Source organism: Tenrec ecaudatus, chromosome 2 (genome assembly GCF_050624435.1).
Source record: "Tenrec ecaudatus isolate mTenEca1 chromosome 2, mTenEca1.hap1, whole genome shotgun sequence".
Taxonomy (NCBI): Eukaryota; Metazoa; Chordata; class Mammalia; order Afrosoricida; family Tenrecidae; genus Tenrec; species Tenrec ecaudatus.
The window spans coordinates 232,656,515-232,728,603 of record NC_134531.1 but is presented as its reverse complement, the minus strand read 5'-3'; positions in this window follow the sequence as shown (position 1 = coordinate 232,728,603).

Sequence of the window (72,089 nt, the reverse complement as noted above, 5' to 3'; positions counted from 1 at the left end):
TGTTCTCTGATTCATCGCGATCTTACATGTGTATAACAGGAGGACACATTGCCTAGTCCTGCACCACCTCTAGGATATTGGCGATATTTGAGCCCACTGCTGTAGCTATTCTGTCAAACTATCTGGCTGGTAATTTCTCTCATTTTTTCACAATAGCATAACCAAAAGAAATAACAAACACATTGTCATCGAGTGAATCTGGAGTCCTAGCCACCCTGTATGACAGAGTAGAACTTCCCTGCAGGATTTCCAAGACAGCAAATCTTTCAGAAGCAGATAACCACATTATTCTCCTATGGGGTCGCTTACAGATTTGAATTGCTGACCTCTCTATTTAAAGCCAAGTATTTACCCCCTGGTTTATGACTCCTTGCACAATATACTTGTTGTTGTTAAGTGCCATTTAGTAATTTCTAGCTCACAGCAACAGAATGAAACACTGCCCAGTTATGTGACATCAATAATCATTCTTATGCTGGAGACCATGCTTGCAGTCACCCTGTTGGTCCATTTCATCTTTGCTAACCCTCTACCAAATGTGATATTCTTCTCCATAGACTGGTCCCTCTTGGTGACAGGGGCAAAGTGTGTGAAATGAAGCCTCATCATCTTCACATCTCAAAATCATTCAAGTTGTATTTCTTCAAAGATAAATGTATTCCTTCTTCTCCTTAGTACACTCACCATTTTTTCACGTGCACCATAATTCACAGGAATCAATTCTCCCTCAGTCTTCCATATCCATTGTCCAGCTCTCACATGCATATGAAGCAATGGAAAGTACCATGGCTTGGGTCAAGCACATCTCAGGACTCAAAATGGAAAAATAACATTTTGCTTTTTAATCCTAGAAAGGGACCTTTGCAACAGAAATAGTCTAGGACTTCCGGGAAGATGGTGACTGAGTAACACATACCAGAAGGACTCTGCAGAAATCAGCTCAGAAGAGTTACTAAGAGGGAAATACCACACTGCCGGGTCCTGGGAGGAACATCATAAAGATAAGTAGGCACAGATCCACGAGGTTTTGAGGAACTGGGGGGTTTGGTTTACCATAGTGGAAGCCAGCTAGGGTTTGATCTTAGCCCTGCCACTGTCTCGGCCAGAGCCAGGATCATTTGGAGCCAGTCCAGGGACATTATCTCAACACAGCTTACCACCACCTCGGGGCAGGGTTTAAATCTCACCCACTTTCCTCTGGGGGGAATTCTGCCTGCCTGCCCTCTGCAGTGCTTAACACGTGGATGGGGAAATCCTTCCCACCTTCTTCCGGGGAAATCCTGCCTGCATAGCTGGGGGAGCTCCTACCCGTCCTGTGTGACTGAGGGAATTTCCTCTCACCAGCAATAGTACCTCACATGGCCTAAGGCAGCACGGCCAACACTCCTCAATGTTCCACATTGCTGTGGGAACCTCTGCCCTACCTCTGCAGTGATCTAACTGACCAGGCCAATTCCACCCACCATTTGCAATACTCTACACCAAAGAAGGCAACCCACCAGCCTTCTGTGGCACTCCTGTGGCAGCAGGCACCCTCACACACCCTCTGTGGTACCCGAAGCTGCTGTGGGACACACCATCATGGCTTCTCTCTTGTGAGATCACCCAGTATAGCACCATCCTTGTGGGTCACAATCACCCAACCAGCCTCCCCTGAGAGGATCATTCAACATGCCCTCCAAATAACAGAATACTGGTTGACATGGGAAAGAGTGAAGCCACAGGAAGATAAAGTGGTAGCCCAATTCCATAGTGAAATTAGCTTCAGGCAGTTTGAAGAAGCACTCCTATGAGACGAGTCTCCCAGAGAGAGCCAATGCTCTTTGACTCCCTGGAAAATGGCACCTGGCTCCTCTAAAACAATGCAATGCAAGTGGCAATCAGCCCCACAGAACTCAACACACACCAAAAAAAATGAGAAACAAGATAAACAAAGGACAATGGACACAGACTTCCTGAAGCTAATGTCTTGCATAACAGAAGCAGATATTAATCTGCCACAAAAAAATAATTTTCAGAATGCCACTTGGACTCACACAGAATATCAGGGAAACAATATAGAAAAAGATGAAATGATAGAGGAGATAAAGACCATTCACCAAAGGGATATGCAGGAGCTTAGGCAGAAGATAACAAAAACCAGTAGCAGACTCACGAATTTCACCAATCAACTGGAGGAGGCAGAGAACTGCACCAGTGACCTAGAGGACAGCCAAGCAGACTTTAATAAGTGTGAACAAAAATCTAATAAGATCATCAGAGATGCTGAAGAGTTATGTCTAAGAGTTATGTCTGATGCTATGAAGAAGAACAACATCAGAATAATTGGATTACCGGAGGAAGACACAACCAAGAAGTCATCTGCAACAATAGTGAGAGAGTTCTTGGAGGAAAACTTCCCCAGCTTAAGGAATGAAAACCAGGAAACCATTCAGGAGGCTGAAAGAACACGAGTGAGACTGAATCCCAAGAAGTCGTCACCAAGGCACATAAAAGTTAAGCTATCCAACTTTGAGGAAAAGGAGAAAATCATAAGAGCAGCTAGGGAAAAACAAACAATCACATAGAAAGGTTCCCAAATAATAATATGCTCAGACCTATCAGCAGAAACTATGAAGAAGAGGAGAGAGTGGAGTAACATAGTCCAAAAACGGAGGTAAAATAACGTAAGCTCAAGAATACTCTACCTAGCCAAATTATCTATCAAGATAGATGGAGAAGTAAGAGTCTTCCAGACAAGGAAACACTCAAAGAATACATTAGAAGAAACCCAGCCCTACAAACCCAGTACAGGCAGAAGAACAGCACTCACCAAGCATAAATAAAAGACAGCCACATAGAACAACCCCACCCAGAGGGCAACAAAGAGAAAACAGTCCCCAAGATAGCATTGGCTTAAGGGTGGAAAGAAGTCAAGAATGATACACACACACACACACAGACACACACAACACTGATAAGAAAGGGAGGTAGGAAAACACCCAATATACAAGCTATAAAATGACATCACAGCATCCAAAGATGGAGATAATAACCCTGAGCATCAATGGACTGCACAATTCATCAATCTGCTGCCTATAGGAGACACATCTCGATGCTACAGACAAAAATAGTCTGAGATTCAAAGGCTGGCACAAATGGCAATTCAAAAAAAGCAGGGGTTGCAATCCTAATCTCGGATAAAATTGACCTCTAAGTGAAAACCATAAAAAGAGATAAGGAGGAAGAACTGGAGGAAATTATGCTAAGTGAAGTAAGCCACATGCAAAAGGACAAGTACAACATGAGTCCAATGAGGTAAGTTTAAAAGAATGCAAAAGAGGCACAGGGGAAAGCTACTGTATACAAACATTCCTGGGGCGAGGCCCACGTAGTAAGCAGGGGCCAGACCAAATCCAGGGGTACACATGGTAGCCAACTAAAAAGGAGGGTAGGGTGTAGGAGAGGGAAAAAGGGGGATAGAAATGTGTAGCAGAGGAATCGGGCACTAACCCGCCCAATGGGAGGATATTATTTATATCTCCACAGGGAAAGAAGGACCAGATTTAAATCCAGTGTTCCAGGATGCAAATTTTGTGTGCCAGCATGGAGCAGTAAGCCAGTGGAGGGGTCTCAGGGCCTGGCACCAATCCCAGCTATGTGGACAACTGCTCCTTCCCACAGAAGAATTTACTTTAGAGGACAGCACTGAAGCTGTAGCTTGGCGAGAAGGACATGTCTGATCAGAGCACATGGGAGCAAATGAAAAGGAAGGAAGAGAGAGTGGAGCACATCCTGGCCCACCAAGACTGAATGACGATATCCCCACTCAGAACAGCCAAAGCACAGAGTAGACCATATGGCTGGTCCCATTAGGAGACATGACATCCCTTGCTGACCCATGGCCCTATGGGGGGACAACACTGGAGACTCAGTGTCAGGACTGGCGCAGTCTGACCCCACCACACCAAGGCAAAACACTAAGGGCGTGTGGCAGAGCAGCAGGGGAAGCAGAGCAGGGAGCTCCCAAGGGAGTGCAAAGGATAGACTTTGGGGCCAGGGCATGGCACTGCATTGGACTCGACTAGAGGACACTCCTAGAGGTCAACAGACCTTGAACTATTTATAGGTTTTTGTTTCTTTTATTTTTTCTTTCTATTTATTTGTTTATTTCATTTTGGTCATTGGTTGTCCTTGTTGTCATCATGTTTTCTTTTGTTGCGTTGTCTTGCTATGCCTTGTTTTTTTGGTGTATATTATTATCTCTGCAGGTCTATCTAGATAAGATAGGCTGGATGAACAGTCTGAAGGAGAAAACAATGGGACCAATGGTTCTGGGGGGACATGGGAGAAGGGGAAGTGAGGGAAAGGAGGTGGTGTTGACCAACCCAGAGACAAGGCAACAAGTGATCCAAAATTAGTGGCAAGGAGGGTGTGAATAGTCTGCTAAGCAAGGGCAATGTAACTGAGAGAAATTACTGAAACCCAAATGAAGGCTAAGCATGATAGTGGGACAAGAGGAAAGTAAAAGTAAATAGAGGAAAGAACTAGGAAGCCAAGGGGGAACTTATAGAGGTCTAAATACAGGCATGTACAAATGTAAATATATTTATATAGGATGATGGGGAAATAGATCTACATGCATATATTTATAGGTTTAGTATTAAGGCAGCAGATGAACATTGAACCTCCACTCAAGTACTTACTCAATGCAAGAACACTTTGTTCTATTAAATTGGCATTCCATGATGCACACCTTCCCCACACAATCACTGAAGACTAATGTTTGCATAAGCAAATGTGATGAAGAAAGCTGATGGTGCCTGGCTATCAAAAGATATAGCGTGTGGGGTCTTAATGACATGCAGGTAGACAAGCGGCCATCTAGGTCTGAAGCAACAAAGCCCACATGGAAGAAGCGCACCAGTTTGTGTGATCAGGAGGTGTCAAAGGGATCAGGTATCTGGCATCAAAGAACAAAAAAATCACATCATTGTGAATGAGGGGGAGTGCAGAGTGGAGGCCCAAAGTTTATCGTGCAGGCAACTGGACATCCCCTTACAAAAGGGTCGTGAGGAGGAGACAAGCCAGTCAAGGTGCAATGTAGCAACAATGAAACATACAACTTTCCTCTAGTTCTTTAATGCTTCCTCTCCACCACTATCATGATCCCAATTCTACTTTACAAATTCGGGTAAACCAGAGGACATACACTGGTACACATAAGATCTGGAAACACAGGGAATCCAGGACAGATAAACCCCTCAGGACCAGTAGTGAGACTGGCAATACCAGGAGGGTGGAGGGAAGGTGGGGTAGAAAGGGGGAACTGATTACAAGGATCTACATACAACCCCCTCCCTGGGAGACGGGCAATAGAAAAGTGGGTGAAGGGAGATATCAGCAGTGTAAGACAATATAAAATAATAATAATTTATAATTATCAAGGGTTCATGAGGGAGGGTGGCCCTGGGAGGGAGGGGGGAAAATGAGGAGCTAATACTAGGGGATCAAATAGAAAAAATGTTTTGAGAATGATGATGGCAACATATGTACAAATGTGCTTGACACAATGGATGGATGTATGGATTGTGATAAGAATTGTACGAGCACCCAATAAAATGATTTTTAACTGCTGTTTCCATGGGGTTGGGATATTGAGCCAATATAACGTGTGCCTTAAATGCCCATGTTCTCCATTTTCCCCTGCTTTCTAGACCTATGTGGTAAACAGGGTTAGCATACCCAGGCAAGACCTACGTAACTTTTCAATAGCTCTCTCTTTCTTTCTGATCATGCAAATGAATAGTAATAGATTAGGGAAGAGGAGGAGACCTTCTTTTGATTGACCTAATGAGCCCACGTGGAGAGAGAGTAATAAAGTGATATTTTAATATTGATGAAATGGCTCTGCTTCTCTTTTAACTATTTATCCTTAATTTTGCTCTTTTACTCATCAGGCACCAGCAGCAATGCCTGGATAGCAGAATTGGATCCTGCTATCTCTGGGACCTTCATAAATATATTGGGAGTATCATATATATCAAATCTCTGGCAGCCTTTATCATTATTATCATATTTATTTCTACTCAATTAACTAATCATTAAGTCAATCGCTAATGAAGTCCCAACAGTAAAGAAATTAAAAGAATTCTAAGAGTCCCTAAGTGACACAAATGGTTAGCATGCTTAGCTACTGACAGGAAGGTTGCAGTTTTTAATCTGTCCAGAACACCTCTAAAGAAAGGCCTGGTGATCTATAGCCCTAAGTCATAGCCATTGAAAACCCTCTAAAGCACTGTCTGGCTCTGTCATACACAGAGTTGCCATACCTCCGTCAGAAGCAGCTCAACAACAAGGAGGAGATATATTGTGAGCATTTTCTAGAGGATATTGAAAGATGACTTGCCTCTTTCCTGAGAACAGCCTTTTGATTTCAATATTTCCCTATTAATCTAATTAAACTTTTGATGTTGGGCTTTATCCTCACTACCCCTTCTCCAGAGGTTTTCTATCAAAATTAATTCATAAGGTTTTTGAGCCTATGTTTCTAAGAAAGATCTGCAAAGCTAGTCCCTGGCATAGCACTTTATAATGTTTTCTATGGATCAGGAATGATTGAGGGATGAATGAAGTAAAATATAAAAGGAGGGATATTTAATACTAGAATATGTTTTTACCAAAAGAAACTTTTTTAATGGTTACCAGTAGTAGGAAAGGAAGCAAGGGTAAATCACTAACTAAGGGAAAGCAGTATACAACAAGAAGGATGTCAGTGCCCCGAAAAATAAAGACTAAGAAGAATGCTTTATCCAGTTACTGCTTGGTGCCCCCAACAAATGCCCATGAACAAAGTCTCAGAACCATCTACCAAGAGGGAAGAAAAACAGAATGCATGTATCCATTGATGTACTCTCTCAAGCAAGTGTGGCTCCCAAGTAATTATCTGCCCCAACTTCCAGAATGCCCAGGTGTGAGGGAGCGATAGTTTCCCAAGTGTTTCTTATCAAGGGACCAGAGACCCTCTGCAGGAAGTCAGAAGTACCTGGGGAACGCTCAAGGCAAAAGCTCTGTAGAAAGTGCCGCAAATCCTGTTTTTACATGAGATGGAAAGAAATGAATTCCACCTATCACATTACCTTGTTCCCAACATATTCTCCCTTAAATCCAAACTGTTACAGAGCGATGACCAGCTACCACCTCAGGAAGAACTGAATACAAGAGGATTGATGGAAAAGCCCTTCCCGCTGCCTCTGGTTAAAGTTGTAAATAAATTGAAGACACTAACTGGTGACATCTTTAGGACCGGTATTTCTGCCCACTGGGTTATTTAAAATCTCTTTGGGGACAGATACTCTGGACATAATTAATATGAAATACAAAGATTTTTTTTTCTTTCAGCTCGCTGGTCCTCCTTGGGCAACTGGCAGCTGCATTTGCCAGGCAGTCCCAGCTGCATCCCAGAGACATGCAAGGTCAGAGTAAACGGGTTTGGCTACATAGGGCACCTGTTCGCCAGGGCTGCTTTCAACTCTGGCAAAGTAGACACTGTTGCCATCAAGGACCCTTCATCGACCTGAACTACATGTTGCAATATGATTCCACCATGGCAAGTTCAATGGCACCATCAAGGCTGAGAACAGGAAGCTTATCTTCTATGGGAAGCTCATCTCCATCTTCCAGGAGTGAGATCCCACCAACATCAAGTGGGGTGAAGCTAATGCTGAGTATGCCATGGAGTCCATTGGTGTCTTCACCACCAGAGAGGAGGCTGGGGCTCACTCTAAGGGTGGTCCCCAAGGGTGATCATCTCTGCCCAGTTTTTGATAGACATGGCAACTCCTTCAAGCTTATCAGCAATGCCTCCTGCACCATCAACTGCTTGGACCCCCTGGCCAAGGTATTCCATGACAAGCTGGGCATCAAAGAAGGACTCGTGATCATAGTCCACACCAGCACTGCTACCCAGAAGACTATGGATGGCCCCTCTGGGAAACTGGTGTGACAGCCCTGGGGCTGCTCAGAACATTATCCCCACCTCTGCCAGTGCTGGAACAACTGTGGGCAAGGTTATCCCAGAGCTGAATGGGAAACTCACTGGCATGGCCTTCCATGTCCCCACCCCCAATGTGTCAGTCATGGATCTGGAGAAAGCTGCAAAATATGATAACATCATAAAGGTGGAGAAGTGGGTGTCAGAAGGTACCCTAAAGGACATTCTGGGCTGTACTGAGAACCAGGTTGTCTCCTATGACTTCAGCAGTGATACCACTCTTCCACCTTTGATGCTGGGGCTGGCATTGCCCTCAACGACCACTTTGTCAAGCTCATTTCCTGGTACAACCATGAATTTGCCTATAGCAACAGAGTGGTTGACCTTATAGTCCATCTGGCCTCCAAAGAACAAGGACTGTCCTGGACCACCAGCCCCAGCAATATGACTAGAGAACTCAATTCCCCAGCACACGGAGGATATCCCATCATTGAGAGTTTCCATCAAGACACTCTGAAGAAGGGGAGGGCCTTAGAGAGTCCAGTCTTGTCATGTACCATCAGTAAAGTACACTCTCTCCAGCCAAAGAAATAAATAATTTTTCCTATCATATAATTTTTCCCCCAGACATCTTTGCCTCCAATCTTCTATTCTTGCTCCTTTCATGTTTCTGTCCAAATATGAAAGACATTCTTCACCAACAAAATTTTGTTCATATTCACACCTCCAGCCCTTTCTTGCTGCATACAAAAAGAAAGACTAAGTTTATAATAATCAGATCTCTGCTCACTGAGAAAATACCTGTGTTAGTCTGGGTAGACTGAGTTTTATATAAAAGGTAAGTGTACATTAAAAAAGCATCCCAGCCCAGTGCTGCCCAAGCCTATATGTCCAACATTAGCCCATATGTTCAACACCAATCCACAAAGTCCTCCATCTCAGAAAACACACGCAATGACGCCGATTGCAGGAGGAAAGTTGAGTCAGTAAGCGTGTAAGCATCTTAGCGCTCGCAGGGGTCTCCACATGGCTGCTCCAGCACGCAGGGCTGCATTGGGTTAGGTCCATGTGGCTTCTCCTCAGGGATGTCTCGTAGGAAGTGAGCCTTGCCAGCTGAAGCAGGGAACTGGCTAAGGCAGCTGCACCCTGGTCTGCCCATCACAAGAGAGCTGAGTACTGGAAAGGTGAGACTCATGGAGCCATTTATCCCTCTGCCCTTCAGCTAACCCCACATGTGTTTATCAGCCAGGTTGGCACAATAAACCTTAACTATCTCAGGTGCCATTAAGTTTGTTCCAACAAATCATGATACATGTTTATCAGCCAGGTTGGCACAATAAACCTTCACTATCTCAATACCCTTTTACTACTTTCTTTTAAGGGCAACCATAAGTAGAGCTATAGTGTTAACAATTTATATTGACCTTTGCCAACATATCACTATTCCATCCTGAACAGATTTGAATTTTTTCCTGTTTCTGTCAGCTGCTGGTCCCTCCTGAGTCTAGAGGTGTGAATTGAAAGAGAGACATCAGTACAATCAAGGGTGGTGGCATGTTAGTCTGGCAATTGTTCTTGTATTTTAACTGTGACTTTTGAATTTTCTCAGGCCCAATCTTAATAAGTTTAATCAATGTATTGACTGTTGCCTCTCTCTACCCAGTGTGTTGATCATAGTTTTCTCTATTCTTTTTTTTTTTAACTTTTTGCTGTGATTTGGGTGAAAGTTTTCAGAGTAAGTTGGATTTCCTTTCAATAATTCACACTTGAAGTCCTTAATAAGCAGCTCCAGTTGCAGAATCACTGAGGTCCCATAGCCAGGTCTTCCATCTCCATTAGTGGTTCCATAGCTCCCATTGATGGACCTGTAGTATCCCCGAGCCTTATAGATTCTATGACGTGAGTGGCAAGCAGCTAGCACCTGAGCCTACACCTCCTGCCATGATCTCTCTTTAACAGAGCCTTTCCCAAACTAATCCTTTTCTAAAACATTGTGGGGCGGGGGGAGATGCTGCTTCAGTATTTACAGCTTCACCAAGGGCAAAGACTGTTTCTCATTGATAAGTGGAGCTCAGTTAGCAAGTTGTTTCTTTTGGGGAGTATCTGGGCATGCACCAGTTGGATCCCTACAAATATCACTGGTATGGTAAGTTTCTCAATCGCCACGCTTACCTTTGTTCCTGGAAGAAGCTTCCAATCAAAGGTTCTTTCTCGGCTCAGCAAGATGAAAAAAGCTGGGAGCGTCCCACGCCAGATTTACCGGAGTTGAGTGCCTTGCAAGAGGAAACATGGAGAGGCAACACAGACCTCATTCTGCCAACAAGGGAAAAGAAGTTTTTAAAGGAGTTTTGTTGGGGGAAGGGGTTATGTTTATTCATGAAAGGAGGCGGAGAAGGCCAAGAATTGAGTCCACAGAGTGGACTGATGGCAATGCAATGTGTGCATAGCAGTGTTGAAAATTTAGTCTGCGGAAAAGGCTTCCGGCTGGTGGGTCATCCCTTAGGATAGCACACATGCACCGGGTAGCCAGTTCTTCAAGTTTGAGCCCTCTGTGTGGGTGCGCTTCACTCTGGGGTTCTTTGTCCAGTCTGAGCTAGCCAAATGTTGAATACTGCAGGTTAGGGAGTGGAACTAGAATAGATTATTCTTACAGGGAAGAAAGCACATTCTTTCTTCAAGGGTGGGGGCAGAGTATTGAAAAGAACATAGGCTATTGTAAAATGTCACAGCTTTAAAGTTAACTGGGTATAGGCTGTTATTGAGCAAATAAGTGTGAGCCTGAGGAAATTTCTAAAAATCCTCCAAACTTGGAACGTGGAGATAGAGGACTCCAGTCTCTTTCTTCACCTGTCTCATCTTTAGGCACGCATGTGTCTTACTAAGACGTCTGGAGTAAAGCTGAGCCTGCTCACCGGATCCAATGAGCATGATCATCTATAAATTGGATCAAAATTTTGCTTTGCAGAATATCAAAATATTAAACTTCCCTTTCAATTATATTTTGAAAGAGAGTAGTAGTGTTAACCCAGTCCAGGGCAAAGTAAATAAGGTGTATTTTTTGTCTCCCCATATGAAAACACATGGCTTTGTGGTTAATAATTGAGAACAATGATTCTGCCACACCAGTAGCTCTATGCAGTGTCAGAAGTTGCAAGGACCCCATCAAGCTCAGCATCTGCTGTTGAAGACACCACTTGGATAAACCAATGGTTATGGAAATGCAAGAAATAGAGGGAGCATCTGAATTCTGGGAGGCAGGAAAAACATCATGGAGATATTGTCTCATATGGATCATGAACAAGAGCAAATTTTACGGTGAAATTTGGAGTGGAGATAACCCAAAGCTCCCCAACCACATTGTCTTCCTGCCTTGAAAATATCAATCCCATTTGGAACATACTGTGAATAAGCTGCTGCAGTTATCTCCACTGTGCATGACTGCTGACCACAAAGAAGAGACCAACAACTACTGAGAACATTGGACATTTAGGAAAAAAGAAGTATCCAGTGAAATGCAGAGCATTGCCACCACCCATTAAATTTCTTAAGAAACCTAGAATTTCCAACTCATCAAATAGGAACAAAATTAATTAGAAGTATGCTATCCTCTTAAGGTTTTCAATCTATAGAACTCAAGATGTTTAGTAAAAAATAATGGGCACACATCAGTCTGTTTGAGGTTCTGTGGTGGCTTTGGACATTGCTATGATATAGGAAGCTAGACCTGTAGTATTTCAAATACCAGCAGCATCATGCTTGGTGGGCAGGTCCATCAGCACTTCCAGACCAAAGCAAACTAGGAAGAAAGGCCAGGTGGTCTACTTCTGAAAATCAGTCAGTGAAAGCCTAATAGACCACAGCAGAACATTGTGAACTCACTTGCTTGGAACATATCATCAGAAGAGATAAATCACAGGAGGGAGACATCGTGTTGGTGAAGTAGAGGACCAAGTAGGATAAAGGGGATCCTCAGTGAGACAGGTGAAAAACAGCCACAACCATTAGCTCAAATTTGCCTAAAATTATGACAATGATAGGGGACCAGACAATATTTTGCTCTGTTGTATATTACATAGCCATGGGTTGGAATTGACTCAAAGGCATCCATAGATCTATCAGAAAATATGGTAACAATTAACTATATTCTTCAAAATCTTACTATCCTATGTTTCAGAGCACTATTATGTTTACCAACAACCCAACCTCTCCCTACCCCCCCCCCCCCAGTGTCCCATTCTTTCAGCCCTTTTCTTTAATCTGTGTCTCAATGGCTTTCTTCCCTGAGGCCAAATGTAAGATGAATTCCAAGCCCTTTTACTGTTCGCACATTGGCAGGAATCTTTGCAGCCTCTTTGCCAAGAGCCTTGTCCACAGCACACATGCTTTTGTGCCTCTTTCTTACTAGCAGTCTCATTCCTTTGTAGCCGCAGCATAGTAGAAACGAGGAGACTGTACATCACGCCATCCGATTTCCTCTTTGGGCCTGTGTTAGAAGACATCATCTCAGTGTCAGGCTTTTCACTGTCTACGGAGTAATGTGGTGAAAGACAGCTGTGCTGTGACTGCCAGCTCTTTAGTAAATTACATGAAGCAAATTACATGCAAGGATAAAGAGGACAAACTTGCCTGCTGATAAACCACATCCTGTAGGCTCTGTTTTCTACAGCGCATTGAATAACACCATAGGACACAAGTCATTACGTACTTCATATAATAAATGCATAATTACAACATATAGAGCCAAAAAGTGAGCTTCAAAGAACATCACATTTCCTAATAGGTAAGGAGAGATATTTCAGAACAGTGAAGAAAGGTTTGAGATTTTTAAATCTTTTCACAACTTGATGTTTTTGATCATTTGGGCCAGATCATGATTCGTTGAGCTAGATGTGGATTTCAGCCTTCGGTCTTACATTAAAACACAAGTCGCATTTGATATTACAAACATAAGCTGTAATAGAACAAGGATATTTTCCATTTATTTTTTAAATGTGGTGTGTGCTGCTCTTTGCTTGGGGTACCATCGACTGTGAAACCTGAGGAGTAGGTAAAAGCGGGAGCTGACCAACATCTATTCCCCTAGGAGATTCCTACAAGATCAGCTCCAGTCTGAGAGCAACTTCAAGCTTCAGCACATAACTTCGCCTTGGATTTACATATAAAGATGACCGTGATCATGCTTCACTCAACGGAAGCAAAGGATCAAGTTCCTCTTAAGAACAACGTTAGCATCTAAGTGTACATTCATATATCATTTTATAAAACCTGAACCTTGAAATCTGATCATTAAATATTAAAATGCTTCCTATGGTAAACTGATCTAATATTTAGCATTCATTGGTTTTACTTTTCTTCCATCTAAAATAAAAGGTATTTAGTATAATTAATCCTGAACTCTTTACTAATGTGATACTCTAGGTATATGTCCTTTTTTAAATATTGCAATCTATTTAGAAAATTGGCATCAACTCTTTTAAAAGAAGGTAAAACGGTATTTCCATCCAAGATGTCAGTAAGAATCAAGGAAAATCAGGAAATAAGGAAGGTGAAATAAGGAAGCAGCCAAAACGTTTAGAAGAATGGAGTTCTTCTGCCATCTGCTGGCTGTTCTGTGTTATATGTAAGGCAACTTGAAAACACTGAATTTGGGCCGAGAAATATATTTTGATATGTTTTTCTGTTCAAAAGATAGAATACACACTCATTGACTTCCAAATCTAGAGGCTCAACAGAGTCACACAGAAATCCACAGATCTGTGGAACGCCATCCCTTGATATTTTGTGCGGGAAGGGCTGTAATATTTTCACGATTATCCCAGTTGATCACAATGCCTCTGGATATGACACAGCAGAACTTCAGCCTGCGTGAATACGAGCTGTTCTTTTATTTTGGTATAAACCACACGACTTCTTCAGTCTGGGCCGCCTTTGATCTGGTGTGCCCTGGTAACTGAGCCCAGGGCCAACGCAATCTGGTTCCCTCCTCCTTCCTGCCTTGCTGCCATTCTCTTATTGTGGCAACCTCTTATTCTATTCAGTTTAGTAAAATTTGCTTTTCTTGTTCTTCCTAAGAAACAAATTAACATCATAAGGGTCAAAGTCAAGTCAGTTCTTTCAAAGATTTTTCTGTAGGCCCTTTTCCAGAGTTGAAGCCACTCAAGGGCTTCCTGCTTCACCTGGAGCACATCAAATACTCTCCCCTCCCAGGGCATGAATGTAAGTGCCTGGATCACACTTTCTTGGACACCTCCATGAATCCCTGCTCCATATCATTCAAATCTTTGTTCAACTATTTGATTGGTTATTTTGCTAAGCACCTTAGTTATAAATTTAACCTCACTCTCCCCTGTCTCCCCTCCCCAAATAAAACTTTTTTCCTCTTATCCTGCTTTGTTTTCTTCTGTTACTAGAATTTAGATTCTTGTCTTACCAAGAGAAAGGTTGACTTTTGGAAGACATAGGGCCTCGCAAGAGAATTGAATGTACAGCGTCCTAATGCTAGAGAGGGTGGAAAAATAGCCCCCTGTTCATGTCTCTTGAGGTTTTCTAGGCTGTAATCTTTATGGAGGGGCCCTGGCAGCCCCTCTTTGGAAAGCTTTGTATCTTCAGAAACCCTAGAAGCAGTTTATTATGTTCTACAGAGTCATTGCTCACCATAAGTTGTCGGTTTAAACTCATCAGCTGCTCTGGGAAAGGAAAATGAGGCTGTCCGCTCTCATGAAGATTTACAGTCTCCGAAGCCCTAATAAGCAGTTTTACTCTGCACTTTAGGGTAGCTATTGAATTGGCATGGACTCAGTTGCAGTGAGTTTGTTAGGGGTTTTACAAGGTCATTATGAGTCAAAATAGCATTGGGGCAGTGGGTTTGTTAGTTTGGTAGGATTACTGTGCGTTCATATCCCCTCACTGTAAAGCAGGCAGAAGTCTTATCACCACGTCTTTCTCACAAGGAGCCAAGGCCGCTTCGTTTGAACTGTCTACCTTTCCATTAACAGCCGAGTGCTCAACCATTGCTCTACCAGGGGCCCACACTAGCAATGAAAAGCTGAAAGGAAGTAAATGTCTAGTAAGAAGAAAATAATTAATTAAGCGATGCTAATTCTGTACGATCCACTATTTTTCAGTTAGTATAGTCATAAAGTCTGCTGCAATCTGCAAAATTGTTTATGGAGAATGCCGTATTATGATATTAAAAATTGTGGTTACACAGTTGCTATGGTATTGGGAAAAAGACTGAGAGAGATGTACAAAAGTTAATACTGTTGTAGATGGGCAATGGGGTGAAATCTTAATTTGGTCCCCAGTTCCCATTTACTTCAATTTATCACCATGTTTTGTTTTTTTTACAAATCTTTAATGTTTAAAAGAAAAAGAGACTAGAATATCTCTTTTTTCTAGTTCTGTAACCTCACTTGATGCTAATTAGTCTAAATTCAAAAAGTGGTCATTACTTGCTTTTATTAAAGTTATCAAGAACAGTGCATATCTCTGTGGAAGTACCTGTAGTTGGAGCATTTAAGCCAGATTTACTGGCACTAAAATGAATATGATTCCAATAAATTCAGGCTGAATTTAACAGTAATTCAATAATAAAGTGCTCTTTTTGTTTTTCAATGTTACCTGAATTTCCTCACTTTGTAATTGCTTGGTCTTATAAGCAGGGTTGTAGCCATCACCCTGCCATATTTGACTAAATAAGAGGGTCCAGATTTGACTTGCCAGTGGTCAGCAGTCTATAGCCCACTCCCCAGTCATACATGGGGTTGGGAGTGACTTTTGAGACCAAGGAAGACAAGGAATGGCACTTCCCTCAAAAATGGTCTGCTCTTTGATATGAGAGCTAAACTTCGCCCTCATCACATCCTGTGTGTCCTTATTCTCCTGCTGCCACCATGGTCAGCTGCTAAGGAGAAGCCCAATGGTTAGAACCCATTGGTTTGCCTGGTCTGCCTCTGCTGTCAGCTCGGAAGCCTAGTCAGCTTCCAACATCAGTGTTTATCAGCTGATGTACAAGAGTACCATATATACTCGAATATAAGCTGACCCAAGTATAAGCCAAGGTGCCTAATTATTACCTGGGAAACCAGAAAAACTGATTGACTCGAGTATAAGCCTAGGGTGGGAAATGCATGATGTGAATTAACACAGAGACCAGAGGGGAGAGACGGAGCGCAGTCACAGACACATCCTTAGTAAGTACTTCTGCAAATTGGAGCCGTCCACGTCACAGGATGGCTCTGATTGGTTAGATATGAGTAAACAAACATTCAAAGCCCTGCAGTGTCAGTGGGGCTTTGAATGAACAGCAGAGAAATGGCAATCACCCACCGGATGTTACAGCTTGCTGGGGTACCTCTGACCTGTGTGTAAGCTGAACCCGTTTTTCAGCACATTTGTTGTGCTTAAAAACTCAGCTTATACACAGTAAGTCAAAAATTGTTGGTACTGTGGGTCCAATATATATATATATACAGATTATTCCAAGCAGATGTGTTTTAACATGTTTCTCTGATCAATCAATGGTTGCAAACAAATTTTCTCAGTAATACGCTTGTCTTGACCTCTTTAGGAGGCTTTCATCAAGTCATTCAAAAGAGTGGCTTCCAAGTGTATTTTCTTAGTCAGTTAATTTGAAAGTGGAAATGTCAATTCAGAAAGATATCATGGCTATTTTTCAGGACTCCAAAGGAGTAAAGTTGGTCTATTCTCAAAGACATAGGAAGACCATAGGGGCTTAGTAGGAAGATGTTTTAAGAAAACTGAAAACTACATGGGTGAGAAAAGGACAGAAAATTATGCTGATTGTTTTTGTTCCCATCATGACAATGTACTTGTTCATTCTACAAGGGTAGCAGGGACAAGAATTTATTGTGCAGCCTTGTCCCATTCAACATACATCCCTGATTAAACCCCAAGAAATTTTCAAAAGAACACACTGAGTCTCTAGAGGAAGCCAAAACTGTTGTTGGGAAGCTGTGTAAACCAAAGCGTGCAAAATTCTTGGGGGAAAGACTAGAGTGATGGAAACACAACTTTTAGCAATGCATAGGCCTAGAGGATAGAGATGTCCAGAAATAATAACTTCATGCCTTGAGAGTGTGTTTAATAAAGGTTTCTATGACATTACAGCAATAACTAGTTACATAGTTTCATACTCCTCAGAATCAATCTGCAAGTCTTTCTCAGAGAGAATTTGGCCTGTGGCCTCACTCACCGTATTGGTCTTGGTGAGGGGCAACTGCTCTCAGTTTAATCGTCCAGAACTTTCACTACTCCCTGCCACTCCCCATTCAATATTGACATGAATTCATTTCAAGGGTCATAACATTAACACCTTTCTATGGAAAGTAGGTAGATGATCTTTATAAAGACTCATAAGACCAAAAACAGCCATAAACAGTCAAAATCCTAAAAAAAAAAAAATTTTTTAAGAATCCTAGATATTCTCCTGGACTTACTGGCAAGTGGTGATGGTTAAGCTCTTGACTACTACATCTGAATCCTTGAATCCCTACGTCTGAAGACAGACGTGACAATCTCCTTCCCAAAAGTCACTGTCTTGGAACCCCCGTGGAACAGGTCCATTCTAACACATGTGACATCTCCATGGGTCAAAATTGACTTGACCAGCAACTAATAGTCACACGTTTGTCTCCACTTCTTATTCCAAAGAGTCTACTCTCACACAAACATTATGCTTCTCAATTCATGGACAGGTTTATGACCGGACTTATCTTGCAGTGATTCTGAAAGAAGCTTCAAGATGTAACACTTGGTTCTTCCACTGCTTTGTACTCCTTTTGCCTAAAGACTAACACTATTCTAGTTAGAATACATTTCTCAGTCTCAGTCCAGGAGTTAAGTGTCCTGTGAAGGGGTAACACATACTCCGTTGGTGGTGGTGGTGGTGGTGGTGGTGGTGGTGGTGGTGGTGGTGGTGGTGGTGGTGGTGGTGGTGGTACACACCACTGAGCTCTTTGTTGCCATTTGTTGGAATTGTTGGTCCTTCAAGTGGGTCCTGATTCTAAGCTGCACTATGTACATAAAAGCAAAAGACACTGACAGGCCCTGGGCTGGCCTCCAAGTTATTAATGCTCGGGGCCACTGTAACAGCCACTGTGTCAGTCCATCTCCTCGACTGACCCCCTGCTTTACCAAGCCATGTCCTCTTCTAGATGCTAGTCCCGTCTGAAAACATGGCCAGGTTACATGATACAAAGTTTCTCCATCCTCACTTCCAAGGAGAATTCTACCATACTTTATCCAAGACAGATTTGTTTATCTTCCAGCAGTCCACTGTATTTTACTCTCTGTCAACACTTTAAAGAAGTCTTTGGTAACCAATCCAATGTGTCCTTTGATTTCTTGACTGATGCTTCCAAGAACATTTACTGTGCATTCAAACAAAAGGTAATCCTTGAAAACTTTGATCTTCTGTTTATCATGATGCTACCTATTAGTCCACTTGTGAGGATTTTTTCCCTTTATATTGATTTGAAATCCATACTGAAGGCTACCTTTAGTGATTTTCATCAGCAGTGATTCAAATTCTTCTCTTCCACCAAACAAGGTTGTGTCATTTGTCCAATCAATGCTCCTTCATTCAGAAAGATTCTCCCTGATAGAATTTGAGGAGGCAGTAGGCTATAGTGTGCTTACTAGCTGACCTTGAGCAAATTACCTAATCTCACAATGTCATGCGTATAACACTAGAAAAACAGTAATACCAACTCTATGTGGTTGTAATAAATACCAAAAACCAAGGTGTTGCTTTTGGATAGATATGAATTACCAGCCTTTATGCTAGTAATCAAAAGCAAAACATTTGTACTGCTAAGATTTGTTTACTATGATAAATAAGTCAGTAAAAATATGTAAAATATTTTAAATGCTACCTTAAGATAGGCAGAGGAAACAAGCTCAAGGAGAAAGCAACAGGACCAAGTTCCAGAGGGACTTGGGGGAGGAGGAGGCAGGGGAAGGGAGCAGTGAGCAAACAATTCCATTGACAAAGGAACAACCAGGGAATTCAAAGCAACAATGAGGAGGATGTGGAGATCCCAGAGGTATTGGAACAACAGCATTGTAGCTGAGAGGAATTATTAAGAGGCAGAAGAAGGACAAGCGTGATGATAGGGCAGGAGGAAGGTAAAAGGGAACAGAGAAAAGATAGAGAGAGAAAAGCTATGGATAGAGGTATAAACATAGGTGTGCACTTATGTAAATATATTGATGCATAAAAATAGACATGTCGGCCTATGTACATATAGTTATATGGAAATATACTAAGGAAGTGGGTGGACGTTGGGCCTCTGCTCAAGTACTCCCTCAATGCAAGGACACTTTGTTCTAACAACCTGGAATTCTGTGATGGTCACCCTCCTAACATGATTGCTGAAGGCAAAATGGGTGCATAAGCAAATTTGGTGAAAAAAGCTGATGGTGCCCGACTATCAAAAGATATAGTATCTGGGGTCTTAAAGGCTTGAAGTTAAATAAGCAGCCATCTAGCAGAGAAGCAATAAACCCACATGAAAGAAGCACACCAGCCTGTGCAATCATGAGGTGTCAACAGAACCAGGTAACAGGCATCAGAAGATCCAAAGCATGCAAACAAACAAACATATTGTTGAAAATGAGGGGGACCGGAGCAGATGTCTTAAACCCATCTATAGACAATAGAACATCCCCTCAAAAAAGGGTCACAGGAAGGGATGAGTCAACCAAGGTGCAGTATAGTACCTATGAAATTTACAATATTCCTGTGGTTATTTGAGGTTTCCTTACCACCCGTTATCATGACCCCAGTCTGCCTTTCAGTTCTGACTAGACTGGAGCATTTATACTTGTACAGATAAGAGCTCACAACACATGGAATATAGGTCACATAAAGCCCTGAGGAACAGAAATGGGAGTAGAAATACCAGGTGGGTAGAGGGAAGGTGGGGGGAGGAGGAGAGGAAAGGGAGAACCGATTGCAGTGATCAACGCATAACACGTACACACACCCCAGCAGGGGGGTGAACAGAAGAAATGTGGATGAAGAGAGACAGTGGTTGGTGTCAGATAAGAAAACAATAATAATTTATTATTTATCAAGGGGGGAAGGGAGAGAAAAAAGAGGAGCTGATACTTAGGTCTCAGATAGAAAGTAAATGTTTCGAAAATGTGCTTGATTACAATTGATATATGGGTGTTATAAGAACTGTAAGAGCCCCCAATAAAATTATTTCATAAAAAATAAATGAATAAACTACTACCTGGTACTTAATATATGCTAAAAATAGTAGCTGTTTATAATTACTGTTACATCATTATGACTCTGTAATAAATGTACTATTTATGGTCATTCTATCAGTGAATAAGTTTTTCATCCATGTGGGCAAGCCCCTGTTGAAGGAATTAAGAGGTTGCGTGTGCATGTGTGGACCCTGATGGAATAGTGAACTGCTAGTCACCAGGTCAGTGATCCAAACCCAGTAGTCACGCAGAGGGGAAGAGCCAAGGCTACCTGCTACCAGAAAAGTCTTGAAAACCCAAAGGGGCATTCTACCCTATTCTTTGAGGTACCTGTTAGTCAGAATGGAGTTGAGGGCAATGAGTTTGGGTCCCCCACACCCCCGCAAAGGTGTGTGTGTGCCTTAAATAAACCAAGAATAGAGAGATGATTCCAACTGATGTCAGCCCCAAGTGTGTCAGAAATGTACTCCATAGGGGCCTTTAATGGCAATTTTTAAAAAGTAGGTCACTATATCTTTCTTCTGAGGCAAATCATGGTGGATTCAAATTCCCAACCTTGCAGTTAGCAGCCAAGCTCCTTAATCATTACCTACTCTCAGTATGCCACATCTGAAACATTAGAAAAAACATACCAACTTCTCGAGGTTGTTGTTAATAAACACCAAAAACTAAGTGTGTTGCTGCTGGATGTATTTCAATCACCAACCTTTAGATGAGTCGTCTGTGCCACCCAGGGTCCCTATACAAACATACATAATGCGCACAAATCCATATCTATAGCCTTACCAGAGACTCTGACTCACACCATGCTCCACCTGGGCATGTTTCCAACGGTCTTTGATGGACTCGACTTTGACTTAAGTCTTCTCATACTCACTCCACTGGTTTCCTTTTTATCTTTAGACTAACAAAGATGTTATCAGTTTAAAGGGCATCCAAGTACTTTCAATAAGCTTAACTCATCCTTTCCTTGACGCCTTCTACTCTCAGAGATTTTGCCCTAACAGAGCTCCAAACAAATCATTTGAGGTAACAAAAGTTTTGCTGTAGAGGCTATTCTAAGACACTACGTGTTCAGTGTGTGAACACTCGCGTACCTGCGAAGGTGATATAAGTTATGGAGGCAGGGCCTCGAGGGAAACACTTTTAGTGACCATTCTTTTTGCTGTCAGGGTCTCGAGGATGGGGAATACTGGTCTTTCTTCTATCTCCTACATGTGAAAATTGTACAAAATGACAACCTTTGTTTCTGAGAAATCCTGCAATTTTTGTGTCCTTAGTTTCTTTGCCTTCTTCCATTTTTCCTCACACAAAGCATCGTTAATCAGCCGTGCAGGGCACTGATTTCCATTGCAACACATTGGAAATGCTACAAACAGAAGACACATGACGAATTTCACTTTTCAAAAACACCTCATTCCTTACTGCAAGAGCATAAAATAGAAAGTTCTTTCTTTGTAGAGTAAAAATTATTCTTTTCGATTATGCTTCATGGATGCTTAAGGCCATTTTTTAAATGTTATCCCTGACCTTCAGCTCCTTCCTGCATCCAAGCCAACCTTCGTTTCGTTGCCAAAGTCATACTCTCGAAAGCTAACTTCAATCACTCCAGTCTCCAGAGTAAAACTTCTAACAACAATAGGGGAAAGGCCAAATTACTTAGAATAATTCTATCCCTTAGACTCTCCGGGCTCAGACGTAACTCTTCTAAGCTGTACTCTTCTTTTTCCTGTGATAACACTTCCTCGTTTTCTCCTCTGTTTACTCTCAAAATCAGAACAGATAAAATACATTTTAATGATATCATTTATTTAACCCAATCTCTCCAACGTGTCATTTCAACATGGTTAATGTGTTGTTGTTCAGTGCCGCCAAGTCGGTGCCCACCCATAGCGACCCAGTGTACAACAGAGCAGAACGGGACTGCTCCATCCCCACAGTTCTTCTGAAGCTGGAGCCCGTTCTTTAAACCACTGCATTACTAAAGCTCATGGAGGACCTTCTTCTTTTCTGCTTCCCCGCCACTTTACCAAGCATGATGTCCTTCTACAGCAACTGGCTTCTCCTGGTATTGTACTAAATATGGGAGATGAAACCTTGCCGTCCTTGCCGCTAAGGAGCCTTCTGGCTGCACTTATCTCAAGACAGATGTGTCTGTTCTTTTGACAGTCCACAATACATTCAATATTTTCTGCCAGGACCATAACTCCAACATCTCAGACCTTTTTCAGTCTTCCTTATTCAATGTCCAACCTTCACATGAATATGAAGCAATTGAAAATACCATGGGTTGGACCAGGCCCATCTGAATCCTCAAAGTAACCTCCTTACTTTCCAACACTTTAAAAGAGGTCTTGTGCAGCAGATTGACCCAATGCAATAAGCAAATACTTAAATTCTAGAAATAGTCTAGTAATGAAGAATCACAAGGAATATTCCAGGTAACCCATTTTAAGCCTGAAGATGCAAGCGTTTCTTCTAAAAATGAGGTTATTAATCTCTTTCTCAAGTGTCTTCAGGCAAAATGCCTGCCTTTTCTGGGAAGGAGATCCTTAGCATTGGAGCTAAAAAGAGTTCCAAATCCCTGACTTCACCTCAGTGTTGTCTCTTCATTCTCCCATAATTGTCAAAGCTTATTCTTAACTTTGCGATCTCTCTCATGCAAACCTACACCTCCTTTCCACCGCTAGCTAACTTGGATGATCCCCACAGTTCTTTCATTGCTTTAGGTACTAGAGCAAGACTCCTAACAAGGAGCAATGGGCCTAGCTTTCACTAGCATGAGGGTAGCTGTAACCTGAGCACACAGGTCTACTCATTGCATGGTCATGTGCGCTAAGCTGTTTAGAAAACAGGCCAAGTCCGTGTAAAGACAAGCTGTCATTAGTGCGGAGGCTAAGCGATGCCAGATGACATCTGAGCCACTTGAATAAATTGTATCTGAGAGAAAACGAGTGTTCTTAACTTCGGGATCTAAATGTTTTCAGACAGGACGATTATGGTCTTCTTTAAGGGAATCTCAGCACTTTTCTGAACAAGAACTAATGGCATTGAAGGAAGAAGTCCAAGATATACTGGAGGTGTTAACAAAACCAAGGCTCTAGGAATTCATGGGATGCCAATTTAAATGATTCCACAGACTAATGCAACACTGGATCCCTCACTGGTCTATGCCAGAAAATCTAAAGGCAGCCACCCAGCCAACAAATTAAAAGAGAGCAATCCCTGGAAAAGGGCATCATGCTTGGTCACTGGAAAGGAGGAAAACCCTCAATGAGATGGATGGACAGAGTGACTACACCATGGGCTCACGCATACTAGCAATTGAGATGACGTCGTAGGACTGGGCAGTTCTCATTCGTCTGTGCATGGGGCCATTATGAATTGGACCTGACCCAATGGTACCTCACAAAAACAGTGCTTTCCTACCAAGGTAGCCAGTGTTGATGTGTTGCCAGTTCTATTCTCCACTAGGATTATTTTTTTCTCCGTGGTCGGCAGACTTTTATCCCTTTTACAAAAGTAATTTCTGGGCATCCTCTTGACAATTTGGATGTGATTTAGAGCTGTGTCCTCCAAGTATGAACATAGTTTTTGTTGTTTTTTTTCAGTCTCGGACCTTCTTGAGGAGATTATTCCTCCCAGCCTCTGTCTTATGCAAGGGCCAGGAACAGGCTTTGGACTGAAGCCTTACTAGCTGAAGACAAACTATGCACCCTGTTGCTATGTGCCTTATTCCATCACATCCTAAAATCTTTTTGATAAAATCTTCTGATGTAAAATATATCATGCATTCCTCATCTTATGAAGTCTTAAAAAATAATTTCAAGCAGTGGTTCTCAACCTTCCTAATGCCGCAACTCTTTCATAAAGTTCCTCATGTTGTGGTGACCCCCAAACCATAAAAATATTTTTGTTGCTACTTCATAACTATAATTTTGCTACTGTTATGAATTGAGCAACCCCTGTGAAAGGGTCATTCGACCCCCAAAGGGGTCGCGACCCACAGCTTGAGAACCACTGCCTTAGAGGCATTAAGGAATTCTAAACCCCCTTTGGTGACTTTTCTACCTTTAGGTCATCTCTTTCATATTTCCTCTACGCATTGTTTACATTAAAGAAGACCTTTTTGAAACTCATGCTAGTCTTTTGCTCATGTTTACAAAGGACAATTTGAAAACTGCATAAAATCAAGAGTGTTAGGTAAAAGTCCCTCTACCTTGAATAAGCATATCAATATATCTTATTGAAGGTTAGGAGACTGAATATGAATAATTAAAAGGGCTTATGGGTGGCAGGACTTCTCGGGCCATGCCGTGAGAGTCTTGACTTCACATTCAGACGCTCACTTAGGGGAGCCATTACCAAAGCCCCACAACCTCAAGGCAAACTTGTACAAGCAGGTGGCAAATCACCCTGCTTTTGTCAGATACTGAAAAGGAAAAATACTTCCAGAGCCCTACAGAAAAAGGCCAAAATTGCCCATGAGTCACTATGTGGGCCTTTGTGGTCATTCATATGTTCACATTCTATCATCTTCTCAGATCTATAAATATTTAAGCTGCCTGGAAAAACGTTGGTGTATCACAAGGCAACAGGATGTTGGGATCCTCTACCAAGATTCCTTGAGCAAATGCTGATATTTCTAAAATAAAATTCCTCAATTGCTTTCTATAAATAAACCCCTGCTTTACACTAGCACTAAAATGAAAAACATTCCGTCTATTCCTCCTTCACACTGTGCACTGATCACAGTGCAAATTGCTGTTACATCATTAATGTCCTCCTCTCTACTCGCTGGTATAATAAGAATCAGACCTGAGAGAATATTGAAGGTGTTTAGTTGTCTTTCCAATTCATCAAAATGCCTGTGGAAAAAAGAGAAGCTCATTCCTAGGATAAATAATGCTTCAGTCTTACCTCCTCAGAGAGAAAATAGCCAGAGCTGCCAGAATTTCAGACTTGTCAATAAACCATGTTCCAGCCCTGCCTGCGCCATGGTAGAGATTCAAAGAGATAGATCAGAAACATACCTCACAAATGTATGGGAGGCCATTGCTTTTACATAAAAGCTCTTGAAATGGCATTTCATTTTCAAAGCGTGTTTTATAATTTGACAAGGGACATTTATTTTTAAATAAATTTATTGAGAGCAAGCACACGTACTCTATCTGGCATAAATATGAGTGAAATGGTCATTAAGAACGGCCAAGCTCTCCCCAACAATGTAATAATAAAAATTAATTTATAGCACATATTAGTAGGATACTTTAAAAGTCCTCAACAATGCTGCAAAACAAATAAAGGAGGGAATCAGAGAAATGGTGGTGAGTGGAAGGAGAGAGTGGTGGGAGTGAAAGAAGGAAGGCAAAAGAAGGGGGAAGAAATGAAATACAAAGGGAAGGGAGAAGGAATCTGGAGTAGGTGAAGGGGGAGGGAAGAAAGAGAAAGAAAGGAGAGCAGGAAAACATCAGAAGTTACAGTTTAACTAGATCTAACCAGGTCACATGTATATATAAGAATGACCTGGGGGTCTTGTTAAAATGTAGATTGACCAGTATTGTCCAGGTGGAAACCAGAATGAATCCATTTAAAACCTAAGGAAAGGGGCCAAAGGGGCCAAAGAACAAGAGCAGGGAAGTAGGGGGTTGGGGTATTTTTAATATCACAGGCTAATAGTAAACAAAATGCTGTTATAAATCACATTGAAAACTGATCAATTAGCATCACGTGTGATTTTTCCCTATAGAGTTCAGTACACGAAATCCTTTGTTTCAGTTATTCATGGCCAATGAAAAGCTACTACAAACCATCCTTTCTTCAGATTCTTGTTACTAAGTCTAGAAAATGCAGTCCTTTTCTGAAAGTTAAATACACTAGGACAACCTTGTCCGCTAGACAACGATAGTTTTTAAATGCATTGTAGTCATCCACGGCTCTCTGAAAACACAGTGAAAGACTGGCTTTCTGTGACCAAAGGAGGTTGCTCTTATTGCAGGTGTGCACGATAAGGTAAGGTTCTTTAGGTCCTTGCTTTAATGAACCTTATACTTCAGGAGCCCGGCTGCAGTGTGGTTATGCATTGGTCTGCTAACCCAGAAGTCAGCAGTTCAGAGCCATCAGCAGCTCCAGGGGAGAAGTACAAGGCTTTCTACTCCCATTAAGAAACCCACGGGGACAGTTTTGCCCCATTCTATAGGGTCACTATGAATCAAAATTGACTTGATGGCAATAAGCTTGTTTTTGTTTTGTTTTGTTTTGTTTTGTTTTGTTTTGTTTACACTCTAGGAGGAGCCCTGGTGATGTCGCGAATAAGTGCTTAGCTACCAACCAAAAAGCCCCGCCGATCTAATCCACCAGCCACCCCAAGGGTGAAAGAGCGGCAGTCTGCTTCTGTAAAGATGTCAGCTTTGGAAACCCTGTAGGGACTACTCTTTCCTATAAGGTCAATAGAGGTTGGTCCTCAAAAGAGGAAGAATGACAGTTTTCAATCTGCACGCTATTAAGAAACATAACTGCAATTTACTCGTTCTGGGTTATTCCTTAACAATGGCAGAAAAGTATCTTGATTATTTTCATTATGTGAAAAATAAATATGATCTGTGATTTTTAATATCTCTCATAAATGATAGAGGAGACAGAAAGCTGAATTAACACAAAATAAAACTAAGAAGAATTCTATAAAAAGCACCAAAACCTTTCCTTTTTGAAAAACTTCCAAGATATTTGGTTTTTGCAGGAATTTGAAGGAAAAGTCAAAATGAACAAATATTTTCCAGTATTTTGATGCCACAGATTGAATGTACTGGTAGTAGACAATGTGTCCAAAGTATTTTAGATGGAGTCTCACCATCCTGGTCTCTCAAGAGCATTCTGTCTGTTCTTCCTCCAAGACAGACTTGCTTGTTCTTTTGATTGTCCATGGGACTTTCAATATTTTTGGTCAACACCACATTTCAAATGCATGGATACTTCTTTGGTTTTTCTTATTCAATTCCCAATTTCCGCCCGCATAGGAGGCGATAGAAAGCATCATGGCTTGGCTCAGGCTTTGTCCTCAAATTAACATCTTTGCTTGCAACACTTTCAAGAGGTCTTGTGCAGCAGATTTACCCAGTGCAACACTTGATCTCTTAACTGTGGTTTCCACAAGCTGATTGTGCATCTAGGCAAGATGAACGCCTTTACAACTTCAAATCTCTCTCCATTTGCCATTATATTACCTACTGATCCCCTAGTGAGGATTTGAGTTTTCTTTCCATAGAGTTGTAATCCACACTGAAGGCAAGACTGTGGTTCTGACTCTTCACATCAAGTGCCTCAAGGCCTCCTCACTTTCACCAAGTAAGGCTGTGTCATCAACATATTTCAGGTTGTTGATAAGCCTTCCTCCAATTCGGAGGCCATATGCTCCTTCACATAAGCCAGCTTCTCTGATGATTTGCTCAGCAAACACATTGAATAGGAAAGTGAGATGATGCAACCCTGATGTACATCTTAATTATTTTTTTTACTTTATACCATGCACTATTCCCTGGTTATATTTGCACAACTGACTCTTGATCCATCAACCAGTTCTGCATGAACACAATGTGGTGTTCTGAGATTCCCATTCTTCCCAAGTCTATCCATAGTCTTACTATAGACCATACAATCAAATGCTTCAACATACCTAATACAATGCAAATCAACATATTTCTGGTAGTCTCTGCTTTGAACAAAAATGCATCATTGCATCATCAGCAATAATGCCCTCAGTCCCACATGCTTTTCTGTATCAAGCCTGAGCTTCTAGTAGCTCCCTATCAATGCACTGCTACAACCATTGTTGCATGATGAGCTTCAGAAAAACTTTACTTGCTTATGACATTGGCGATGGCCATTTTGGCGATGGCCATTTTTACGACTTTTATTTCTATATGCTTTTCCAAATTACCTTGAGAGGAAATTCAAAAGAGTTAGAAGAATATCATAAAACCCAAACATGAAATGAATGGGACAAGTGTACAAGAGGGAGGGATAAAAAATGAGGCTATATTAAGGGCTCAAGTAGAAGGCAAATGTTTTGAGAATGATGATGGCAACAAATGTACATATGTTTTTGACACAACGGATGTATGTATGGATTGTGATAAGAATTGTACGAGCCCCCACTAAAATGATTTTTTAAATGAGGCTATATGAATTTTTTTAATGGCCTAACACTTAGCAATGGTTTTCCTTGTTGGAAAGAAACATAAGGACCATTTTGCACTTCTAAATGTTCTAGAATGAGTTATCACCTTAATCATGAAAAAAATCAAATCTTCAAACCCTTTAATTTTCAAAGTAATATTCACAATAAAAAATTTTAAAGAGCAACAAAAATCCATTGTAATTCAACCAATGAAGCATGAAGATCCCATGTGTTTCAAAGTGGAGCTGAAAACCACAGGGTTTCACTGGTTGTGTTCTTTCAGAATTAGAACGCTGGACCTGTCAACCTGTCACTAGCCAAGGTAATAATATTTTATACTACTACCCAACGACTCCCAAATTAAAGAACATGGGTGGGAAAGTAACTTTGGGTAATGGAGACCCTTCTCTGAATTCAGAGAAGGAATTACACCATTCACACTGCCATGGGCTGTCCTGTCACTGGGTTGCCCTAGCGGGCAGTATAGGTAGGTAGCCAATAGTAAGAGCAAACACCAATGTTTGAGGTTTAAGAGAGAGTTTCAGTAAACTGAGTATTTAGATGTGTTTTGGAATAGATTCAAAGAAGTTTTGGAAATAAAAATCTATTTCTACACTGGAGTACTATGTTTTTACTTTTTAATATAAATCAGGTGAAGATAGACCAATAAGAGCATCAGTTTTAAATTCAAATATATATATATATATATATATATATATATATATATATATATATATATATATATATATATATATATATATATAGAGAGAGAGAGAGAGAGAGAGAGAGAGAGAGAGAGAGAGAAAGAGAGAGAGAGAGATTGTTTCAATTCACCCACTGCAATCCCCTTAATGTACTACCACTCATTGCACTTGCCCCATGTATATCCTCTTTACATTCCTTTTTACAATCCTCTGAATTTTGTCCCTGGGTAAATATTGTCCTTTTAATCTTAAATGGGTCATTCATCTACCACAGGAACGAGTTAATTCCAGCCTTGATGGATAACTGTGTACCATATCCTTGGGAGTCCCAACAGTCTCTACCTGACCAGTTGGCTTAGTTCCACATTTTCTCTCACTCTGTCCAGAACCTTCTAACCTGATCCTTTTCAGAACAGTTAGTAATAGGCACCACCTATGTCTTCTGGTCTCAGGGTTGTGAAGACTAATGTTTGTGGTCCGTTAGTCCATTGGATGGATTATTTTCAAATGTATAAAAACATTTATCATTTTTCTTTCCTCTAGAGTACAGGGACCAATATTTGCATCTTATATGGCTGTACATGAACTTTTAATTACCCAGTCACTACTCACCAAAGGAAGATGCAGAGTTTTGAACTGTTATGCCAATTGACCTTGGTGTTCCCCAAGACTTTGGTCCTGAGCCCCAGAAACAGCCATTCATTCACTATGTCTAAGGTGTTTGTCTATGTCTAAGAAGTGTGCACAACATCCCTGTATACTTCACCATATGCATGGTTATATTTTTAGCAAAAGAAAGTTAACATATACAAAGATCTTGTGTAAGTATGTGTGTGTATATTCATACGTATATTCCCACTCTCCCTTCCACATCTATTTAGTCTGCATCTCTTGAGAAGACTCGACTTGCAGATCAGCACTGTTGCAAGATTGTGTATATATATGTAAGAGCATTTGGATATATTGGAAGAATGGATGTATTTAATGGTGTAAGATTTGGCAAAATATATACAAAATAAAATAACATAGGTTCCTGTGGGGTAGGGTGGGGGAGGGAGGGAATAAAGAGGAGCTGATATAAAGGAGTTCAAGAAGAAAGAACATGTTTTGCAACTGACTGTGGTAGCAATTTACAATATTGCTTGATCAGACTGAACTATGGAATGATATGATATATGTAAGAGCTCCCAGAAATATGATTAATAAAAAGAAAGGGTGGAAAAGAGGATTTGCCTCTGTTGCCTTTAATTCTTAAAAATTTACCATTGTCTTCCCTTAACATCAAATAATACGTACTTCCCTCTTACTTATATTGCCACCCCTGCACACTACATAACACTTCTCTACTGCTCTAGTCAGTGAGTTCTCTCTCCCCACACATTTCACCTTTTACTGTGAAAAACTTTTCTTGACTTTTTACAGTAGTGATCCCATACAATATTTGTCCATCTGTGATTGACTAATTTCATTTAAAAAAAACATGTTCCTGGTTCATTCATGGTATGAGATATTTCACAGATTTATTGTTATTTTTTAACACTAGAGTATTCCATGGAGTGTATGTGCCAAAGTTCATTTAGCTATTACTCCACTGATGGTCCTTTAGATTGCTTCCATCCTTTAGCTAATATTACTAGTGCTGCAATTAAAATAACTGTGCAAATATTTATTAGTGTTACAGCTCTTATTCTCCAGAATATATACTAATTACAGTGATTGCTAGGTCATACGCTATTTCTGGAGATGTTATTGTTGTTGTTATTGTTGTTGTTAGGCGCCACCAAATTGGTTCCATCCTATAGCAGCACTATGCACAACAGAAAAGAACATTGCACAGTCCTAAGCCATCCTCACAATTGTTCCCACGCCCGAGTTCATTGTCGTTGCCACTGGGTCAATCCAATTCCTGAGGGATCTCCTCCGTTTCACCGCCCCCTTCACTTTCCCAAGCACGGTGCTATCTCTGCTGACAGTATGTCCAAAGTATATAAGAGGAAGTTCTTACATTCTTTGGACATATCCTTGCTTCAAGGAGCACTGGCAGGAATCCGCCCAAATGCTTTATTTTAAATTTCAGCAGTACTTTCATTGCTTTTCTCCAGCACCACAATTCAGATGCGCTGATTCTTCTTCCTTATTCGGTGTCAAACTTTCACACGCATATGAGGCAAGGGAAAATACCACGACTTGGGGGAGGCGGACTTTACTTTTCAAAGAAACACCGCTGTTTTACATCACTCCAAAGAAGTCAGGTGCAGCATGTTTACTTAGAGCAACGCATCTTGATCTATTGACTGCCGCTTGCATGAGCAGTGATTGTGGAGCCAAGCAAGACAAAATCCTTGGCAATTACAACCATTAACCTTTTCTCCATTTATCAGGCTCTTACTAATTGGCCCGATTTTGAGGATTTGGATCTTCTTTTCATTGAAGATGGCATATGGTACTTCTACATTAAGTGTCTGTCACATTTTTTTATAGTATGATGGCTCTTATGTTGCTGTGTTGGTGAAAATATGTCACTGGTATTTCAAACACCATCCAGCAGGATCACCCAAAGTGAACAGATTTCAGCAGAATATCCAGACTGAGAACAGACTACAAAGAAGGCATATCCTGTCCACTTCTGAGGAAATAACCACTAAAACCTTTGTGGAAAGCATCAAAACATTGTCAGGAACTGAAACATCATGAACAGCAGTGGAGCATTGTCAAAGGTGCCAGAGATTAGCCCCTCAGGTGGGAAGGCAATCAAAATATGGCTGAGGTAGAGCTGCATTCTGAAAGCAGAGTCAACCATATTGGTGTGGGTGGAATAAAGCCAGGGAGAGTAAGGCCTTTGGGACTTTAATTTGTGGATGGAACATGACCCAGAATGAGAGCAGCTGCAAAAATAAGCAGAACTCATAATGTGTTTAGTATGAATCTTGGAAAATTGGAATTTGTAAAATATTAAATGGAACACATAAAGATCGACATTGTAGGTGTTAGTAAGCTGAAATTTTAATTAGAAAGTCATATGATTTATCATGCCCAGAAATTACAGATTCAAGAGGAATGGTGTTTCATTCATGGTCAAAAAGGATATTTCAAGATCATCTTGAAGTACAATGTTGTCTGTGATACAATGATATCTATTTTCATTCAAGGATACCCAGTAAGTACAACTATTTTCCAAGTTTATGCACCAATTATTAAAGATATTGTTATAGAAGTTGAATAACTCCATCAATGTCTTTAGTCTGAAATTAATCAAACATGCCATCAATATGCATTAATAATTATTGGTGATTGGAATGCAAAATTTGGGAACAGAGAAGAGGGGGCTGTAGCTGGAAAGTATGGTCTTGATAGAAACAAAACTGGAGATCACATGATAGAATTTTGCAAGACTAATGACTTATTCATAGCAAACACCCTTTTTCACCAACACAGTGACTATACACATGGACTATTTCATATGGAATACATAGAAATAAAATTGACTACATCTGTGAGAAGAGACAATAGTGAAGCTCAATATATGCAGCTAAAATCAGGCCAGGGGTCAAATGTGGAGCAGACCATCAATTGCTCATATGTAACTGCAGGTTGAAATTGAAGAAAATTCAAACAAGTCCATGACATCGAATAGTAACCTTGAGTATATCCTACCTAAAATTTGAGAACATTTCAAGGACAAATTTCATGCATTGTATACTCATGGTGGAAGACCTAATTAGCTCTGGGATAAGATCAAAAAAACATAACTAAAGAAAGCTAACTGTCATTAAAAACATAGGGAAAAGAAGAAAAGATCAAAGTAGATGTCAGAAAAGAAATATGCGCTGCATCATAGAGTAGCTAAATCACTTGAGAGAAATTAGGAAGTCACGGAGCTGAACAGAAAGTTTCAAGAGGCAGCTCAAGAAGACAGTCAAATATTATAATGAAATGTGCAAAGACCTAGATTTAGAAAACCAAAAGAGATGTAGAAACTCGGCATATATTAAACAGAAAGAACTAAAGAAAAATTAAGCCTTGAGTTTCAATATTAAAAGATCCTATGGACTAAGTATTAAATAATACAGGAAGTATCAAAAGAAAATGGAAAGAATACAAAGCAACCAAAAAAACCTATTCTACATTCAACATTCAAGAGATAGCCTATGAACAAGAACCAATAATACTGAAGGAAGTAGTTCAAACTGCACTGAAGGCATTAGCCCAAAACAAGGCTCTAGGAATTGATGGAATACCAAATGAAATGTTTCCACAAGTTTATAAAGCACAATCCCACAATCATTGCAGCATTACAGTTACAGGGAGCTGCCAGAGATTCCATTTGGATTCAAAAGAAGACATGAAACAAGAGGTATCATTGTTGATATCAGCTAGATCTTGGCTGAAAGCATAGAACACCAGAAAGATGCTTACTTATATTTCGTTGACTATGCAAAGGCACTAGATTGTATCATAACCAACTTAAGAAGAATGGGAATTTGAGAATACTACATTGTGCTCATGCTGACCCTATCCATGGATTGAGAGTATGTTTATGAACAGAATAAAGAAATACTGCAGGGTTTAATATCAGGACAGGTATGCACCACAATTGTATCATCTCACCATACTAATTCAATCTGAATGCTGAACAAATAATCAGAGATGGATTATATGAATATAGCATCAAGATTAAAGGAAGGTTTATTCACAACATATAATAAACAGATAACACAACCTTACTTGCTGAAAATGAGGAGGACTCAAATCACTTGATGAAATCAAGGATTGCAGCCTACATTATGGATTATAACTCAATATAAAGAAAACAAAAATCCTCACAACTGGACCAATAAGGTATATTGTGATCAATGTAGAAAACATTGAAGTTGCCAAGGATTTCCTCAGGCTTGAATCCACAATCAATGCTTAAGGAAGCAGCGATCAAGAGATAAAAATACATGTTGTAGTAGGTAAATCTGCTGCACAAGACCTCTTTAATATGCCAAAAAACAAGGATCTTACTTTGAGAACTGTGTGCCTGACCCAAGCCGATATTTTCAATTACCTCATATGCATGATAAAGTTGGACATGGAACAATGAATATCAAAAAAGATTCAATGCATTTGATTTTATAGGTCTGGCAACGAATGTTGAAAATGCTAAGGGTTTCCAAGAGAACAGTCTTGGAAGAAGTACAGCCAGAATTCTCCTTAGAGCAAAGGATGGTGAGACCGCATCTCACTCACTGGACCCATGTTGTCAGGAGAGAACAGTCCCTGGAGAAGAACATCATGTTGGTAAAGTAGAGATGCTAAGACGAAGACATTCAACACGATGTATTCACAAGGTGGCTACAACAGTGGGCTAACATCTAAAAACCATTGTGAAGACAGCTCAGGACTAGGAGGTGTTTCATTGAGTTGTACATAGTATTGCTATGAGTTTGAACTAATTCAATGGCACCTAAATCAACAACTATATGGTATTTCTTTTCCAACTTTTTGAGAAAGTAACATACCACATGCCACAGTGGTTGTACCATTTTACAATGTAAATGCACCAGCAGTGTATGAGGGTTCCGTCTCTCTACTCCCTCAGCAATATCTGCTGTTTTCCCCTTTATTTTGTTTTTAACTTTGCTTTCAATGCTGGGCTAAGGTGATTCCTCATTGTTATTTGATTCACAACTCTTAGATGAATTGATAGCAAGATTTTCTTCATATATTTGTTAGTCACCTTCATATCTTTGGTGAACTGTTTGTGCTATTTTTTGTTGAGATGTTGAAAATTTTAAACAGATTTTAGACATTAGTTTCTTGTCTGATATGTCATTGCCCCAATTATTTCCCATTCTATAGATTCTCTTTTTACTCTTTTCAGTGTAATCTTTTGATGTACATACATGTCTAATTTTAGGAGGCCCTAATATACTAGTGTACTTTTGAAAAAAACTACATAAACCCATCTTTCCTTCACATGGGGGCTTTCCAAGTGCATCATATAAAGTTTAAAACAAAATTACATCTGATTGAGTCTTCAAGAATTACCACTCACATGAATCATTCGGGTGTGAATCACACCCACCATCCTACAATCACACCATCAGACTCCCACCATCACAATGGTTTGAATAATATGTGACTAAAGGCCTATTTGATCCTTTCTGAATCCACTAAATGGCACTTCTTAGAAAATATGCCAATGAAGGAGAGAACCATTCAACTCCAAGTGAGGCCTCTGCTGTAACATTCTGCCTCAGAGACACCCGGAGTGACATGTTTTGTTCACAGAATTAGTCATCAAAATTTGACTGTGTTGTCGGAGTTTTACAGGACTCATTTCATTTCTTGATTTCAGGGGGCTAATAACAAAAATGAACTTAGCTTATACAAATATTTCAGGACAATTATAAATGCTGTAGAAATGACAAGCCCAGTGTCTGTCAACGACCAAAAACACTATAGCTTTTCAGGCAGTGCAATTACTTAGTTAATTCTATCTCATTCAAAACAAGCAGAACTCAAAAATAAATACTAATGTATTCTATCTTGGAAGACACAAAAGATAGAAATTAGACATTAAGATGATTAAAAACCTGCAATTAATTATCTATATAATGTATACTTGTTTCAGAAAATTAGTATGTATGAAAATCTCCAGTGAAAAAAATCTTCCATGTTGTTAGTTACATTTGAAATTTCTGATTATTTATGCAATATAATATTTTTTAAATCTCACTTAAAATAAACATTCTACTTAAAAAGAAAAAGGTATCTTTCTGTTCCTGAATTTAAAGAATCCAAGCATTCCATAATTATGCAAAAATATTCCAAACAACATTTTAAACCACTATCTACTATTATGGAAGTTTTGTGTAATGCAAATTGACCCTTATCTAATTTTGTAGAAAATTATCTCTTTTTTAAGCTTCAAATTAAAATGTAATTACCTATAAGCTGTTAGACTCCTACAGGGTAGATAGAATCTTAATAATGAAGAGAGTCTAATGGTCTAAGTCCTAAAAACCTGCCCTAGGAAAGGGACATTTGTTTTCTAATGTCTAATAAGTAAATGTGGTGAAGAAAGCAGACGGTGCCCGGCTCTTAAAAGGTATAGCGTCTGGGGCCTTAAAAGCTTTAGCCAAACAAGTGGCCAGCTAGCAGGGAAGCAACAAAGCCCACATGAAGAAGCACACCAGCCTGTGTGCTCGTGAGGTGTCAATGGCAACAGGCATCAGAAGTTCCAAAATAAACAACCTCATTGAGGTGCTGGAGAGGGTTCAAGGTAGAGACCCAGAGACTATCTGGGGATAATTGGGCATTGCAGAATCAAGGGGCCATGGTGGAATGGAAGATACATCCAAGGAGCACCGACGAAACACACAACACTTCTCTAGGTCCTTAATCCTCCCCCCAATATTATGATCTCAGTCCTACTTGGTAAATCCAGCTAGTCTGGCGTACATGCATTGGTATACATGAGAGCTTTCAGTCTACGGAATTCAGGATAGACAAATCCTCAGGAACAGTAATGGGAGTAACAACTTCAGGAAAGTAGGGGAAGAGAAGGGGCTGGGAAAGGGGAAAGGGGGAACTAACAATGATGGCAAAATTATCCCCCTCGAGGGAGACGAACAGCAGGTGAAGGGAAAAAAGGGAGAGTGGAAGATATATATGAATAACAATACATAATAAATAAGGGTTTGCAAGGGTAGCAGGGCAGGAGAGGGAGGGACAAAAAGAGGCACTGATATCAAGGGGCTCAAAAATAAAAATAATGCTTTGAAATTGTTGATGGCAGTATTTGTGCATATCCACTAAACACAATGGATGAATGGACTGGTATATGTAAGAGCCTCCAATAAATGATTTATTAATAAGAAAAGAAAGATATGCACAATTAGAGATGGCCAAATAGTCCAGCTTATAACAACACACAGGAAAAGAGGTAGTGGGAAAGACCAGAGCAGGGAGGTAAGATGATACAAGATTGTATGAGAACTTCCTTTCTAATGGATTTTCATTTTGTGGGTAAAATTCTGCTGTATGTATGTACCATGTTTTGTTTATCCATTCCTCTGTTGATGGAAACTTAAGTGAGTAGTGTGCAATGAAGATTAGTGTCCAAGTAAAAATAATAATAAAATGAAATGGAAGCTTCTTACATGAAGGTATTAACTGGACTAAGATTTAGCCAGGCTAAGATGCATATTTCCTGGTGAGATTCGGTGTGTCAAAAAGCATAGCAGGGAAAAGAGTTACTACTTGTCATGAGGAGAATAAGAAAAGTTGTACCCAGAGAATGCAGGGTGTGGGTAGATGTGGTCCACCTGTATACAGGTAGAGGGTTTATTCTTGGCTAGCAGAATTTCTGGTAGAGGAGAGGTAAAGGAGTTCCAAGATTATGATCTCATAAAAGAGGATTAGAAATCGTTCAAGAGTTTCCATCACCTGTTCTGAATATAAATATTCTACTTAATTTGTTGTACACAAGATTTGAAAGATGTAGATTCCAGAAACATGTGTGACATCCTAATACGTCGATAACTCAAGAAAGGGAAATGAGGCCACATCGGCAGGCCCCTCCATCTCAGCAACCCACCATGCTCAGCTGTGGCATCAGGAAGCCCAGGTGAAACCAACAGAAGTGCCCAGAGAGGCCGAAAATCACCGAAAGTAATAAACAGCTCTTCTAACTTTTGAGGCAGTTAGTTGTGTAGTAAGAGATAACAGAGGTATTATTCATTCCCACTTGTACTTTATTCATTCATACTTATACTCTGAAATAACTCAATGTGAGCCTTGCTGTTTGGGTAAAAGAATTAGAATACTAACTCTTATTTAATTTGTGTTCCAATTAAATTGGCCATTTATTCTCTTAGCTGGATTTATTCATTTAAGGAAACTTTTTGAACATTTAGAGCAAATTCAGATTTTGCTGACTGTAGCAATTTCAAATAATGAAAAGAAAGAAAATTTTGTTTTATTTTTAAAGTATTAGAATTCAACATAATCAGAATTTCAGGAATAAAAATATTCCCTCAAACAAGGATTAAAGTGTAGCATATGAAAACAGTGATGATATCTGGTTTTGTTTTCCAGTAGTCAGTATTTTACATTTCATTTAACATTCTCTCCCTTTCATGGCCTCCTCGTATGCACAAGCCCCCTTGCCTGCCCAAACACACTAGCCCAGATACCCAAATTTCCATTTTGAATCCCCTCTTAAATCTTCCCTTTATGATAGTTAGCCTTCCTTGCGCCTCTTTTAAAGTGCTAGTCTCTGGTCCCCATTTCTCGGGGCCGTACTCTACTACTAACAGTCAAGAGATGTGTAGGGAGCTGCATGTCTCCCCACCCTGGATTTTAGCCATGAATTTACTCTCGCCATACAAACCGCCCTGAGGTTTTACTGCCCTTTGTTCCTTTCCTGCCAGAGGGTGGCTGCCTTGACCCTTGCTAGGATTGGTGCTCTTTCACTAGCAGATGCTATGTTCATTAGTCAATACATGACGGATGGCATCTCCCCCCAGGCTCTCCAGGAATGCTTCATTAGCATACTTACCTGTTTGATCAGTTGCCTGCCATTCCTTCCTTTTTTGGAGATGCACGACTATTGGCTACCTCAGCTGTACCTATTTTACATGTGACGTAATGGTGCCAGCCTCTCGCTGGCTATTTAAACCTCTGCTCTAAACTCAATAAATGAGGCTTGATCAAATTCCTGTCTTGCCTCCATCTCTCCGCGCCCTTGCCCATCTTCATTCCCAGTCCCTCTTTCAGATCCACGTTGTTGATGGCCCGCTGGTCGGGACAGAGATGAGTGTGTCTTTATTTACCAACCAAGCATGGTCCTTTGTGCTATTCTTGGAATACATTAAAGAATAGAAGAGAAGAAAAAAATGTACCTTCATGGAGCTTTACATTTTATAGTGAGAAAGCGCAGCACTAGATTAAGAAATAAGAGAAAGATGGCTAATCGAAATAAGATAGTATCAATTCTTTGAAGTTGTGCATATGGTTTTCCAGGGGTTCTTTCCCACGAATGGGAGTCAGCTCCTTCTTTGTTGTCTGTTCTTAGTCTGGAGGCTCCGCGGAAACTTGTGCATGCTGTGTGACCTTCCATCATTTGAAATACTAGTGACAAGCTTCCAGTATACCAGCAACACACAAGCCGCCCCAGTCTGACAAACTGACAGACAAGTAAATGGTGAATTGCTAAAGCCAGTGATGAAGGAATTGATGGATTCTCCCAGTGTCTTTGGTTGGAAATTGGTCAAACATACAGCAAGAAGCCTTGATAGTTATTGGCCATCGAAATACAAAATTGGAAATAAAGATTAAGGAACTGTAGTTGGAAAATATCATTTTGGTGAGAGAAAGGAAGCAGGAGATCACATGATAGAATCTTGCAAGACCACTGACTTATTCATAGCAAACATTTTTTTCCAACAAGGAAGGTGACTATACATATGGATGTCTCCATGTGGAATATACAAAAATTAAACGGATTACATCTGTGGGAAGAGATATTGGAGAAGCTCAATATCAATAGTTAAAATGAGGCCGGGGACATCTGTGGAACAGAGTATCAATTACTCATAGGTAAATTCAAGTTGAAGCTGAAGAAAATTAAAACTGGGTCATAAGAGCCAAAATACAATCTTGAGTCTATTTCACCTGAATTTTGAGAACATCTCAAAAACAGATTTACTACACTTCACAAAAATTACAGATGATCTGTGGGATAGCATCAAGAACATCATTATATTTTAATTCAAGTAGTTGAAGTCATCTTTTATATAAAATGGGAGATCTGAGCATAGAGGTGAACAATGTTTTGCCTTGGCTTTTTATTTTTAATTGTACATTCCCAATCCTGACTTTTTTTACAGATATGCCACTTTCTTGGATCCCAATGCTAATGTTAAAGAAATAGCTCAAGTGGGTGGCTTAAAAAGAACTAAACTTTATTGTCTCCCATTTCTTGGAGGCTAAAAACACAAGTCAGGATTTTGATTATATTAACTCCTTCCTCGTCAGTCATCTTGAGGATCCTTGTTTCCTTGGCTTATAGGTAATCTTCATATGACATCTATGTCTAAACATTTTTTTATTTTTAAGCTTAGAATTGAGTAAACATAGCAGTGAACATCCTCTTTACAAGCAGGTGTTGTTCTGCAGTCGAGTTAATTCTGACTCAATGTGGCCCTTGTACAACTGACCGCGCCGTCACTGCCCACTCCCACAGCACTCCGACAACCATGGCTGTGCTTGAGCCCGTTGCTGTGACCACGGTGTCAGTCCGGCTCATTGAGGGGGTTCCTCTTTTCCATGACCCTCTACTTTGCTTCGCATGATATCCTTCTCCTGGGACATGTTTTCCTTATAACATACCCAAAGGACATAAGCCAAAGCCCTACCGTCCTCACTCTTAGGGAGTATTCTAGCTGTACTTCTTCCAACACAGGTTTTTCATTCCACTCACAGTGCAGGAAATATTTAGGACTCTTCACCAACATCATACATCAATTTTCCTCCATCTTCCTACTTCATTATCTAGCATGAAGTAGTTGGAAACACTGGGTTAGGCCAGGTTCACCTTAGTACTCAAAGTGACATCTTTGCTTTTTAACATTTTAAAGAAGTCTTTTGCAGGAAGTTTGTCTGATCCAACTTAGCATTTGATTATTTTCAACTGCTCTTTAACTGCTTATTGATTATGGATCAAAGTAAAATAAAATCCTGTAACTTCAATTTGGCTCCATGCACAGTGATACTCTTTATTGGTCCAGTTATAAGCATTTTTCTTTTCCTTATGTTGAGGTCTAATCCATGTTTGAGCTTCATCAGTAAGAGCTTCAAGTCCTCTTCATGGGTATACAAGTTAAATTTTCAACATACATTGAAGCAGAGACACAATTTTTTCTATAACAAGTACCATTATCTTATTGTACACAGATATACCCAAGCACATATGAACATAATAGACAATTCATTTATGGAATGTATTATTGGTACAAACCATGATCTTTCTGCATACACTCTATAAATGACTTTCTGGAAACGTTCTAAAACAAGATTACTTGTGTGACTCCTAGTATAACATATAGCTAGTGAACTTTTAACAATTTACTGAACTGTTCTTTGTCTGAGACTCCTCATCTTTGAAATAGAAATTTAAAAATAGTACTCATCCATATTTCAATATGTCTATAAATGACTATTATAACTACATTTAGGCCTGGCATTGAAGTAGATATTGAATATGTATACATATTTATCTGGGTAGTGTTTTATTGGCTATCCAGACTTAAATTAAATATTTTGCAATTTTATTTTCCCTACTTTGTAAATTTTTCACTTCTGGTTCAATATGGAATGCAATTCAATGTAAAGAAAACAAAAAATTCTCACAATTGGACCAATAGACAACATCATAATAATACAAGAAAAGGTTGAAATTGTCAGTTTACTTGAATCTGCGGTCAGTCCTCAAGGAAGTATCAGCCAAGAAATCCAACAATACATTGGACTGTGCAAGTTTTCTGAAACAGAGCTTTAAACGGTGAGAGTAAGATGTGGATTTGATAACTAAAATGGGAAAGCTGGACACTGGCGGAAGAAGACCACCACCAGGATGAACTGATAATAGGAGCTGCAATAAAGGGTTCAAACATAAAAATATTTCGGATGCTTCAGGGCCGGACAGTTTCTTTCTGTCGTATATAGGATTCTTATGAGTTGGAACCAATTAGACGGCACCAACCAGCAAAAACAAGCAGGTATATAGGCAATTCAAAACACTAATGAAAGTATGTAGTTCAATGCAAATTCTCCTTTAAGACGGAATGAAGTTGAAGTCACAGTTCTTTGAGCCAATCTTGAGGTATCCTAAGAATGAGTAGCTTCAAACCTCAGATAGCCTTTCAATGAATGGCCACAGTCCTGGCTTAAATCAAAAGCCCACACAGTGACCCTAAATTTAAACAAGAACCACAGTACTGTTATTGGCTCTGAAGGCAAGAGGCAGACAGATGAAGGGAACAAGCAGATTGGGAAGCTTTTAGCACTAACTGCTAATTAAATCTGATATGAAAACCAAAAACAATGACTCTCTTGTCCATACAGATCATGGAGGCCCCGTGTTTGTCAGAGCAGAACTTCATAGGATTTCACTGGATAATTTTTCCGAAATAGATTTCTGGGTCTTTCTTTAGCTGTGTGCATTAACTATATGCACTATCCAGGGCCTCCAATGATATGAGATATGACTTTAAATATGAATGATTTCCTATTAGAATCAAAATGTGTGATAGTACTTATATGCTCACACCTCTATGGGTGATATTAAATATATTATTTCTCCTTTCGCTATATAAAATGGCAGGGGACCTATCTTTATGAACCTGCTTTAAAACTTTACAAAAAGTCAAGGTCGATTTCCTGGTGTAAGCTATGCTATAAAATTGAATGAAGATGATCATTTGGGTGGAAATTCTGTACACAGGCACAGTGGAAATACCTATGTGAAAACACATGTAGTGTGAAATAAATGCTCTCTTCTAGGTTGTGCGTTCTCAAAAAATGGTGGTAAATTTGAGAAAATTAAGTAGCACTGATTCTTTCCTTGAGCCAGATTCATACTTGAGTATTTAAATATCAGACAACTTTACCCATTGCCATCAAGTCAGTTCGAACATATAGCGACGCTATAGGAGAGAGTAGAGCTGTCTCCCATACTGTAATCTTTACAAAGGCAGGCTGCTACACAACTTGCTTTCATGGATGTCGAGTGGCTATTGGGTAGACCTGCCAATAAGTGCTTTACCACTGCACACCATAGCTCCTTAAATAAACTTTCCTCCACTGACTATCACCAAGTCGATGCTTATTCACAGTGACCTATAGAACAGTAGACGTGCCCCTGTGGGCTCCAGAGACTGTATTTCTTGATGAAAGTAGAAAGCTTCATATTTCTTCCTCAGAGTGGCTGGTGGTTTCAAACTGCTGACCTTGAGGCCAAACTGTTCAGAATGAGCCCAATGCATAACTCATTCCACCACCAAGTCTTCAAACAAACTTTAGGAGGGTTCTAGAGTGAGATACTGGTCAAAACTTTCAGGGTGATTGGGATTCTGAAGAAAACACTAAAGTAAAATTCAGAGCTTGGATAATAACAGTCTTCTCCAGAGAATTATCAAGTTTTGTGTAAAATAAAAACTCCAATGGTGAATTGCCTGCCTTTTCTGATAACATGTTTTTGCCTTGAATTCAATGTTCTCCTATTTCATCACTAAAACTGGGAGTCACCGTGATTATGAACCCATTGAGCATTTGCCCAGGTGAGTCGCCCAGCCTACATGATTTAGCCTACTTCTTTACCTGTTATAATATTTAACATATAAAGCATGGATATATTCAGGGAATTCATGAATAAATGAATATGTGATGTGTGCATAAATGAATAGTTGAATGTTTAAAATGATCAATGTAATTTCTCCGAATGTTTTTAAAAATGTGAATCCTCCATCATTCAGAACTGAGGGTTTTACATAATCAAGGCTCCACAGTGAGCTTCTTCCTGCATGATGAAAAGCCATGGCCACTGACTCCAGAAAAATATCTGGAAACTGGCTAGGTCCCTTTGGAGCAAACCCCTCATTTAAAAATGGCAAGTATAGAATCCCCTCCAGATTGCAGATGTCAAATAAAAACAGCCAATGTGTTCCCTCAGATTCAGGGAAGAGGCTCAGAGATTATATGATCCCAGAGCCTGCACCTTGCTACCCATTCACTCAGCTTGGCTGAGAGCAGAGCTGACTCATGCCTATTTTCGTTCACACCTCTCATCTCCTGTAACAGACTCCCATCTATTAAAATCTAAGTGACCTCTACTATAAAAACAACACACACACACACACACAAATCTGAACTATTATTTTAAACCATTTACATCACATTAGAATGCAGAGGAGAAGATGGTATTTATTTCTTGGTAAATAACATAATTGGGCAGAAAGGCATGTTTTTACTATAAATTCCAGAGGCATTTACATGGGTTCAAAAATATTCAAAATGAGGACTTTGAGGAAATTGAAAAATTACCTGAAAAGATGGGTCTAAATGTATTGACTCCTAATTCCCTAGATGAACAAGAAAGACTGACAAAATTAATGCATTTGAAGTATGGTTCTGAAAAAGACTATTGAAAGTACCATGAACTACCATAACAATCAAAACTATCAGTCTTGGAACAAATACAGCCAGAATGCTGCTTCCATAAGGAAGGCAGGATGTTGCCTCCAGGAGCTTTGACTTGATCCCTGGAGAGATAAGGCCCAGGAAAGGCATTGTTCCTAGTAAAGTAGATAGTCCAGTCCGTGAAAAGGAGGCGCACCTGGACCAGTGAAGTGACCCAGAAGTTGCAACAAGGGGCTCAAGCACAGCAACGATTGTGAGGACGGGGCATAACCCTGTCGCGTTTCCTCCTACTGTACATAGAGTCACTGTGAGCTGGAACTGATGTGACGGCACCTCACAATAAGGACAACACATCGAGATCAAGAAATAGGATTTCTTTGCTTAAATACCTTGTTGTGACATTGCTTTAAGAACTATATTATTTTAAAAAAAAGAACTATATTATTATCTTCACATAAATATTGATTTTCATGGAAGGGTAGTAATTTGCTTATATTAAGATATACTGGGTATCTGGTCTCTAACAAATTTGTCCTGCTCTCTATAACTTCTGATATTTTGACTCAAACATTAAGACTTTGGATACAAGTGTATGGTGAGACATCTTGTTAGCCCACTCTGTGAAGTTCTGTCCTAAATGTAGAGCTGAGTTTGATCCTGACACAGGTCGTTGTGGACAAATAATTGACACATATTGAGGAAGTTTCATGGCTTGAAAATCCCATAATTTTTCCCAAGATTTTTTATGAAGACCTTAAAATCTAAGAGACCTGATGTACCAACCTAGGTAAAATGAGGCCCTAATATATGATACAGTCAGAGGCAGAATGCAGGAGAACAATGCCCTTATTTTTATATGTCTTTTATCTGAATCAAAAAGAAAACAGAAATATGTAACTCAGACATTTTACAATGTTTGTCTGCTTGGATTACTTCATTCACGCTGTTGGCAATCACATCACTCTATGATTTAACTGCTCATAAAAACAAAGCCAGACATTCAAAAATCCCTGGGGTGACTTTACCTAGTGTGCGCGCACGAGGCTCACTCCTTTAACTATTTAATGCTCTGCACGTGGACTTGCCAACCTGAAGACACTTGCAGGAATGCAAGCTGCTACTAATTTCTGAGTCTTTCTTTGCAAATTAAAATAAAGCTCAAGTTTCTCCCACTATTCAAAAGCAACACGTTGGAGGCCCAAATGGCATAAAGAGAAGACACCATTGCCAATCATCTATGTATAAAACATGTTTTCACATGAATGAACTCCACCTTCCAAATCATACTAGATGGGACACAAAACCTGAAATAACATTATCAGATAGTGTCCGCCATGGTTTGTTGAAATGCTGAGTGTCACTTCCAGGCAAGAGTTTAGTGGGGCCACGCCTGCTGCTGGGGATGTGCTGCCTCTTTAGCTGCTTGCTACAAAACCACCCAGATGCTAATTCCACTTTTCACCTTTTGTTGTGAAAGCCTCTTCAGAATTCTTTCAGTTGGCAAAAACTGGTATTATATAGATTTGAGGTAAAAGTGGTGTCAAGTGAACTTTTTGAAAAGCAAGGGATAGCTGTAAACCACAGTTTCCTGCCGCTGACACTTTACCCCATGAAGCTGATGCTACGTGGAGCCACAAAATGCCAGATGGCCCCAAAATACCACTTGTTCCAGAATAACATCATATATATTTTGGGTGTGCTTTTCTCTGCTTATGATTTTTTTAACATTTTCCGTGTCAACAGTTTAGTCACATCACTTGTATTAATCATCATAATGTGTTGCCAGATTTTCCATGACCATAAACAAGGACGCAATGATTCCTAAATAATGACTCTCCTTTTCCTCCCTCCTCCCTCTCTCCCCTGGTAACATAATAATAAACTGATCTATGTAAAGGTGCCAATTCTAGAAATGTCACAATAGTGAATTCATGTATTATCTGCCCTTTTGTGATTGACTTACTCCACTCAGTAGAATGTTCCCAAGATTCATCCATGTCATAATATATTCAAAATGTCCTTTCTACTTATGACTGAATAATATTCCTTTGGAACCCCGGTGGTGTTGTGGCTTATAGATTGGGCAGCTAACCGCAAGATCAGCAGTTCAAAACCTCTAGCCACTCCATGGGAGAAAGGTGAGGTGTTCTACTCCAGATATGGGCTCCTGGTTTACAACTGCCAGTACCAGCACCATGACAGGCTGTATAAAACCAAAGTCTTGGGTAGGCTTAAGCTGTAATTTCAGATTCCTGGACACTGAGGTAATTCTGTCAGAGAAGGCATCACCTGCCCCAAACTGACCTGTAGGGAGCAGCGACCCCACCCCCCCGACTTGACCAGTCAAGAGAATACGCACGCAACTACTAGCCAACCACCACTGGACAACGCTGATGCCAGAAATTTTCTCCAATAAGTTTAAAGAACAGCAACACTGGACTGCCCCGGTCCCTAGTCCCATAAAAGCTCAGGGAACAAAGAACTCGGGGCTGATTCCCTTTTGGACACTGGGTCCCTGCTGTGCTGGGCAGTGGAGGGAGGGAAGCCCTAGCTCAAGCTAGAAAAATAAACTCCTTTTGCCGTGTTTGCATCTTAACTGGTGGTAATTCTTTCGTGCACCCAAGGTGAGCTCACATTTTTAACGCCATAAAGAGTTACACAGTCGAGAAAGGGAAGAGAAAATGGCGACCAGATAGGACTCATCCCTCCGGAGCTCCTGCTGCCAAACCAGAAGATTGGAAGGTAAGGCAAAGGAAACGGGGAAGTGGAGTCCTGAAATTATAACTAGGGTAGAAGGTTTCTCCTGAACCCCTTTTTGTGTGGGATTTCCACGCACAAAGCAAACCAAGAATGTTTCAAAGCGCTCTAGCTTTGGTGAGCCCACAGAAGCCGGCTGTGCCCTTGCAGGGAATAGCGATTTTTGCAGGCAGACACCAAAGAGGGGACAGAATCCCAGACATGAGGGGAACCTCACTCTGGAGCGCTCCACGTGGTTGGCTGCCTTGGGCCCATGGCCAGGGGAGTGGTGGCGGGTTGTCATAATTTAGATTAAAGAAAACATATAGTATTACCTTAGGAAGATCATGGTGTGGGATAAAATAAGCGGAAAGTTGGGAGTCCAGGGAGCAAATTTACTTCCAATTGGCCGAGAAGGAAGCAACCCCCCTAATAAGCTGGATCTCCCACTCAGGGGCCAGCCCGACAGCCCCAAATCAGAGCACATCACAAGAAAAAAAAGGGGGGGAGGTGAAATATATATTATTGGTTTAAAACTCAAACCCAAGTCTGCTTGCTCAGTTCCAAGGGAGCACATAGGTGGGGGCCCTTAACATAAATCAACATAAGAAGCAACCTAGCTAAGGAATGCCAGAACTCAGTCACAGGGCCTGGCGGCTTTTAGCATAACAAAGATCCACTATAGCAAGAGTCCGCTTTAAACAGCAAGGAGCTACAGTCCAGTGACTATAAGAAACAATTACATTTGAGTCTACTCTATCTGGCCAGGGAGATAAAAAAAAATCCACAGGCTCATCCGGCTTGCTTTTTAACTTTTTGTCTCCTCTTTGCCTCTTTCTTGGTCTCTCACATTCTACTACTAACCTCCAGATCACTCCCCTTAGCCTAGGCATTTACACCTCCGCCACACACAGCTAGGTGAGCTCCACCCTGTGTAGCTAGCTAGGCTGGGAAAAGCCGGCTGACTCCCACCAGGGGATACTCTGCTCAACTTCTTACTGGGCAATTCCTGCCTGTGTGCCTGGGGGCATAAGGCTGCTCAGCCTACACTCCTCAACGCTCCAAGCTGCTTCAGGCACTTCTGTCCAACCTCCACAACACCAAAACAGGCAACCCTTCTGGGTCACTCTGCTGAGAGGGAAGTCACTGGAGGATAAATTGGTAGGTTAATTCCATAGTGAAATAAGCTATTGGCAGTTCGAAGAAGCATTCCTACAAGTCTCCCAGAGAGAGCCAGTGCTCTTTGACTCCCAGGAAAATGGCACCTGGCTCATCTAAAACAATGCAACGCAAAGAGCCAACGGCCCCAATGACCTCAACAAAAAAAAAAACGGGAGAAATAAAAGGCAATGCCAGAAGATGTCTTGAACATAATGATATGCACAGAGGAAGCTGCCACAGAAAGAAATTTTGAGCTGCCACAGAAAGAAATTTTCAGAATGCTACTTGGAGTCATAGAGGATATGAGGGAAACAATACAGAAAAAGGATGAAATGATAGAAGAGATAAAAGCCATAAATCAAAGAGAAATTCGGGAACTTAGGGAGGAGATAACAAAATCCAGTAGTACACTCATGGACCTCGAGAAGCGACTGGAGAAATCAGAGAACCACATCAGTGACTTGGAGGACAGCCAAGCAGACTTTAACAAACGTGAACAAAAATCTAATAAGATCATCAGAGAAGCTGAAGAAAACTTAAGAGCTATGTCTGATGCTATGAAGCGGAACAACATTAGAATTATTGGCTTACCGGAGGAAGACACAACAAAGAAGTCATCTGCAACAATCATGAGAGAATTCTTGGAGGAAAGCTTCCCCACCTTAGTGAATGAAAACCAGGCAAGCATTCAGGAGGCTGAAAAAAATCCAGCAAGACTGAATCCCAAGAATAAGTCACCAAGGCACATAGTTAAATTATCCAACTTTGAGGAAAAGGAAAAAATCATGAGAGCAGCTAGGGAAACAAGCAATCACATATAAAGGTTCCCAAATAAGAATATGCTCAGACCTATCAGCAGAAACTATGAAGAAGAGGAGAGAGGAGTAACATATTCAACAAAAAAATGGAAGGAAAACAATGCAAACCCAAGAATACCCTTTCCAGCCAAATTATCAATCAAGATAGATGGAGAAGAGTCTTCCAAGACAAGGAAAAACTCAAAGAATAGTTAGAAGAAACCTAGTCCTATAAAAGACCCTTACCAACCCAGTAAGGGCAGAAGAACAACACTCACCAAGCATAAATAAGAGACCACCATACAGAACAACCTCACCCAGAGGGAAAAAGAAGAGAAAACAGACTTCAAGATAGCATCAACTTAAATATAGAAATACTTGAAAGGCTGCTTAAGGTAAGCTTTAAAAAAAAAAGGCAAATGGGGCATAGGAAAAAAGCTAGGGTATACAAATATTCCTGGGGTGAGGACCAGGTAATATGGCAAGGACCAGACCAAATACAGGGATACACATGGTAGACAACTAAAAAAGGAGGTGGGTAAAGGAAAAAAAACAATAACAAAAAAGAAAAGGGTAGCGGGGGCACAGGGCACTAACCCAACCAAGGGAGGGGGGGGTATTGTTTGTGTCTCCACAGGGAAAAAGGGACCAGACTTCAACCTGATGCTCCAAGATGTGAATGCAACATGCTGGTGTGGAGTAAGGAACCAATGGAGAGGTCTGGGGGTCCGGCCCCAACCCCAACTACTAAGGGGACATCTGCCCCTCCCCTCAGAAGAATTAATATCAAAGGACGGCACTGAATCTACAGCTCTGGGAGAGGGACATATCTGATTAGAGCACACAGGAGCAGATGAAGGGGGAGGAGGAGAGAGTGGAGCACATCATGAACCACCAGGTCAGGAGGTCAATGTTCCCAATTAGAACAGCCAGTCGACAGAGAGGACCACATGTCCAGCCCCACTATGAGACACGGCGTCCCTCACTGACCCATACCCCTGCAGGCGACAACACCGGAGACACAGTGAGGGAACTGCACCCAATCAGATCCACCAAAGAGGCTAAACATTAAGGGGGTTCAAGAGAACAGCAAGGGAATGGAGCAGCAAGGTCCCCAGGGAAAGCCGAAGGTGGACTTTAGGGCCAGGGCATGGTGCCCCAACAGACTAGGCCAACAAACAATCCTTGAACTAACTACAAGCTTTTCTTTCTTGTGTTTTGTTTTTGTCATTGGTTTGTTGTATACTGTTGCTTGGTTGTGCTCTGTCTGGTTTTTGTGCCTGTAACTATCTCCTCAGGTCTCTAAATAAGAAAGGCTGGATGAATAATTGGAGGAGAAAACAACGGTACTGATAGTTCCATGGGGACATGAGTGACAGGGAGGTAGGGGGAAAGGTAGTGGTGTTAATAAACCCAGGGACAAGGGAACAACAAGCGATCCAAATCGATGGTGAAAAGGGTGTGGGAGGCCTGGTTGGGCATGATCAAGAGTAATGTAACTAAGAGGAATTGCTGAAACCCTGGTGGGGACTGAGCATGATAGTGGGACAGGAGGGAAGTCAAAGGAAATAGAGAAAAGAGCTGGGAGGCAGAGGGCATTTATAGAGGTCTAGATAAAGACATGTACATATGCAAATATATTTATAGGTGAGGATGGGGAAATAAATCTATGTGCATATATTTATAAGGTTAGTATTAAGGCAGCAGAGGGACATTGGACCTCCACTCAAGTACTCCCTCAATGCAAGAATACTTTCTTCTATTAAATTGGCATTCTATGATGCTCACCTGCCCAACACAACCGCTGAAGACAAAGTGGGTGAACAACTAAATGTGGTGAAGAAAGCTGATGGTGCCCAGCTAGCAAAAGAGATAGCATATGGGGTCTTAAAAGCTTGAAGGTAAACAAGTGGCCATTTGGCTCAGAAGCAGTAAAGCCCACATGGAAGAAGCACACCAGTCTGTGTGACCACGAGGTGCTGAAAGGATCAGTTAACAGGCATTAAAGAACAAAAAAAAATCATAAAGTTTTGTGCTTACCTCCCTGATATGATCCCTGAAGACAAATGGGTGCATAAACAAATGTGGCGAAGAAAGCTGATGGTGCCCGGCTATCAAAAGATATAGCGTCTAGGGTCTTAAAGGCTTGAAAGTAAAGAAGTGGCCATCTAGCTCAGAAGCAACAAAGTGCACATGGAAGCACACCAGCATGTGCGATCACTAGGTGTCAAGGGATCAGGTATCAGGCATCATCAGAACAAAAATCTTACCATAGTGAATGAGTGGGGGAGTGCGGAGTGGAGACCCAAAACCCATTTGTAGGCCACTGGACATCCCCTTACAGAAGGGTTTTGGGGAGGAAACAAGACAGTCAGAGTGCGACATAGCAACGATCAAAAATACAACTTTCCTCTAGTTCCTAAACGCTTCCTTCCCCCCCCCCGCCTCCCCGTCCCCCCCCCCCCCCCCCCGCCTACTGTCATGATCTGAATCCTACCTTGCAAGCCTGACTAGACCAGAGGAGGTACACTGGTACAGATGGGAACTGGAAACGCAGGGAAGTCAGGGTGGATGATCCCCTCAGGGCCAGTGGTATGAGTGGTGATACTGGGAGGGGAGAGGGAGGATGGCTTGGAAAGGGGAAACCTATTTCAAGGATCTTCATGTGACCTCCTCCCTGGGGGACATACAACAGAAAAGAGGGGGAAGGGAGACGTGGGACAGAGCAAAATATGACAAAATAATAATTTATAAATTATCAGGGGTTCATGAGAGATGGGGGAGTGGGGAGGGAGGGGAAAAATGAGGACCTGATGCCAGGGGTTTGGGTAGAGAGCAAATATTTTGAGAATGACGAGGGCAACGAATGTACAAATGTGCTTTACACAATAGATGTATGTATGGATTGAGATGGGTGGTGTATGAGTCCCTAATAAAATGATTTTAAAACAAACAAATAAATAAATAAAATTGTAAACACTCCCTTAAAAATATTTCATATTTTCACTCTAATTAAATAAAAGGATTGCATTATTAAAAAAAAAAGAGTTACACCAACAAGAGTGATTCTACCCTGCCGTGTAGGGTTGCTATGAGTTGGAATCAACTCAATGACAATTAGTTTGGTGTTGTATGTTTGTTTGTTTTAGTTTGATGCTTGAGGTATATCTTAACAAATCTCTGCTGCTATAACTTGCAAAGAGTTCTATGGCTGACTTCACATTTATTTTTGACAATTAGTGATGATCACAAGCTTCTTTAAGAACTCTTTGGAAGAGTGCTAATCCTAATTACTGATGTTTCTATATAGCATTGAAGATTTATGTCTGAAGCCTATGACCAAGTATTTATTGAAGGAATATATGGAAAAGCATTTTCATGTTTATATCAGATTCATTATTTTTTCATACCTGTTTATATTGTGCTGTTTCATTGAAAATGTTGGTGCTAAAACATTCAATAATATGGATGTCTCTGGCACAAGCTAAACAATCTTAAGAAGAGTGTGAGGAAAATATTCCATTAAGAAACTGCCTAGGGAGAGGGGTGTGTATACTCAGAGCACACAGGAGCAAATGAAGAGGGAAGGAAAGAGGGTGGAAAACACATCCTGGCCCACCAAGCCCTGAGGATGATATTCCTGCTCAAAGCACCCAATGCATAGAGAGATCATAGGACAAGCACCACCATGAGACACAAGATGTCCCTTGCTGACTCCTACCACTACAAGGGACAACACTGGAGGCATGGTATGGGAATTGTGCCCGATCTGACCCCACCACACTGGGGTTAAACACTAAGGGCATGCAACAGAGCAGCAAGGGGAACAAAGCAATGAAGTCCTTGGGGAATGCCAAAAATAGACTTTGGGGCCAGAGAGTGGCACCATATCAGACTCAACCAGAAGACACACCTGAAGATCAACAAGCAGACCTGGAACTATTCATAGGCTTTTATTTTTCTCACCCGCCCCACCCCATTGGTTGTTTTTTGTTGTTGTTGCTATTGTTTTGTTTTGCTGTCTTATTTTTGTGCTTATTATTGTTGTCTCTGCATGTCTTCCTAAGTAAGATAAGTGGTATAAACAATCCAGAGAAGAAAACAACTGGATCAATGGTTCCAGGGGGACATGGGAGAGGGAAGGTGGGGAAAGAAGGAGGGTTTTAGCAATGACAGGGACACGGGAACAACAATAATTGAAAATAGATGGTGAGGAGGGTATAGGATGCCTGGTAGGACTTCATCAAGGGCAATGTAACCAAGCAGAATTACAGGAACCTGAATGAAGGCTGAACATGATAGTGGAACAAGAGGAAAGTAAAAGGAAATAGAGGAAAGAAATAGAAGGCAAAGGGCATTTTAGAAGACTAAATAAAAGAATGTGCATACATAAATATATTTACATATAATGATAGGGAACTAGATCTATGGACATATATTTATATGTTAAGAATCAAGGTAGCAGATGGACAGTGGGCATCTACTCAAGTACTCCCTCAATGCAAGAACACTTTGTTCTAATAACCTGGCATTCCGTGATGCTCACCTTCCCAACAAAATTGTTGAAGACAAATTGGGTGCATAGAAAATATGGTGAAGAAAGCTGATGATGCCCAGCTATCAAAAGATATAGCATCTGGGGTCTTAAAGGCTTGAAGATAAACAAGCTGCCATCTAGCTGAGAAGCAACAAAGCCCACATGGAAGAAGCACACCAGCCTGTGTGATCATGAAGTGTCTATGGGATCAGGTATTGGGCATGTAAGATCCAGAAGAAAAAAATCACATAGATGTGAATGAGGGGGAGTGCAGAGTGAAGACCCAAAGCCCATCTGTAGACAATTGGACACCCCCTTACAGAAGGATCTCAAGGAAGATACAAGCCAGTCAGGTGCAGTATAGCACCAATGAAACATGCAACTCTCCTCTAGTTCTTTAAAGCTTCCTCCCCACCACTATCATGACCTCAATTCTACCTTACAATCTGGCTAAACTAGATCATGTACACAGGTACAGATAAGAGCTGGAAACACAGGGAATACGGGACAGATAAACCCTTCAGGATCAATAATGAGAGAAGTGATACCAGGAGAGGAAGGGGAAGGTGGGGGTGGAAAGGGAACCGATCACAATGATCTACTTAAAATACCCTCTGAGGGAGCTGGACAACAAAAAACTGGGTGAAGGGAGACATCGGTCAGTATAGGTCATGAAAAAATAATAATTTATAAATTATCAAGGGTTCATGAAGGAGGGTGGGGAAGGGGGCTGGAATGGGGAGCTGATACCAAGGGTTCAAGTAGAAAGAAAATGTTTTGAAAATTATATGACAACAAATGTAAAAATGTGCTTGACACAATGGATGGATGGATGGATGGATTGTGATAAGAGCTGTATGAGCCCCCCATAAAATGATTTTTAAAACTACCTAGGATATCAAAAGAGATAGCAGCTGGAAGCCTTAAATATAGGAAGATAAACAAGCATCTATCCACCTGAGAAGCACCAAAGCCCACATGAAAGAAGCACACCAGCCTGTGTGATCACGAGATGTCGATGGGATCAGTCACCAAAGACCCAAAACAAAAATCATATCCACATGAATGAGTGGGAGGGCAGAGTGGAGACCCAAAACCCATCTGTAAACAAATGGACATCCCTTACAGAAGGGTCACAGTGAAGACGAGCCAGTCAGGGTGCAGTATAGCACCTATGAAACACTCAACTTTTCTCTAGTTCTTTAGTGCTTCCTCCCCCACCCTACCTCCACCCCCACCACACACTGTCAAGACCTCAATTCAACCTTACAAATCCAACTAGATCAGAGCATGTACACTGATATAGATAAGTGCTTACAACACAGGAAATCCAGGACAGATAAACCCCTCAGGTTCAATAATGAGAGTAGCGATACCAGAAGGGGAAGGGGAAGGTGTGGGGAGAAAGGGGGAATCAATCACAATGATTGACATATAAGCCCCCACCCCAGGGGGACAGACAATAGAAAAGTGGGTGAAGGGAGACAGTGGTCAGTGTAAGACATAACAAATAATAATTTATAAATTATCAAAAGATCATGAGAGAGGGATGAAGAGGGGGAAATTAGCTGATACCACGGACTTAAGAAGAAAAGAATGTTTTGAAAATGGTGACAACATATGTACAAATGTGCTTGACATCCAGGATGGATGGATGGATGGATGCATGCATGCATGCATGCATGCATGCATTGTGATAAATGCTATAAAAGTATGCAGTAAAATGATTTTTTTTTAAGAAAGAAAGAAAGAAACTACCTAAGACTGAATTATACATGTAGAAGTTCTTGAATTGGAGAATGTTTTGTTATGTATATTTTGCCACAATTTAAAAATATATAATTACACTAATAACAATGAGTGCAAGGAAGAAGAAAATGGTCTAAAATTGATTGTGGTGATGATTGTACAACTCTTCTTGATATGATTGAACTATTAATTGTATGTTATGTGGATGGAAGAAGGGCCAATAACACTGTTAAAAGAAGGAAATTTCCAAAGGAATAAATACATTTACAAACCCATATAGCACTTTTTAGATTAGTAAGTTTGTTTCCATATGGAACTCATTCTAATATTTTGCTTATACTGCATAGTACAGATCAGGAAATTTTTCTATGAGAGCGTTAAAATCTATAAACCTTTTAATTGATTTGATATTGAATAAACTTTTGAGTAAAGATAGTATTACTCAACTACTTAGTAGAAACCTGCCCATGGGAACGTTATGACCATGGTAACCGGGCTTGAGCAAGCTTTGGGCAGGAATCAATACTGATTTTTCTGGCACTTCCAAAGGAACAGTCTGGGTTGTAGTAAGCTCCTATGTAAAATGAACTATAAGACCCATCTTTTCATCTCAATGTATAGGCATGACCATCTCAGAATTGTGACTGCCAGACATTCACATCCATTCACTGTTCTGAATTTTCATCAATTGAGCTAAAGAAATTTGTACCAAAATGCATTTTCCAAGTGGGGAGAATAAAGAAAGAAGATAAATAAAAATGTGCTGGAGCACATTGCTGGAAGCAATTGGCAAAACTGAAATGACCAATCTATGGTCTTTATCACAGGCCCTATTGTGTAGCAAATTGTAAGGCTAGACAATAAATGTCTGTTGCAAGGTGGCATTTTCAAAGTCTAACTGAATTTCTCCCTGAAGTTCCTGCTTCACCTCACCTACTCATCCATTCAAAACAATAGCCCATTCTGAGTTATTTCCTCATGGGGTAGGTGTGTGTGCCCTGTAGATTGCAAACAAAACCTTTGTATCAATTTCTGGTTTGCATGTTTCCAAACTCCTAAGCAAGAGAGTGAAAGAATCTGGGGGAGGGGATCTTGGAAATATAGTCATAGTGGGGTTTTCCCTTCAGACTAAAAGATACACATATGTAATGCAAAGCTGGGAGACATGTTTATGTGTGTTTTATTGACTGTGCTAAGGCAACTGACTGTGTGGACCTTAAAAACTATAGACAGCCTTAAGAAGAATGAGAATGCGGAGCATTACATTGTGTTCCTGTGGAACTGCTACGTGGATCAAGAGGCAGTTGTGCCAACCCAACAAGGGAATACGGTATTGTTTAAGATCAGGAAAGGTGTGCATCACGTTGTATCCTCTCACCGTGCTTATGCAATGCTGAGCAAATCATCAGAGAAGCGGGATTATATGAAGAAGAATGCAGCATCCAGATTGGAGGAAGGTTTATTAAGAACCTGCTATGTGCAGATGACACAACCTTGCTTGCTGAAAGGGAAGAGGACTTGAAGCTCTTGTTGATGAAGATCAAGGACTGCAGCCTTCAGCATGGATTATAACTCAATATAAATAAAGCTAAAACTCGTAGATAACATCATGGTAAATGGGAATAAAAGATTGAAATTGTCAAAGAGCCCATCCTGTTTGGATCCACGGATGACACTCATGGGAACAACGGTCAAGAGACCAGACGACACATTGCATTTGGTAAGTCAGCTCCACAAGATTATTATAAAATCTTGAAAACAAGGATGTGATTTTGAGGACTAAGGTTAATCTGACCGAAACTAGTCTTTTCAGTTGCCTCATATGCCTGTGAAAGTCGGTCATCGGATACAGAATACTGAAGAAGAATTGATGCATTTTCCTTGTGGTGCTGGTGAGGCATCTTGAAAGTACCCTGGACTGTCAAAAGAACAAACAAATCCGTTGGGAAGAAGTGCAGCCAGGCATTGCCTCTACTTGAGCATTGCCTCTACTTTTGGCACGTTATCAGGAGAGACCAGCCCATAAAGCAGGACACCATGCTTGGGAAAGTAGAGGGGCAGAAAGAAAGTGGATCCCATTCAATAAGATGGATTGACACAGGGGCTGCATTGCTGAGCTCAAACCTAAGAATGATCGTGAGGAGGACACAGAATCAGGCAGTATTTCATTCTGCTGTATACAGGTTTGCTACGAGTGTAACTGGCTTGATGGCCCCTGACATCACCACCAACAGCAAGCTGGGAAAGGGCAGACATAAACTTATTCTGATTATCCCAACAGAGTTTCAGTGAGGAACAAGACCCCAATGTGGTTTAGGAAACAGAGGATACATCTAGATATTTTCCCCTTAGATTATAAACAAAAAATAATAAAGTTATAGATTAGCTGTCAAGATGCAACGGGGCCAGACAGCTTCCAATAGACAGTTTCTTAACATAGAACTGCATGGAGCCGATCAAATTATGCTCCTGTTTGTCTGTGCTCTTTAGGAGGGGCAATTGTAAGTGCTTGATAATTCTTTCATGAATTGTTGAACTGAAATGAACTGAACTAAAATTTTCTTAAATCAGGGTTCCCATCACAGTTTAGTTCCTATGTTTGGAAAAAAGGAGCCTTAAAAGAAGGCATTTATTATGATGATAAAATGTCTAGAACACTGTCAAACAGGACAGTGGAAGAATCTGGGATTATTTAACCAACCAAGGAAAAATAAAGATAAATTTTAAACACCTAAAGCCATGGACTTGCTTTGTGTCTCATTACCAGGGCTTATGTAACAAAATGCCACAAATTGAGTGGCTTCTAAAACCAGACGATTTTGCAGTTCTAAAGACAAGAAATGCAAATCAGGCACGTGGAGTCCCTCTGAATGAAGTAAGGAGAAACTGTCCCAGGCCTGTCTCCCAGGTTCTAGTGGATCTGGCATTGCTTGGTGTTGATTGGCTTCCTGTGTTATCGCTATCCCGCATAGCAGTTCTGCTTGGGGCTTGAATTTTCTCAATTCACTTCCTTTCTCAAACACCATTCAGGTGGGTTAGGCTCTCCTGCCCTTCATGACCTCATGTTAGCCAGCTAGGAACATCCCAAAGGTCTTATTTCAAAACAAGTTCACATTCATAGGCACAGTGTTAAGATTGCAATGTATTTGGGGCTGGGGGTGGGTGACACAAATAAGACAGAACTAGAACAACATGGAGGGTAAATTTGGCAAAACATGAGAAAGTTTTCGAAACAATTAAAGTAAGCAACAATAGAAACAGTAATAGTAAGAATTAAATGCAAGCTGTTCATTGAAAAAAATATATATCTACCACAGCTCTGGTTTAGGCATTTTCCCTCCCAACAGGAAGCTGGAAAATGTGAATCCTGGAAGTCTTTCCACATTTTCTGGTTTCCTTTGTCTTCAAATGAAATAAAAGGAAAAACTAGTAGATCATCTAAGTTCAAAGGGGAGAAATTGCATAAAGAAAAGATGGATAAAAATTTTTCAGAAAAGAATCGTGTCACAGTTTTAAAGACATTTTTATCGTAGAGCACATTGGATTTGTTCTAACTTAATTTTCCTGTTTAGTTAAGTTTAGTTTTTTAGTTAAGGTTTTTTTTGCTTGATTAATTCATTTGTTTTTTAATATCTATAAATAAGTTCTACATGCAAACCACTTACTGGGCTTTGCTGTTTCTTCTGAATTCCTTAGCCCAATTTGTGGTTTTCAACTAGAATCAATTGCTCAACAAACATGAAAATGATGAGTATTTTGGTTGGTGTATAATCTTATTATTAAAAATTCAATAAGCATTTTGTAGAAGTTCAAAATTTCCAGTCAGTACACATCCCTTGAGACAAAGCTGGCAGCAAGAAGTGATTTGCCAGAGACAATTTAAAAGGGCAAGATTATTTCTGAATGAAAATCATGAGACCATAATATTATGATAATTGATATTATATAATTGATATTAAGGTTCTGAGGTTAAACACACTTTCCGCATTAGTACCCATTCTATTTCACATTCTCTCTGTCTGGTCTTTCTTGACTCTCAGTACCAGGAAAAGACAGTAATTATGGTGAACATAAGAGAGACCTTGTGGCACAGTGATTAAACACTCCACTGCTAACCAAAAGGTCAGGGGCTTAACATGCCAGCCATTCCTTGGGAGGGAAAGCTGGCAGATTTCTTCCATCACAATGGCTTCCTTGGACACCCGTGGGGCAGTTCTACTCTGTTCTATAGGGTTTCTGTGAGATGTTAACTCCACAGCAATGGCTTGGGGGTTTTGTTTTTTATTATGATGAGCATTGCAGCATTTGAAATTAAAAATAATTATTACAGCGACTTTCTCAGAAGACAGAGACCATATTTAACCCGAGCTTCTTTGCTTGTTCTGTTATTCACAAGACTTTCTTCTACTACTCAGAAATGTAGCGTGCACATGCATGGTTTTCTTCAAACGAGAATCAAGACTTCAGTTTGAAAAATATAGTTTTCCTGTAAAATACAAACAACCTCATTTAAAAATGAAATCAGCAAGTGATTCACCACTTTAAGTCTGGCTTGAACAAATATTAAAGCATGCCACATTGTAATTGAAATTACTTTTATGACTTTTGGTACTCATTCTCCAGACTGAAAACTTGTATTTAATTTTTCAGCTTAACACAGAAATAGACACTGAAAAGGATATTGAGGACATGTAAGAAAAAATGCCTCTTCAGGGCTAAAAGGGCAGATGAAAATGAGAGTCTACAATGTGGTTGCAGCCTGTATAACTTGGAAGACGTCCATTTTCTACAGCCAGGTACTCCCCGGAGGGTTTCCAAACCATGCCTAAAGAAAGTGAGAGTCCGATTGGAGCCCATCAAGAGCTGCAGAGCTCCACAGGTAGATTAGATAAAGGGGAGCAAGACTCCAGAGCTCTTTTCTATTAAAAGATATTCAAACCTTGTCAACTCAAGTCATGGGTCACAGACTCCTGAAACAGTGAGCCCTGGATCTTTGATGTGCACGATATGCTCCAAAGGCCATTCCAGAGAGACGTGATCCAGAAAACTAACTAGGTGAACTGGACACTGTCTCAAACACACCTGTAGCCTCAGGACTTAAGTCCAAAACAGCATGATATGTGAAGAAGCAGAGGTAAGCTATACCAAAAGTATTGAACGCTCAGTTGGTAGACTAACAGTTATTACTTCAATGCCCTTTCTTTATTAAGATATATATTATTCTATAAGACCTGTGTCTGACACTGTCAGTGAATATTATTATAATTTTGCTGAGCTACCAATTACCATTGTTTGTGTAAACTGTGTCCAGTCATATAAAGATTTTATCTGTATAAGTCAGTATCCCTGTACTGCAATTTGTAGTTAGCCTACGCTGGTTTAATTTCTCTTTCTCAACTGTGTTTTAAATACATTACCATGGGGTAAATCAATGACTGCAAGCAGAAGGACCTTATGCCCAGAGAGATGTTCTCTACCATAAAATAACAAAGATGTCTCTAAGGTGAACCAGATGCAAATAGAAAACATAGCTCCATTCTAACAATAGTTAGTTCTTACATAGTGAGCACGGGCCCTGCTCCCTTGATGTCCCTGAAGGGAAAAAGGAAGCTATGGGTGCTCCAGCAAAGCATGGTGAAGAAACTCCATCATGCCCGGCTACCAGAAAGAGTATTGTCTGGGGTATTAAAGTATTGTTTTCATACAAGCAGCTATCTAAGTGAGATGTCAGCTAAGCCCACATGGGAGAAACACACCAACATGTGATCCTAGAATCATAAAGTATGTCATCCAAATCTGAAGGAAGGAATGGTATCAGAGCTTGAATTGCAAAATTCAGGGCTGGGGGTGGGGCTGCTTGTTCGCTTCTTTTTTAAAGATCATTTTATTGGGGGCTCTTACAGGTCTTATAATAATCCATACAGCAATCTCATCAAGAATATTTGTACGTATGTTGCAATCATCATTTTCTAAACATTTGCTTTCTTTTTTAAAAATCATTTTATTGGGGACTCATACAACTCCTATCACAATTCATACATACATCCATTGTGTCAAGAACTTTTGTACATTTGTTTCCCTCATCATTCTCAAAACATTTGCTTTCTACTTGAGCCCTTGGTACCAGCTCCTCAATTTTTCCCCTCCTCCTCTGCTCCCTCTTCCTTCTTTTTTATTTTAATAAACCTTTTTATTGGGGGCTCTTACAGCTATTATCACAATCCATACATACATCCATTGTGTCAAACACATTTGTACATATGTTGCCATATCATTTTCAAAACATTTTCTTTATATTTGAGCCCTTGATATCAGTTCATTTCCCCCCCCCCTCTCCCACCCTACCTCTCTATTGAACCCTTGATAAGTTATAATTTTTCTCCCATGTCTTACACCGACTGCTGTCTCCCTTTACCCTCTTTTCTGTGTCCATCCACCTAGGAAGGGTTTATATGTACATCATTGTGATCAGTTCCCCCGTTCTCCTCCCCCCTTCTCCTTACCCTTCTGGTATCTCTGTTCTCATTATTAATCCTGAAAGATTTATCTGTCCTGGATTTCCTGTTTCCAGCTCTTATCTGTACCAGTGTACGTGCTGTGGCCTACCTGTATTTGTAAGGTAGAACTGAGGTCATGATAGTGGGGCGGGGGGAGGAGGAAGCATTAAAGAACTAGAGGAGAGTTGTATGTTTCATTGGTGCTTTACTGTACACCGACTGGTTCATCTCTTCTATGACCCTTCTGATAGGGGATATCCAATTGTCTACAGATGATCCTTGTGTCTCCACTCTGCCCTCCCTGTCATTCACCTCGACATGATTTTTTTTGTTTTGGGTCTTTGATGCCTGATACCTGATCCCATTGACAACTCATGATCACACAGGTTGGTGTGCTTCTTCCATGTGGACTTTGTTGCTTTCCAGCTAGATGTCCGCTTGTTTATCTTCAAACCTTTAAGACCCCAGATGCTATATCTTGTGATAGCTGGGCATCATCATTTTTCTTCGCCACATTTGCTTATGCATCTATTTTGTCTTCAGTGATTATGTTGGGAAGGTGACCATCACAGAATGTGGGATTATTAGAACAAAGTGTTCTTGTGTTGAAGGAGTAGTTGAGTCGTGGCCCAATTTAAACATTTATTTTCTATTTGAGCCCTTGGTATCAGCTCCTCTTTCTTCTCTCCCTTCCCCTCCACCCACCTCATGACCCCTTGATAAATTATAAATTATTATTATCATGGATTACGCCAACCACTGCCTCACTTCCCCCATGGTTTCTGGGTTTTGTCCCCCTCAGGTGGGATGGGAGATGGGGGAGGGGGGTATGTGATCATTGTGATTGGCTCCCCCATACTCCCCCTTATCCCCACCCCCCTTCCCCATGCCCTTCTGGTATTGCTACTCCCATTTCTGTTCCTGAGGGTTTGATCTGACCTAGATTCCGTGTGTCCTGAGCTCTTACCTATACTAGTGTGTCCTGAGCTGTTATCTGTACCAGTGTACATGCTCCAGTCTAGCTCAAGTAAAAGGCAGGACTGGGCATGATAGTGAGGGGTAGGGAAGCCTCAAAAACCCAGAGGAATATTGTGTGTTTCATCAGTACTATACGACACCCTGGTTGACTCATCCCTTCCTTGAGACCCTTCTGTGAGAGGATGCCCATTGTATACAGATTTGCAGGTCCCAGCTCTGATCTCCCTCATGCTCAACAATATGGTATTTTTGTTTGTTTGTTTGAGGTCTTCTGATGCCTGCTACCCAGTCCCATCTACACCTCATGATCGCACAGGATGGTGTGCTTCTTCCATGTGGGGCTTGTTATTTCTGAGCTAGATAGTCGCTTGTTTAACTTTAAGCCTTTAAGATCTCAGATACTGTATCTTTTGATAGCTGGGTACCATCAGCTTTCTTCACCACATTTGCTTATGCACCCATTTTGTCTTCAGTGATTGTATCAGGAGGGTGAGCATCATGGACTGCCAGGTTGTTAGAACAAAATTTTCTTGCATTGAGGGAGGGCTTGAGCAGAGGCCCAAAGTCCATCCACTACCTCAGTGGATTGTCATATAACTATATGTACATAAGCTAATACTTACATTTTTATGAATTAATATATTTACCTTGTCACATCAATCCAATGTTTATACATATATTCATAGCTTTGATTCCTAGATATTTCCTCTGTTTGCCTTTTCATTCCTATTGTCCCACCAACATGCTCGGCCTTCTGCCACTTAGTACTTCTTCTCAGCTAGATTGCTGTTGCTCAAACAGCCTCAGACTCTCTACATCCTTCTTGTTATTAATTTTCATCCCCCAGTTGCTCCCTTCTCTGTGACATTGTTTGCTCACCACTCCCTTCTCCCATCTCTTCCTTTTTTAAAGTCCCTCCATAACTCGGGCTTTCTCCTTGTACTTGCTTCCCATGTCTGTCTTATATAAGTAAGTAAACAAACAATCATGGAGACAAAACAAAATGAAAACAAGATTGAATAAAAGAGAAATAATAATAATAACTAGGAAAAAATGGAAAAGAGCGTACATAATCCAAGCTTGTCCACTAGCCTTTATGACTTTCTTCCCACCCACGGGTCATTGGGGGTTCTGGGAACTGCCCTTCCTAGCCTGAATCTATTTTGGGGGCTCCACAGGGGCTTTGTGGTTTTGCTTGCTCCCATTGCTGATCTGTTATATTCCCTTCTTAGTTCGCCCCATGGTGGAGGGTTAAGACCAGACTCATTATCCACCATGTGTCCCCAGTATTGACCTCTGTCATGGTATGCTCCAGCGATTGTAACATCATGTCTCGAGCTTTGTCAGCCCTACAATCCTCTCTGTACAGGGCTTGGTGTGCCAATATGAGTCTAGACCAGCAGTTCTCAACCTGTAGGTCATGACCCCTTTGGGGGTCAAACAACCCTTTCACAGGGGTCACCCAATTCATAAAAGCATCAAAATTACAGTTATGAAGTAGCAATGAAAATAGTTTTGTTATTGGAGGGTCGCCACAACATGAGGAACTATAGTAAAGAGTTGCAGCATTAGGAAGGTTGAAAAACAATGGTCTAAACCCTTGCTCTCTTTTTCCTCCTTGGTTTACTTCCATGTGGGCATGACAGGCTGGCCCTTCTCTCCAACCAGTAAGGTTTAGTGCTGTTCTCTGGAGCACATACTTCTCAGGAGGAGGTCAGTTTGGCTCTGCTTGGGGTCAGCTCTGTAGCCCACTCTATTGGTCAATAGAATACAAAAGATATATAAAACATATCATCCATCATAATCAGGTGTGTTTCATTCCAGGGATGCAGGGATGGTTCAAAATCCAAAAACCCATCAACATTATTCACCACGTTGGTAAGAAAAAGGATAAGAATCGCATTAAAATATTGGTAGATGCAGAAAGGCATTTAACAATATCCAACACCCATTCCTAATCAAGACATTCAAGAAGATAGGAATGGAAGGAAAATTCCTCAAGTTAATGCAAGTTATATACGAATAGTAAACATCATAGTCAATGGAGAAAAGACAAAAAAATTCCACTGATACAAAGGGGACCAGACAAGGATACCCCTTTCCCCACTTTTATTCAACATCATACTGGAGGTTCTAGCAGCAACTTTTGATGGTGGAAGGACATTAAAAGTATCTGGCTGGGAGAGGAGGAGGTGAAACTATCACTATTTTCAGATGACATGATTTTATACACTGAAAATCCCCAAAGTTCCACAATATGAGTACTCACAGTGATACAGGAATGTGGAAGAATAGGAGGATAAAAGATCAACAAGTAGAAGTTTGTTGGTTTGCTAGATACATTGGACATGACCATGGAAGAAGAGATCAAATAGGCAGCACCCTTCACAATAACCAAGAAAGTTTGAAATATCTAGGGATATATCTAACCAAAAAAACAAAAGACTTATCCAAGGAAAACTATAAGACCCTACTACAGGAAACCAAAGTGACCTCCACAAATGGAGGAAAAGTCCATGCTCATGGATTAGAAGACAATATAGTAAAGATGTCAATCTTACCCAAGACACTATTTAAGTTTAATGCTATCCCAATTCAAATTCCAACAACCTTCCTCAAAGAATTTGAAAAATTGCTCACCAATTTCATATGGAGAGGGAAGAAGCCCAGAATTGTCAGAGAACTCCTCAATAAAAAGAACAAAGTCAGAGGGTTCACTTTACCTGACTTTAACACCTACTACACAGCCACAGTGGCCAAAACATCATGATACTGGAATAATGGCAGGTACTCAGACCAATGGAAAAGAACAAAACCTCCAGAAATAAAACCATCATCATATAGATAACTGATCTTGGACAAGGTTCCAAAAAGCATCAAGGGGAGGTGGATGCCCTCTTTCACAAGTGCTGCTGGAAACAATGGATATCCACCTGTAGAAAAATGAAACAAGACCCTTACTTCACCCCATGCACAAGAACAAACTCAAGGTGGGTCACAGAGCTAGAAGTAAAACCCCAAACTATCAGGACCATCAACAAAGGAATTGGGACAAACCTAAGAACCTTGGCTCAGGGAATACATAGGCTAACTGCAATAGGGAAGGGTGCCCACACAGGTGAACCTGAAATCGACAAATGGGATATACTGAAGATAAAACACCTGTGTGTGTGGAAAGACTTCACCAAGAGGGTAACAAGAGAACCCACAGACTGGGAGAGGATTTTTAGCAATGACACAACAGACAAAGGGCTTATTACTAAAATCTACAATACCCTCGTGGCCTGCAGAAAGAGGGAAACAGTTAAGACCCTGAGGAAATGCATAAAAGACCTAAACAGAATTTTCACTAGGGAGGAGACCCAAATGGCCCATAAATATGTGAAAAAGCTATCGATCACAAGCCATCAGAGAAATGCAAATTAAACAACCATGACATGAGATACCACCTAATACCCTTGAGGATAACCCAAATCAGAAAGATAGCAACAAATGTTGGAGAGGATGTGGCAAGATAAGAACATGCCCCCACTGCTGGTGGTCCTATAGATACATACACTGTGAAAAGCCATCTGGTGATAGTTAAAGCAAGTGGAAAATGAGTTACCTTTCGAACTAACAATTCCTGTACTGGGCATATACCCAGAAGAGGTAAGAACCACAGCCAGTTGCCTGCACTCCAATGTTTATTGTGGTGCAATTCACAATAGCAAAGAATTGGAAAAAATCTAGATTCCCATCGATAGATGAGTGGCTTAGAAAGCTCTGGCACCAGATGGACACTGGGCCTCCACTCAAGCACTTACTCAATGCAAGAACACGTTGTTCTATTAAATTGGCATTAGAGGATGCACACCTTCCCAACACAATTGCTGAAGAAAAACGTGTGCATAAGCAAATGTGGTGAAGAAAGCTGACGGTGCCCAGCTATCAAAAGATATAGCATCTGGGGTCTTAAAGGCTTGAAGATAAACAAGCGGCCATATCTAGCTGAGAAGCATCAAAGTCCACATGGAAGAAGTACACCAGCCTGTCTGACCATGAGGTGTAGAAGGGGCAAGTTACCAGACATCAAAGAACTACAAATCATATCAATGGGTGTGCACCTCCCTGATATGATCAATGAAGACAAATGTGTGTTTAAGCAAATGTGGTGAAGAAAGCTGATGATGCCTGGCTATCAAAAGATATAGCGTCTGGGTTCTTACAGGCTTGAAGATAAACAAGTGGCCATCTAGCTCAGAAGCAACAAAGCCCACATGGAAGAAACACACCAGCCTGTGTGACCAGGAGCTGTCAAAGGGATCAAGTATCAAACATCAAAGTACAAAAAATCATATCATTGTAAATGTGGGTGAGTGCAGAGTGGAGACTCAAAGCCCATCAGTAGGCAACTGGACACCCCCTTACTGAAGGGTTGTGGGGAGTAGATGAGCCAGTCAGGGTTCAGAGTAACAACAATGAAACATATAACTTTCCTCTAGTTCTTAAATGCTTCCGACCTTCCCCCACTATAATGATCCCAATTCTACCTTACAAATCTGGCTAGACCAGAGGATGTACATAGGTACAGATAGCAACTGGAAACACAGGGAATCCAGGACAAATGACTCCTTCAGAACCAGTGGTGAGAGTGGCGATGCCTGGAGGGTGGAGAGAATGTGGGGGTAGAAACAGGGAACCAACTACAAGAATCTACGTATAGCCTCCTCCCTGGGGGATGGACAGCAGAGAGGAAGGTGGGAGAAGGCATCAGACAGTGTAACATATGACAAAATAATAATAATTTATGAATTATGAAGGGTTCATGAGGTAGGGAGGAGTGGGGAGGGAGGGGGAAAATAAGCAGCAGATATTACAGGCTCAAGTAGAAGGCAAGTGTTTTGAGAATGATAATTTCAACAAATGTATATATGTTCTTGACACAATGAATGTATGTATGGATTGTGATAAGAATTGTATGATTCCCCCAGTAAAATTATTTTTAAAAATAACCTGACTGAACTACTGTAGTGTATAATATGTGAAATACCTGTCAATAAAATCACTTAAAAATAAAAAAAAAGAAAGAAAAGAAAATTCAGGTACATACACTCAATGGAGTACTATGGATCACTAAAGAACACTGATGGTCGCATGAAGCACATCATTTCATGGGAAGAATTTAAAGAAATTATGCTAAGCAAAGTTAGCCAATCACAAAAGTAAAGTTATTGTTTCCCAACATATACTGCTTCTAGGTCTATCCGTGTCTGAAGACGGTTTTTCTGTCTATTCAACTCTTGCCCCCAAAGAATTCTTTATTTTTCTTTTTACGCCCTGTCAAAATAGTAGTTTAAGCATCCTGTAAGGACTGAAATGGAGTCCTGGTGTAGTAAGAGGCTCCGCATTGGGTTGTTAGCCACAAGATCAGTGGTTCAATTCACCAATTGCTTCTCAGGAGGAAAAGGAGACTGTCTGCAGCAAAAAGATTTAAAGTCCTGGAAACCTGAAGAAACGTGGCTCGCTCTGCCTAGAAAGTCTTCATGCGTCAGAATTGACTCTATGACAGTGAGTCCGACTCCTTTGATGGGGTTGCTTAAGTCAGAAGTGACAGGATGTCAGTGGGTTTGTTGGTTGTTTATTTTTAAGGGATGAAAACCATGTTCCTTTTAAATGTTCTTTGGGTTTGAGGGGAACAAAAGTCTGAAGAGGAAACATCAGGGCTGAAGGATTGAGGAGGTAAGGTTACCTAATAAAATTTTCACAGGACAGCCCTGGCTACCCTCCAAAAATGAACAGGCATTTTTCCTGATAGAAAAAAAAAACGAAAATCTCTGCACAGAACTTCCTTAGACTTTTTCTCACCAAAGCCCTTTCTATTTTCTTAAGACTTCTTCATAATAAGCACCTGTGGTCATCCTTGTCTTTCTATCAAGATACCCCATTTGAATCCCCCAAACTATCACCATAACTTGAATTTAACCTCTCCTTTTGAACCGTGATACCATTAGCCCACCAATCCCTTCAGAAATAAGTTTTGGTTGGATGTGCTTTATGGATCATCTGAATACATTCCAGACTCATTTCCCAGTTACAATTCATTCCTCAGAATTGTCTCCATTAGTTTCAATCTTGCTTAAAACTCTGATGGAAATGTTAGCTCTCTGACCTAACTGACTTTTGTGCAACACGTTTGGCACCCATTGAGCTGAGAGCTTGCTGAGGCCGTGATTTAAACGGAGAACAATGACCCATGTAAATATTGCATTAAGGTCACTTAAGTCTTCTTTCACCTATCTCTGGACTTTAGCCACAGTTTCTTCATTTATCAACGTTGACGGTCTTCCCTCTCTTGGGTCATCTTCAAAGTCTTCCCAACCTTCTGCAAAACACCTGATTATCTAAAAATTGTTGTTTTATGTAAGGAGCAGTGTCAGGAACATTACAGAATGTCATTAAGTGCCCATTTACGTTTCGTTAAAAATTCCTACTTCCATCGCACGAAAAGGAAAAGGTATTTTTCAAAGGCACTTTCATTAGCCAAAAACAAGTATGATACTGGGAAAACTTTCCTTTTGCCACCCATTGTTGCAGAGATGTGTTTAGCGCTTTTTTTGTTTAATTAACCTGTACAGGCATGAACTGGAATGCCGATAACAATCCTTTTTTTCCTTATTCTTGTACATTTTCTGTCCACCTGTAGTTAAAAAGCCTCTACTCTGATACAAACATAAGACGACTCTGAAAGCTAAAGAGAATAAAGCAAACTAGCCAGGGAAAACTGGGAGTTGAGAAAAGACCCAGTGACAGGTTCCCTGAGGTTTGTCTTTGCCTCAAACTTGCCACAATGGTTTTTGCAGAAGGTGGTCATCTAGAAATCCCCATGGATGCAGACTAAACTGAAACAATAAAGCCTGATCTCCCTAGCCAAAGGACTAAGACAGAGAAACCTAAAAAAGCATGAAACATTTAGGTATAAAAGAACTTCACAGAGCCTAACACCCTAGAAAAAACTAAGACTGTGAACCCAGCAGCAGCGCCAACCTAGAGCAGCTGTAAAGGAGCAGCCAACCTTTCACCAGAAGGGTGTTGGAGAAAGTCCTTGTGGGAATGATGATCTACATCTTGGCAGGCCAAAAGGACGCTCTATTTCCCTGTAGTGTCCTTGAGAGGGCTAGACTTCAGCTCCACTTCTACCCTTTCCCACTAGGTGGTATCAGAGGAAGCCTCTAGGAGTTCAGGATTTTCACCATTGTCCATAGCTGAGGACACCATCGCCATCCCACTGTGTGTGTGATGGCCTTGTGAGAAGCAGTAGTGAGATCTTCTTTCCCTCCTTGCCGGGATGGTATCAGCAGAGACATGTGGGAATTCCCACCCCCACAGAAATAATGAGGATAATCTCTCTTCTGAGTGTTAATGGAAAGCAGATGTAGAACCTGGCCTTCTGCTCCCACCTGGCAGTAACAAGTTAGCTTTTCCCTTGGCCCACTGAAGCAATTGGAGTAAAACTGACACATGGGTTTTACATTTTGGAAAGGGACAATGAGGACTGGTTCTGCCCTGCTTTCTTTAACGAAGACCCCTGATGGAGGAGCTAAGAGCAATACTTTGAACTTAAGAATTTTATCTTTGAACAGTTAAATACAAATTTTAAAAACTTATTTCAGAGTTCCTACTAATTCTTGGATTGTTAAATGTGTATCGTAAACCAGCATTTTGCTTGAAAGAACATATTATTGGAATCTTTGGTTATAAAAGGCAATATCTGGTGCAGAATGGGGAATGAAGAAGCTGTGAGGAGGAGGAGGAGGAGGAGGAGGAAGCAAAAGCTAAATTGTTCCACTTAACAAATTCTCAAAGCACTGCTCATGCAGTAACAATGTATATTTAAGAATTGTTCTGAGTGTAAGTGAGATGGGAAAGGGTATTGGAGCACTTGGATAAAACAGAAGAAAAGAGACTTGAGAGTGAGAGAAAAGACCCACAACAATGTCAGGAAACCAGGAGGAAAAATAAGAATAAAAGTGAACAAACGTGTAAGAAAAACAGGAGTCCCCTGGCACACAGATGACTGAGAACTTCAGGCAAAGTAATTCAGTCATTCTACTTCAGGTTTTTCCTGATTTGTCCTACAACTTACTGCTACTGTCACCAACTCTTCCAAGAAAGCAGATTTCTGTGATAGCTCTGGGCTGACAATGCACTGGACAATAACAGAGACACAGCAGCTTCTGACCTGGGTGAACTGGTGTGCACAGAGGATGAGAGACCCAAAGGTGATGGAATTGAGAGAGTAAATGGATACTCACAGCCACCGTGAATGGGAGAAGGTAAAAGGTAAGTGCATCCAGGACTGAGACTCATTTATTCCCCCTCACTTGACTGTCTGTGTTAACGGAGAAGGCATTAGATTGGCGGCACCATTTATTGAGTTTTGCAGGTGGAGCTCATTTATTAAATGTGTCTTTGAAAGGACAGAGGAACCCAAGAAAGCTAAAGGATTTAGGAATACTCAGATTACACATATCTTCTTCTTGGGGATCCATAAAATCTTTTGCCTTATCATACCTACTATTTAATTCATTATAAAGTTTTACAGGTGGATTTGGCAGATCTTATCCCCAAGACTATCACACAGGGCCAAGCATGTTTCCCATCCAGAGATATTTTCAACAAATTAGAAAAAGAGCAAAATTATACATTGTACATACAAAGTAGAGAAAAGATATTATAAAGCAAGAAATGACAGTCAGGTTGGTCTTGACTGAACCTGAACATAAGTAAGGAAATTGTACTGCAAACTATGTGAAATTTCCAGAACAAAAAGGAGCTGTTAGATATTTTCTTCAGATCTCTATGATTTAAAGGGAGTGCCACGTCCTGAGACCTAACAGCTGGACATTTTGTTCGGTAATTTATGTTCCTATAAAAGATATTTTTACATGTTTTGATAAGTTAAAAGTATACATTTTAGTGGTTTGTTGACTATTTGTGAAAATGAAGGTGTTATCACCAACTCCATCTGCAATTACAAATAGGGGATAAATAAAGGAGTTGAAGCCTTCCAAGTTACTAGTTTCTGCCCAACATGTGTCTGGACTTTGAGTGCCCGCAAATGTTTTCTGGGTGGACATATGCAATTGATTAGGATTATTAGTACACAAAGGAACTCTATTGACACACAAGGTTATATACTGGGCTGCTAACCACAAGGTTAGCAGTTCAAGCCCACCAACAACTCTGCAGGTGACAACATGAGGCTTCCTCCTCCTGTAAAGATTTACAGCCTCAGAAATAGACAGGGGCAGTTCTAGCCTGTCCTACAGGATCACTAACAGTGAGTTTAGTTTTGCTTTATTTGTACACAG